The sequence below is a fragment of the Chiloscyllium punctatum genome, chromosome 4, assembly GCF_047496795.1.
Source record: "Chiloscyllium punctatum isolate Juve2018m chromosome 4, sChiPun1.3, whole genome shotgun sequence".
Taxonomy (NCBI): domain Eukaryota; kingdom Metazoa; phylum Chordata; class Chondrichthyes; order Orectolobiformes; family Hemiscylliidae; genus Chiloscyllium; species Chiloscyllium punctatum.
The window spans coordinates 10,326,637-10,398,725 of NC_092742.1; the positions used below are offsets into that span (position 1 = coordinate 10,326,637).

The following is a 72,089-nucleotide window of genomic DNA, read 5'->3' on the forward strand; positions in this document are numbered from 1 at the left end:
TGAAATTGTTCCTTGTGTACCCGGGTTTATGTAATTATTGTTGAATGGTAAAAACATGGCTCCTCACAATAACTCCTGCTGAACCACCACCTTCAACTTATAGTCAGTTATTCCAAACCAAGTGCAATACGTAATTTCATGAACTTTGGCTCCGCTGAACAATCCTGGGGAGTAATCCTGTCTCCCTCCCACCCCCGCCCCCATCAGAAAGTTACCAGCTTCAATTCCACTCCAGCAAGTTAAACACAAAATCCAGGCTGATACTCCAGTGCAGTACAGAGGGAGTGCTGTTCTGTTGTAGGTGCTGTCTTTTAGATCTGACATTAAAACAAGGTCCATATGCCCTCACCATCAAACAATGAGTACTCACAGCCCTCTGTGGTAGAGAATTCCAAAGGATCACAATCTTCTCAGTTAAATCATTTAGAACATAGAACATAGAAAAGTACAGCACAGAACAGCCCTTTGGCCCACGATGTTGTGACAAGGTTTAATCCTAATGGAAAGTAAAATAACTTAACCTACGCATCCCTCAACTCACTGCTATCCAAGTGCATGTCCAGCAGTCGCTTAAATGTCCCCAGTGACTCTGCTTCCACCACCACCGCTGGCAATGCATTCCATGCATTCACAACTCTCTGCGTAAAGAACCTCCCTCTGATGTCCCCTCTATACCCTTCTCCTCATATCTTAAAACTATGACCCCTCATCAATCCTGCCCTGGGGAACAGTCTCTGGTTATCGACTCTATCCATGCCTCTCGTTACCTTGTTACACCTCGATCAGGTCACCTTTCTTCCTCCTTCTTTCCAGAGAGAAAAGTCCTAGCTGATTCAACCTCCCTTCATAAGGGAAGCTTTCCAGTCCAGGCAGCATCCTGGTAAACCTTCTTTGCACCCTGTCCAAAGCCTCTGTATCTTTCCTATAGTAGATCGGCTAGAACTGGACACAATATTCCAAGTGTGGTCTCACCAGGGACTTGTAGAGCTGTAGCCTCATCTCTGACTGAAATGGCACCCCCCTTACTTTTAAACTGTGCCCCCCTGGTTTGAAACTCCCCAGCCATGTGAAATATCTAACTGACATTTCCCTTATCATTCTCTTTAAGAATGTTGTACATTTCAAAAGATCATTCTTTGAACCTCAAGAGACTGCACATCCAGTTAGCCCAATCTCTCTTCATAACAGAGTCCCTAGCTTCCTGGGAACAACACTGATGAACATTTGCTGCACTCCCTCTGTGGCAATAATATTGTACTTGAAATAAGGAGGAGCAAAACTCAGTGGCTCAGTGGTTAGCACTGCTGCCTCACAGCACCAGGGTCCCAGGTTCAATTCCAGCCTCAGGTGACTGTGTGGAGTTTGCACATTCTCCCAGTATCTGCGTGGGTTTGCTCTGGGTGCTCTGGTTTCCTCCCACAGTCCAAAGATGTGCAGGCCAGGTGAATTGGCCATGCTAAATTGCCCATAGTGTTAGGTGCAATAATCAGAGGGAAATGGGTCTGGGTGGGTCACTCTTCAGAAGGTCAGTGTGGACTGGTTGGGCCGAAGGGCCTGTTTCCACACTGTATGGAATCTAATCTAATCAAAAAAACTGCACAGTGTACTGCATGTGCACTCTAACCAAGCTCTTATACAATCTATGCAAGACTCTTCCTGCTCCTGCACTACCAATGTGTTCCGAAGAAGTTTCACTGGACTCAAGATGTTAACTCTGCTTTTTGCCAAAGCTGTTGAGTTGCTTCAGCAATTTCTGGGTTTTTGGTCAAAAAGTTAAATTTAAGCATATCTATAGTTTTAAATTCAGTCATTTTCAAAGGATGCATTAAAGGAGCAGCTTAACTAATAACCTGCTAAACCTGGATCCTCATTAAATGACACAGGTAGGTCCTTTCTGTAGGCTGTATATATCCTCATTCCTGATGAAGGGCTTTAGCCCAAAATATCGATTTCCTGCTCCTCAGATGCTGCCTGACCTGCTGTGCTTTTCCAGCACTACTCGAGTCTAGACTCTGATCTCCAGCATCTGCAAGTCCTCACTTTCGCCTGTATATATAAGTAGCCAACTTAGTACAAGTTAGCACTGGAGTGCAACTGACTCTAAAGTGCTGGAATTGAGTGTCTCAAAAGGTTCAGCAGAGGAAGGAGAGCGGTGTTTAGTTGTTTTTGCCTAAATAAAGCAACTGACTTGTGAATAAGATTGGTGAGTATTTCTAGTCATTAATATAAACATAAGATCTTTAGTTTGTGCTTATGTCACCAGCCTTTTCTCTTTCTTTTCTTAAACGTAGATTGGTAGATCTAATATTGATACAATTATGTAAGGAAAGGAAAAAATACAATAGTGTTTAGAGTGAGATTTATTCAAGTGTAAAGAACAGGGCTACTAGAGCAAGTTAATTCAATAAAATATGATAAAGATGGCAGATGTGTTGCGACTGCAGCATGTGTGAGATACTGGACACCAAGGTAATCCGCAGTAGACACATCTATAGCAACTGTTTGTAGCTTCAGATCCAAGTTCCTAAACTGGAATCTGAGCTGCAGACCTTGTCCCACATTGCAGAGAGGGAAAGTTAGTTGGACACTTTAGCAGGAGACAGTAACACTCCTTGGATTAGGTCATTCAGATGTGGTCTGTGTTCAGGAGCAGATGACCGCAATTGGAGCTAAGGTAGGTATGAGGACCCAAGGAGTATCTCTCATGGAGACTTCACCCCTGCAATAGTCAACCAGTTTCAAGGTTATTGTAAACTGTGTGGGTGAGAGAGAGGACTGCAAGGGAGATGTGTGACCTGACCATGGCACCTTCATACATAGAGCCATTTAAATGGAAGGGGAAGATGAAGTAGGAATGTAATAACAGTAGGGGACAGTATAACTAGGGGGAATAGCTACTGTTCTCAGCAGCAGTGACTGGAAATCCCAAGGCTGTGCTGCCTACCCCGCATCAGGGTTAAGGACATCTCATAGCTGGAGAGGAACTTGGAGAGTTGGGGGGTGGGCAGAGATCCAGAGAGGAATTGAGGGTTGTGGGTAAAATGCACGCAAATGGACATGAGGAATGTCAAATCAGCTGTGATCCTATTAAGTGGGGGGGGCACACTCAAGGGGTCCAATGGCCTACTCCAGTTCTTATTTCTTATAATCAGTAGTTATTGTCCATATTAGTAGGACCAGAAACAATCTTCTGCTGAAAGATTTTAAACAATTAGCAGCTAAATTAAAGATCAAAGTAACAATCTCCAGATTACTATTTGACCCACAGGTAATCTAACTCATGGAAATAACGCCAAGGAGTTAAGTGTAGGTTAAAGATTGGTACGGCTACAATGGGTTTTAGTCTAGCTTAGAGTGGTGCTGGAAATGTACAGCAGGTCAGGCAGCATCTGAGGAGCAGGAAAATTGACATTTCAGGCAAAAGCCCTTCATCAGGAACTGGATACTGGAATTCCCTATGAAGGGCTTTTGCCCAAAATGTCGATTTTCCTGCTTCTCAGATGCTGCCTGACCTGCTGTGTTTTTCCAGCATCACTCTAATCTAGACTCTGATCTCCAGCATCCGCAGTCCTCACTTTCGCCTGCAATGGGTTTTAGTTCACTGGACATCAGACACTGATACTAGAATAGAGGGAGTTGTTCCACTGGGACAACTATGCTGGGTCTAGCATCCTAAGTACACAAGAAGGAGGCTGGAAGAGCACAGCAGGCCAGGCAGCATCAGGAGGTGGAGAAGTTGATGTTTTGGGTGTAACTCATCTTCAGGACTGGGGGCGGGTGTGGGGGGAGCTGCAGATAAAGGGGGTGGTGGGGCCAGGGTGGTGAAGTGGGGATAGGTGAAGACAGGGAGAAGGTATGATCTGGTTGGTCAGTGGGAGAAATGAATCCAGTTGGTGGCTGGGAGGAGTGGAAGGGAGAGAGAGAGGCTGGGAAGGGAGTCGGGGGATGGGGAAGGGAGGTTATTTGAAATTGGAGAACTCAATGTTGAGTCCTCAGGCTGTAGGCTGCCCAGGCGAAGATGTTGTTCCTCCAATTTGGTCTAACAACCTGGCAAATCAATAACTGGGGCTGATGAGAGGAATTTAAATGAATTAGAGGGGCTTCTATTTGAGAATGGACAATACATAGGCTTACAGAGCAAAAGGATATGGCTGCATTGCAGGGTAACAGTTTGGATGATGATACCCAGAGTGGAACATACCTGCACATCCACTAATATCATTTATTGTATCCGTTGTTCCCGATGCGGTCTCCTCTACATTGGGGAGACTGGACACCTCCTAGCAGAGCACTTTAGGGAACATCTCCAGGACACCGGCACCAATCAACCACACTGCCCTATGGCCCAACATTTCAACTCCCCCTCCCACTCTGCCGAGGACATGGAGGTCCTGGGCCTCCTTCACTGCTGCTCCTTCACCACCAGATGCCTGGAGGAAGAACGCCTCATCTTCCGCCACGGAACACTTCAACTCCAGGGCATCAATGTGGACTTCAACAGTTTCCTCATTTCCCCTTCCCCCACCTCACCCTAGTTCCAAACTTCCAGCTCAGTAACTGTCCCCATGACTTGTCCGGACCTGTCCTACCTGCCTATCTCCTTTTCCACCTATCCACTCCACCCTCTCCTCCTTGACCTATCACCTTCATCCCCTCCCCCACTCACCCATTGTACTCTATGCTACTCTCTCCCCACCCCACCCTCCTCTAGCTTATCTCTCCACGCTTCAGGCTCTCTGCCTTTATTGCTGATGAAGGGCTTTTGCCTGAAACGTCAATTTTACTGCTCCTCAGATGCTGCCTGAACTGCTGTGCTCTTCCAGCACCACTAATCCAGATCCTGGAACAGGAAAGGACAGAGTACAGCAATTTATGTGAAGAGATGACTACCTGGTGGTCGTGGTGTTGCTGCATTAGAAGCAATTAGGATCAAAGGAGGGAAAATGGTAAAATGACAAAATGGTAAAATGGTCTTTATTTAAATGCATGCAGTAATCAAAATAAATGAGTTAATGGCACTGATAGAGTTAATGAAAATGAACTTAAAGCCACTACAGAGAAATGGCAAAATGAAATCAAAGCTGGAAGCTAAATATTTAGGGTAAGTGAATGTTTTAAAGTATCAGACAACAGCAATACCTAGGGACAAAGGAAAAAATAATGGGTGGAGTAGCTTTGTTAGAATGAGATGGGATATGTATATTAGCAAGAAATGATGTGGGATTTGATGATGTAGAATCTATGGAGGCAAGAAATAACAAAGGAAAATAGGCAATGATTAAAGTAGGTAAAAACAATAACTGCTGATGCTGGAAACCAAATACTGGATCAGTGGTGCTGGAAGAGCACAGCAGTTCAGGCAGCATCCAACGAGCAGCGAAATCGACGTTTTGGGCAAAAGCCCTTCATCAGGAATTAAAGTAGACTATAAGGCCTCTAATGGTGTTCTGTAGAGTCAAGAATGAATTAAGAGATAATGTGGTATGTTAAAAAGAAGACAGTGCACTAATCATGAGTTAATTTTCATGTTGATTCAAATTAGCAGAGGTAGCCATGAGGAAACATTCGTAATTTTGGACTATTTAGGACAGTTTCCTATAACAATATAAGAACATAAGAACTAGGAGCAGGAGAAGGTTGCCTGCTCCTTTGAGCCTGCTCCGCCATTCAATAAGATCATGACTGACCTTTTCATGAACTCAGATCCACCTACTCACGCTGTCACCGTATCCCTGAATTCCTTTATTGATCAAAAATATATCTTGCCTTTCCTAAAAACATTCAACAAAGTAGCCTCAACTGCTTCGCTGGGCAGGGAATTCTAACACTTTGGGTGAAGAAGTTCCTCCTGAACTCAGTCCTAAATCTGCTCCCTCTTATTTTAAGGCTGTGCCCCCTAGTTCCCTGCTTCTATCTTATCTATTGCCTTCATAATTTTATATGTTTCTATAAGATCCCCCCTCATTCTTCTCAATTCCAATGGGTGTAGTCCCAGTCTACTCAGTCTCTTCTCATAAGCCAACATTCTTAATTCCAGAAATAGCCTAATGAACCTCCTCTGCACCCCCTCCAGTTTCATCACATCCTTTCTTGAATAAAACTTTACACAGTACTCCAGGTGTGGCCTCACTTGCACCCTACACAGCTGCAGTATCACCTCTATTTTTAAACTCCATTTCTCTAACAATGAAGGACAATATTCCATTTGTCTTCTTAATTACCTGTTGCACTTGTGAACCAACTCTTTTTGTGATTCATACACAAGGACACCAAGGTCCCTTCACACAGCAGCATGCTGCAATTTTTCATCTTTAACTAGTAGTGCATTTTGCTGTTATTCCTACAAAATGGATGGCCTCATGCTATAGAGCCGACTAGGGATCCGGCTATTTGGGATCTAGTAAAGTGCAATGAGGCAGTTTTAATAAACAATCTCAGAGCAAAAGGTTCCTAGGGAGCAGTGAACGCAACATGATAGAAGTTAGCATTCAATTTGATAGTGAAAGATTTGGCTTGGAAACATTAAAGAGGGTAACTACAACAGATTGAGGGCAGAGTTGCCAGGGCAGACTGAGAAAAGGGGTTTTGCAGAAAAGATAGTTGAGAAATAATGAGCTAACAGCTCAAAGCAAAGATCTATCCCAGGGAGAAAGAAGGACTCTAGGATGGGGATAAACTGGCCATGCTTAATCAAGAAAGCTGAGAATGTGGTGCTGGAAAAGCACAGCAGGTCAGGCAGCATCCAAGGACCAGGCCAATCAATGTTTTGGGCATAAGCCCTTCATCAGGCTCTTCCTCACCACAGTCTTGACTCTGATCTCCAGTATCTGCAGTCCTCATTTTCTTCTCTTTAACCAAGGAAGTTAAAAGCAATGTCATATTGAAAGAAAAAAAACATACAATGCAGTAAAGATTAGTGGCAAACTAAAAGATTGGTAAAGTTTTAAAGGCCAAGAAGAGGACCAAAAAAATGAGAGAATGAACTATGAGGGGACAAACTAGCAAGCAGCATATAAACAGACAGTAAGAGCTTATTTATATAAAAGGGAAGAGAGGGACCAAAATGAGCATATCTCTTAGGGAACAATATTGGGGTAGGAAATATGGGAGCAGGAAATGGCAGAGGAGTTGAATAAATAATTTGCATCAGTCTTACTAGATTAGATTATTTACAGTGTGGAAACAGGCCCTTCGGCCCAACAAGTCCACACCGACCCTCCGAAGAGCAACCCACCCAGACCCATTCCCCTACATTTACCCCTTTACCTAACATTATGGGGCAATTTAGTATGGCCAATTCACCTGACCTGCACATTTTTGGATTGTGGGGGGAAACCGGAGGAAACCCACGCAGACACGGGGAGAATGTGCAAACTCCACACAGACAGTTGCCTGAGGCAGGAATTGAACCTGGGTCCCTGGTGCTGTGAGGCAGCAGTGCTAACCACTGTGCCACCGTGGTAGAAAACGCAAATAATGTTCCACAAAAGCTAAAGAATGAAGTGACTAACGTGGTGGGGGAAGGAAATAAACAGGATATATATATATATATACATATGGAGAGATGACTAATCATGGTTTAACCAGAGGGTTACTACACCTCAGGTGAGGGGCAAGGTTGCAAAACAGAATCTTTTGGGGTAATCTCAGCTGGGATATGAGCGGTGTCCATGTACTGACGTAACTTTATGTTACAGGCCAAGCAATCCTGCTAACTAACCCCTCATTTAGTGCATTCAAATCTGACAACCGCTGGCTTTCATTCAGGAAGAGAATCAAGGTGTATGGAGACAAAGCAGAATCAGAAGTCACATGACACCAGGTTATAATCTAACAGGTTTATTTGAAATCACAAGCTTTCGGAGCAGGAGTCCCCTGAGTCGGGTGAAGTCTCAAATAAAGCAGAGAAATTGAATTGAAAGTTATGAGACCAACCATCTAACCCAACCAGTCTCTCTTCACACGCCATTCCTGCCAATCCCCAGGAAGCAGTCTGCAATCCTTCCATAGCTGGACCGTCCTTCCTCAAATAGGGAGATCCAAAATTGCTCCGGTTATAGGCAGGGGAAAGCGCTGGTCTAACTGATGTCCGAGTGCCGTGAATTAATAAAACCGAATGTAAAGTTTAGAGTTGATCAGGAAGGAGAGTCTGCTGAGGGGAGGTGGGTAGGAGAGATCACATGTCAAAGGAATTACAGTGCAACTGAAGTACAAAAGTCACGTTTATATTTGGGAAATTTGACGAAATATGGAACTATTTGTGATGATGGGTCGAGGCGCTTTGTGCTGTCAGACTGTGACAGAGCCGGTGCAGATTCCGAACAAATCCAGCTAACCCCTCAGACTCCCAACAGCCGTAACTTCTGCTGCCCTTAAAAAAAATGTGCAAAACATTTCCCTGCTGTGTGAAAAAGTCCTTTCGTTGCCATTTCAGTTCGGTAGCTGATCATTTTATTTAAACCAGCGAGTCCGGCAGAGGGAAGGCTATTTGGTTCAAGTCTGGCAGAGAATTTTAGCGAAGCAAATGTACACTGAAACAAACAAAACCCAGGAACTCAGCAGGTCCGGCTGCCTTTGTGGGGAGGAAAGAGAGTGCTGTTTCGAGGGTAGTGACCCTCCTTCAGAACTGACCACTCCACGTTGATGCTGAAAATAGCGTCGCTGGGAAAGCGCAGCAGGTCAGGCAGCATCCAAGGAGCAGGAGAATCGACGTTTCGGGCATGAGCCCTTCTCCAGGGGCTTCTTCAGCCACTTCACGTTGACCCCAAAAGTTGCAACAGCACCTTCAGAAATTGAGAACATCAAAACATTAAATCAATGATGAAAAATCCGTTCAGATAAAAAAAAACTAGTTATTTATTAAAGATTGTAATTTGAATGACAATAAAGTTCCTTCCATTACTGTGTGTACGTGCTGTGTTGTTGCTTATATCTGTCAGTGTTGGTCATGTTATTTTGTCTGTTTTACATTAGTTGCATCCTATGTTCTATCTGCGCGTTCAGATTTTTCGGGGTTTTATTTTTTGCATCTTATTCATAGTTTACATCTGCAACTCTGCGTGTCTGTGGCCGTATTTTACATCTCCCTGAATTGTGTGTCTCTCTGTGTGTCTGTGTTTTACACCGGTCCCTGCTGCTGTGTGGTGTCTCTGTGAGCGTGGCTGTTCGTCAACCCCGGGCGACACGCTCAGATTTCGTTCGCCGCTGAACTCTCTCCCCACCCTCAGGAATTACCAAGACACCTCACACCCTCCCCCTCCCCACCCACCCGCCATCCCCAACCACCCCTCCCCTCCCTCCAACACCCTCCCTCCAACTCCGTCTGAGTCAAATCGCCACCGGTTCCACAGAATCGGATCGAACTCGCCGCCAGCGTGTTCACGCCTCTAGCAGGAACAGACTGCTCTCAGTCCGCCGAGAGCGAGAGAGAGAGACAGAGACTGTGACTAGGGCCCACTCTTCCCTAAGAGTCTGCTCAGTTCCCTGTGAGGGAGTAAATGAGGACGAGCACTCCTCAATCCTGCATCACCAAGCTCAGCCTGTGAGGTAAGTGTCAAATTCTGCTGTCTCTTAGCGGTTGGTCAATTGTCTGTTTAATCCAGTGTCCAGTTTAAGATGAACTTTCTTCCTGCTCTCATCCTCTCTTGGTGCAGACTTTCAGTCAGCCAGCTCCAAATTATTCCCCCCGGTTAGAAAATTCTGCCCTTTTTTTGGAAAAACTCGGTGTTGTTCAATTTATTGTAAACAGGTTGAATAAACGAAACTGACCGAGGGGCGTTTGTTACAGAACTCCAATGTCAAATATTTTGTCTCAAACTTCCCAGTTTGTCAGAACCAGCTGTTTCGGTAGGACCCTTTCCCTGAGCATTCAGGGGCGATGTGGAAATTTATCGAGAGTTTCCCGTCTTCTCTGTCTCTCTCTCTCTCTCTCTCTCCTGCTCTCAATGTCAGCTCGCCTCTCTCTCACCTCCACTGACCTGCATAGCCCCCTAATTATAAGCAAGCCCCCTAATCATAATATAATCGAGGATATTGAAAATTAAACACAATCTCCATTACAAGTCTTCAGCTGCGAGATTTACGCAGAAGCCCAAACGCCCCGAGTTGCATTTTAAAAATTGTCGAATCGCGCCGCCCAATAAAGCTGAGGTCTGAAACTCTGACGATAATTTCGATCCCCCACAACTTTCTTTCCGATATTAACGAGTGTTCATTCAAACGAAATATCAGGCTCGCTCCTCCTGTTAAAATTCCTGGGGGGAAAAAATACATGGTTTTTGGAATACTCGATACTTACCAACTTATAAATTCAATTCCATTAAACAGATTACTGAAAAGATTCAGTACACGGTTGTGGTTCTAATGAAGGGTCACCGGATTCGAAACGTTAACTCGGTTTTTCCTCTCTCCACAGACGGTACCAGACCTGCTGAGCTTCTCCAGCAATTTCTGCTTTTGTTTCAGATTCCCAGCATCCGGTACTTCTGTTTGATTTTATTGAGTTTGAAGAGATCTGACCAATCTACATTCATAATATTCTTCATTCAGTTCCACACACTCACTGCCCTCCAGATCTGATCGTTTGTGACTTGCAACTTTTGTTTGTTTTGCGATTTCACTGAGAACAAAAACTAATTCGCATCTCATTTCTGGAAATGTGTTGCAGATTGTTTTAAAATTAGTTTACATTCCGCCCTGAGTCTCCTCAAACCGAGAGTTCCGCGTAGACTACAGCCCAGAATACGAGAACGAACAACCCCAGGAATGCGAATCCATTCACACGCACAGACACACAGACATACACATATACAGGCATACACACACACACACACACATACACACACATACACATACACACACATACACATGCACAGACACACATACACACATACACATGCACAGACACACACAGACATGCACACATACAGACATACACACAGATACATACACAGGCACACACAGAGACACACACACAGACAGATATACGCACACAGACATACAGAGGCACACACAGAGATACACACACGCAGACAGATACACATACATACACATGCACAGACACACACAGGCACACAGACACACACATACACACACAGGCACACAGGCACACACATACAGACACAGACACACATACAGACACAGACACACACAGACACAGACACACAGAGACACACATACACGCGCACGCACGCACATAGACACACGCAGGCAGACACACACAGAGACACACAAACACACGCAGACATTCACATAGACACAGAGACACACAGAGAGACACACACAGAAACACATACAGACACACACACAACAAACTCAAGTTAGTGACAAACACACGGCCGCACAACAGATACGTGAACTATATAATCAAACACACTTTGCAGAATCACATTTACAAACTCATGTTAGACACCAACAAGTCTACACACGAATCGTTCATTCCTGATGAAGGGCTTATGCCTGAAAGGTCGATTTTCCTGCTCCTCGGATGCTGCCTGACCTGCTGTGCTTTTCCAGCACCACTTTAATCTCGACACCAACTGTGGTAGTGTCCCTACCTCTGGCCAGCAGACCGGGGTTTGATTTGATTTACTGTCACATGTACCGAGGTACAATGAAGGGGTTTGTTCACTAGTGGTACAGGCAGATTATAGTAAGCAAGGAGATACAGATCATAGGGTAGAAAAAAAACTTGGACAAAGGATTTCGGGTTACACCGCCCAGGTCGTGCGCTAATCAAGATCAACATGAACATTTAAAGTCCCGCCTGTTTCCAAGGATGTGTAGTAACATCACTGAACGGATTGGTTTAAAAAATTCTATTGTATACAGTATAGACTCTGGACAGAGTAGGTGTCAGTAAGTGTTCCCGTTAGTAGAGGGTTGAGAAGCAGACAACATGGATTTAAGGTGACTGGCAACATTTGAAACGGTGACATGGAAAAGCTTTAGTTGGGGTTTGGACTGACCTGCCTGTGGGTGCGGTGGAGAGGGGTACATTGTCAGCCTTTGAAGGGGCAAATTGAATTAGCTCTTGAACAGACCAAAAATAAAGAAACAATTCCAGGATGTGGGAAAGGGCATGCTGGGTTGCGCTTATCGAGAGCTCTCATGGACATTAGGGACCACAATGGTCCGTTGCCTTGCTGTAACCAAATGCATACACAGCTACACATACCCATACAGACTCTCAGAAACTCCACAGAATCACAGCACAGGGGAGACTATTCAGCCGATTGTTTCTATACTAGCTACAGAAGAGCTGTCCAGCCCCATTCCACTCGCCAGCTCTTTGTCAGATGTTCACATGAATTTTACAGGACAGGGTGAGCGGGTGCCTTCTCTGACTTTCCAAAATGAGCACCGTCTCCATTCTCCTGTTTTCTCGCTAGATTTCAAGTAATCATCTCACTCCCTATTGAAAGGCTGATCGAATCTGCCTTCCCCACACTCTCACACAGTGCTTCCAGACTTTCACCACTCTCAGTGAGAATATCATCCCTTCTGTTCGTAAGCACGTTCATTCTGTGGTCTCATGACCTCCATCCTTTCATGAGGGGAATGGTTTCCTCCTTATTTACTGTCTGTGCGCCTCTCTTGATTTTGAATACTTCCGTCAGATCTCCCCACAGCCACCCCCAAGTCGGACAATTCCGGCTTCTCCAACTTATCTTCATAACTGAAATTCCTCACTCCTGGAATCAGCCTCACTGCAGTCTCCCCACAGCCTTCAAAGTGAAGCGATCAGAATGTTAATGTCACCTAACTTTACAATTACAATGTATCTTTGAGTTTTTACTGAAAGATTGGGCCACTTCAGTGATGTAAAAGAAATTTATCAAAACCGGAAAAACTAAGGATGCTGTAAATCAGAAACAAAGTCCGAAACTGCTGGAAAAGCTCAGCAGGTCTAGTATCATTTAGGAGAGAAATCAGTCTTTCTGGTCCGGTGACCCTTCCTCAGAAACTCTGGATCCGAAATGTTAACTCTTGATTTCTCTCCACAGATGCTGCCAGACCTGCTGAATTTTTCCACCAATGTAAACAAATATGTTTCAGGCTACAGGCAGATAAATCCAAGCCTCGCTATCCTCTTGAAAACAAAGTCTCTATTTCCCCTGTAAATCTTCCTCGAATTATTTCAAGTCTAAATTCCTGGTTGTTTGGTTTCTGTGCGAGCTGCAATTCATTCTCCCTATCTACGTTTTCCAGTCTCCTCTATTATGCACTTCAATTAAATCTTCCCTCAGCTTCGCCTATTTTAAAGAAAACCTGTTCAATCTGTCCCTATTTAATCGCCGGTTCTGGGGAATCTCCTGCGCACCATTCCCGCTCCAACGGGACTTTACATAAATTCTAGTGAAACCTCGCCACTGTTACAGCGCGGGTCTGCACCAAACTAGTGGTTATCCCTGTGACAGAAGCAGAAAGTGCTGGATAAACTCAGCAGGTCTGGCAGTACCCGTGAAGAGAGAAACAGAGTTAGTGTTTAGAATCTGGTGACATTTCCTCAGAACTGACCTGCCGAGTTTCTCCAGCAATTTCTGTTTCAGATTATCAGTTTTGGACTTTCATTTTTCCTGTTCTCCCTCATCAATCTGTTCAGATATTATTACACACTTCAGGAACAGATGGGATTTGAACCCAGACCTCCCGGTTCAGAGGTAGGGACACTACCGCTGTCATCCTGCGTTTTTAGCACCCTTCTCCCGGTATGCTCTGGGGTGTGACACACACACACACACACACAAAGAGACAGAAAGAGAGAGATCTTTAATCTGACCTGCCTCACTCTTGTGTTACTAATGAGGTGCAATGGGAGGTTTGGGATCGGGGTGTACAATATACCTGAACGTTTAAAAATTCTCCGGGACCCTTTGTTGGATCATTGTTAGGAGTTGGATATGAATACATCCAGTGCTACCACGGTCAGGGTCTGCCGTGGATAGAGCGACCACTGTCTCAGTATTTCTGACAGCTCCTAGAGAATGAAAAGGTCCGGAGGCAATCACACACAGACCAGGCTTTGCACTGCACACGATCCAACTGGGACACACAGGGCTCCCCTGAATAGAGATAAACACAGTTACTCTGTCCACAGATACCCAAGCACAGGCGGTCCACATTACTCCAACTACCCCATTCCGCCAGCCATTCCGACGCAAAAGCAGAAATTGCTGGAGAAACTGAAGAGAGGGTTAATGCTTTTGAGTCCGGTGTGTTATCTTCGGCCCGTTAACTCTGTTTCTCTCTCCACAGTTACTGCCAGACCGGCTGAGTTTCTCCAGCACCGGGACGCTCAGGGGCTTCCCTCTCAGTGATAGATCCCGCTGCTCGGATCCGGGCCCGAAGCGGGGGGCAGTCTGTCTGTCTGAGTCCACCGCACCCCCACAGTGGGAACAGGCTTTACTGAAAAACACACACACAGAATCACTCGGGAATTGGGAATGCGGGAGATGGTGTCGGACACAGATTCCCAACTAACTCTCACAATTCCCAATATCTGCTCCCTCACCCCAGGTCACTGGTTACAATCTGGTTAGGATATGTTAACGCTTGATGTTGTTTAGTTTCACGTTAGGTGACAGTGAATGGGAGTGTGTACATTAGATCGGCTTGGGTTTATGTATGTGTATGTTTGAGTGTATATTTGCGTGCGCGTATCTACATGTGCGTATTCGTACTTGTCCGTGTGCGTGTGTCCCTGTGTGTGTGTTTGAATGTGTATTTGCGTGCATTTGTGGATGTGTACTTATGTGTGCATGCATTTGTATTTGAGTGTTTGTGTGTCTCAGTATTTGTTAGGAGAAAGTGAGGACTGCAGATGCTGGAGATCAGAGCTGATAAATGTGATGCTGGAAAAACACAGCGGGCGAGGCAGCATCCGAGGAGCAGGAGAATCGACGTTTCGGGCATAAGCCCTTGTTCGATTCTCCTGCTCCTCGGATGCTGCCTGGCCTGCTGTGTTTTTCCAGCATCACATTTTTCAACTCTGTCTCAGTATTTGTGTGTGTTTGTGTGTGCGTGTGTGTTTTTGCGTGTGCTTATATTTGTGTGCGTGTATGTATTTATGTGTGTGTATGTATTTGTGTGTGTATATATTTGTGTTTGTGTGTGTATTTGAGTGTATGGGTGTGAGTGATTGTGCATGTTTGCGTGTGTATGTGTGTGTGTGTGTATGTATGTGTGTGTATGTATTTGTGTGTGTGTATATATATTTGTGTATGCGTGTGTATTTGAGTGTATGGGTGTGAGTGATTGTGCATGTTTGCGTGTGTATGTATTTGTGTGTGTGTATTTGCGTGTGTTTGTGTCAGAGTTTGCAACTGTCCATTTGGCTCAGATGCCGGCTGAGACGCGGTTGCACTGTTCAGTCCGGGCCTTTAACTCTGAGGCACTCTGTGGGGTCCCTCTCCCGGGGTCCCTCTCCCTCTCGGGCTGGGACTGGGCTGCTAGAATAATGAGCTGGAGTTTTATAATTTCAGCGCAAAAGGAGGTTTGAGTCCCAGAACCTGACTTCATACAGGACTGATGTTTTTCAAACCATGTCATTGTGAATGTGTCAGTAAGTGAATGAGATGTGTCTGTGTGTAACCAGCACAGTGAAAGTGTCGGTCTGTGTCTCTGAGGGTGTATTGCTGTCTGTGTGGGGCGTGCTGCCTCCTTTTTAAAGAATCCGAAGTAAAATAAACTTGTATTTCTATCCGGTTTGTTCTACTCTCTTGACGCCGCAAAACCTTTTAGGTTTTTTTTAGTTGTAATATCAGAAATGCGGCAGACCATTTACACACAGCAAGATCCCACAAATCAGCAACGTGTTGCTGACCTGATCATCCTCATAGCGATATGAACTGAGGGATGCACAGAGATAGCAGGACAATAGTGATTCGAGATCTGTCAGTGCAGCTGAGAGGTTAGTCAGACTTTAGCTTAATAGTTCATTCAAAACATAACACTCCCGACAATGCACTCCCTGATGACTGACCCACGGACAGTGCAGCACTCCCTCAGCACTGACCCACGGACAGTGCAGCACTCCCTCAGCACTGACCCTCCGACAGTGCAGCACTCCCTCAGCACTGACCCTCTGACAGTGCAGCACTCCCTCAGCACTGACCCACGGACAGTGCAGCACTCCCTCAGCACTGACCCTCCGACAGTGCAGCACTCCCTCAGCACTGACCCTCTGACACTGCAGCACTCCCTCAGCACTGACCCTCCGACAGTGCAGCACTCCCTCAGCACTGACCCACGGACAGTGCAGCACTCCCTCAGCACTGACCCTCCGACAGTGCAGCACTCCCTCAGCACTGACCCACGGACAGTGCAGCACTCCCTCAGCACTGACCCTCCGACAGTGCAGCACTCCCTCAGCACTGACCCACGGACAGTGCAGCACTCCCTCAGCACTGACCCTCCGACAGTGCAGCACTCCCTCAGCACTGACTCTCTGACAGTGAGACACTCCCTCAGCACTGACTCTGACAGTGAGACACTCCCTCAGCACTGACCCTCTGACAGTGCTGCACTCCCTCAGCACTGACCCTCTGACAGTGCTGCACTCCCTCAGCACTGACACTCTGACAGTGCTGCACTCCCTCAGCACTGACCCTCTGACAGTGCAGCACTCCCTCAGCACTGACCCTCCGACAGTGCGGCACTCCCTCAGCACTGACTCTCTGACAGTGAGACACTCCCTCAGCACTGACCCTCCGACAGTGCAGCACTCCCTCAGCACTGACCCTCTGACAGTGCTGCACTCCCTCAGCACTGACCCTCTGACAGTGCTGCACTCCCTCAGCACTGACACTCTGACAGTGCTGCACTCCCTCAGTACTGACTCTCTGACAGTGCTGCACTCCCTCAGCACTGACACTCTGACAGTGAGACACTCCCTCAGCACTGACCCTCTGACAGTGCAGCACTCCCTCAGCACTGACCCTCTGACAGTGCTGCACTCCCTCAGCACTGACCCTCTGACAGTGCTGCACTCCCTCAGCACTGACCCTCTGACAGTGCTGCACTCCCTCAGCACTGACCCTCTGACAGTGCTGCACTCCCTCAGCACTGACACTCTGACAGTGCTGCACTCCCTCAGTACTGACTCTCTGACAGTGCTGCACTCCCTCAGCACTGACCCTCTGACAGTGCAGCACTCCCTCAGCACTGACCCTCCGACAGTGCTGCACTCCCTCAGCACTGACCCTCTGACAGTGCTGCACTCCCTCAGCACTGACCCTCTGACAGTGCTGCACTCCCTCAGCACTGACACTCTGACAGTGCTGCACTCCCTCAGCACTGACCCTCTGACAGTGCAGCACTCCCTCAGCACTGACCCTCTGACAGTGCTGCACTCCCTCAGCACTGACCCTCCGACAGTGCTGCACTCCCTCAGCACTGACCCTCTGACAGTGCAAAACTCCCTCAGCACTGACTCTCTGACAGTGAGACACTCCCTCAGCACTGACCCTCTGACAGTGCGGCACTCCCTCAGCACTGACTCTCTGACAGTGCAGCACTCCCTCAGCACTGACCCTCTGACAGTGCAGCACTCCCCCAGCACTGACCCACGGACAGTGCTGCACTCCCTCAGCACTGACCCATGGACAGTGCAGCACTCGCTCAGCACTGACCCACGGACAGTGCTGCACTCCCTCAGCACTGACCCATGGACAGTGCAGCACTCCCTCAGCACTGACCCATGGACAGTGCAGCACTCCCTCAGCACTGACCCATGGACAGTGCAGCACTCCCTCAGCACTGACCCTCCGACAGTGCAGCACTCCCTCAGTACTGACTCTCTGACAGTGCTGCACTCCCTCAGCACTGACCCTCTGACAGTGCAGCACTCCCCCAGCACTGACCCACGGACAGTGCAGCACTCCCTCAGCACTGACCCACGGACAGTGCAGCACTCCCTCAGCACTGACCCTCTGACAGTGCAGCACTCCCTCCGTACTGACTCTCTGACAGTGCAGCACTCCCTCAGCACTGACACTCTGACAGTGCTGCACTCCCTCAGTACTGACTCTCTGACAGTGCAGCACTCGCTCAGCACTGACTCTCCGACAGGCGCAGCAATCCCTCAGCACTGACCCTCCAACAGCGCAGCAATCCCTCAGCACTGACCCTCCAACAGCGCAGCAATCCCTCAGCACTGACCCTCCAACAGCGCAGCAATCCCTCAGCACTGACCCTCTGACAGTGCAGTGCTCCCTCAGTACTGACCCTGCAACAGTGCGGCACTCCCTCAGTACTGACCCTCTGACAGTGCAGCACTCCCTCAGTACTGACTCTCTGACAGTGCAGCACTCCCTCAGTACTGACCCTGCAACAGTGCGGCACTCCCTCAGTACTGACCCTCTGACAGTGCGGCACTCCCTCAGCACTGACTCTCTGACAGTGCAGCACTCCCTCAGCACTGACACTCTGACAGTGCAGCACTCCCTCAGCACTGACTCTGACAGTGCTGCACTCCCTCAGCACTGACACTCTGACAGTGCTGCACTCCCTCAGTACTGACTCTCTGACAGTGCTGCACTCCCTCAGCACTGACCCTCTGACAGTGCGGCACTCCCTCAGCACTGACCCTCTGACAGTGCAAAACTCCCTCAGCACTGACTCTCTGACAGTGAGACACTCCCTCAGCACTGACCTCTGACAGTGCAGCACTCCCTCAGCACTGACCCTCCGACAGTGCAGCACTCCCTCAGTACTGACTCTCTGACAGTGCTGCACTCCCTCAGCACTGACTCTGACAGTGCAGCACTCCCTCAGCACTGACCCTCTGACAGTGCAGCACTCCCCCAGCACTGACCCACGGACAGTGCTGCACTCCCTCAGCACTGACCCATGGACAGTGCAGCACTCCCTCAGCACTGACCCTCCGACAGTGCAGCACTCCCTCAGTACTGACTCTCTGACAGTGCTGCACTCCCTCAGCACTGACTCTGACAGTGCAGCACTCGCTCAGCACTGACCCTCTGACAGTGCAGCACTCGCTCAGCACTGATTGACAGTGCAGCACTCCCTCAGCACTGACACTCTGACAGTGCTGCACTCCCTAGTATTAACCCTCTGACAGTGCGGCACTCCCTCAGTACTGACCCTCTCACAGTGCAGCATTCACTTAACACTGACCCTCCAACAGCGCATCCATCCATCAGACTGACCCTCTGACAGTGCGGCACTCCCTCAGCACTGACTCTCCGACAGCGCAGCAATCCCTCAGCACTGACCCTCCAACAGCGCAGCAATCCCTCAGCACTGACCCTCTGACAGTGCAGTGCGCCCTCAGTACTGACCCTGCGACAGTGCGGCATTCCCACAGTACTGACCCTCTGATAGTGCGGCACACCCTGAGTACTGTGCTCCAAGGGTCAGCACAAATTTTCATTTTAATGTCAGTTGATTAGAAACAAACTCACAACCACTTGGTCTTGAGGGAAGAGTCCAAACAACTGAAACACAGTCTTTTGTGCATACATATTTACATGTGTATGTGCGTGTTTGGTACTCATGTATTACTATGTGGGCATGTTATTATACTTGAGTAAATATTCATGGATATGAGTGAGCTTTGTTATTGTCTATATGTTTCTCAGTATACATGAGCACACTAGTGCTCTGATTTCCCTCCTACAGTCCAAAGATTAGATGAATTGGCCATGCTACATTGCCCATAGTGTTAGGTGCGTTAGTCAACAGTAAATATAGGGTGGAGGAATGGGTTTGGGTGGGTTACTCTTCGGTGGGTCAGTGTGGACTTGTTGGGCTGAAGGGCCTGTTTCCATACTGTAGGGAATCTAATCTCATCATAATAGTCATGCACCATAGAGTCATAGAGTCATAGAGATGTACAGCATGGAAACAGACCCTTTGGTCCAACCCATGCTGTATATCTCTATGACTCCAAGACTCGATGGTGTGTGACTATTATGATTAGATTAGATTCCCTAAGTTTAGTCTTCTAAAGGAATTAAACTAGATTGTTGACAATCTTAATGTCTGACCCTGACGTGAGTTTCTGATTAGTACCCACAGCATCACTGAGACCACCAATTCCTAACTTTGGCCATGTTCACTCGCATATACCACTGGAGATGACAGGACATAATTAAAAGACGTTTACACAGTTCTGGGATCTTGGGTTTCAGGTTGTGAAACCCAGTTCTTTTCATCACATCTTAGCAAGGGACAAATGAGATTTACCAGGATAATCCCAGGGACAAGGAATTTTAGCTGCAAACGTAGAGTGGTGAGGCTAGACTTGTCTCCTTGGAGCAAGCCAGAGTGTGGAGACATTTGGTGGATGAATATCAGAAGACGATGGGGTTTAGAGAAGGGAGATAAAAGAAACTGTTCCCCTTCGCAGATGGCATGGGGACCAAAAGACTTAAGATTTAAGGTTTGGGGCCAAAGTTGGAAGGGCATCTGCAGAGGAACTTGTTAAAACGGCGAGTGATAATGAGCTGAAGCTCACTCGTCATGAGGGTTGTGAAAACAAATTTATTAGCAATTTCAGTGAGGAACTGAGGGGAAGGAAACTGGGGACTGGGACTGAGCAGAGAATTAGCTTAAACTTGCTGGGCAGAATGACCGCCTTTGTGCCCCATGATTACTTATTGATCCTATGACTGTTCCAGTTGATCAGCTGCTGCAATAAGATTGTTCCAATACATTGCTGGCTGTTCTCCCACAGTTTTCCCTCTGAAAACTTGCTCTCCAAATCTCTGTTGTTAATGTCTTTCTTCACACCAATGCCCATTCAGCTTTTGCCCTTAATGCTCATTAACTTCCGTGGGCTCCCAGTCAAGCTACATCTTGGCTTCAAATCCTCATCCTTGTTTTTTAAATCCCCTCCATGACACCCCACCCCCGTCTCTCTCTATAAGAGCCCCACAATCTTTCTCTCCTCGAACTCCGGCCTCTTCACATCCATGGTTTCTCAGTTTTACTAATTTGTACTTCAGCTGTCAATTGCTTCAGCCCCAAGTTCTGGAAGTTTCTTCCAGAATGTCTTCTCCTCTCTCTACATTCACTGTGTTAAGATACATTGTTAAAATATATCCCCCTTGACCAAACAATATCTCTGTAAGGATCAATTTCAGTTTGTTTCATAACATGTTCGTGAGATGCTTTGAAATATTTCATTATGTTAAAACAAGATAGAAATAGAAATGTTATTGATAATACATTAATGTATATTAGTGCTCGCATAGGAGTTAGCATATTATTGTGTATGAATGTTTATGTACTAATGTATATTTGTCGGTGTGTGTAAGTACATTAATGTGTATATTTTCATGAATGTATGAGACCTATGTGTATGAAAGTTGATGTTCTAATATATGACAAGAATGTATTAATATATCTGAGAACTAATGCATTTACACATGGTGTTACTTGTTAACATATATGAGAGTGCATATATTTATATGTGGTGAGATTGTGTCAATGTCTACGAGAAGTATTTATTTATATATGGCATGACTGTGTTAATATATATGAAAGGTAATGTATTTATATATGACGTGACTGTGTACACATATATAACAGGTAATGTATTTATAAATGGCATGACTGTTAATATATATGAAAGGTAATGTGTTTATATATGATGTGACTGTGTTCATGTATATAACAGGTAATGAATGTATTTATATATGGTGTGATTGTGTTACTATATATGACAGGTAAAGTATTTATGTATTTCATGATCGTATTCATGTCTTTGACAGGCAATTTATATATATATAGTGTGATTGTGTTAATGCATATGACAAATGATATATTTATATATGGCATGACTATGTTAATTTGTACGAAGAATAATGTATTTATATATGGCATGACTATGTTAATTTGTATGAAGGTCAATATATATGAGAGTTAATGTATGCATATATGATGTGACAGTGATCATGTACATGAGCCGTCATAGAGCTAGAACTCTTTGCCTCTGTCTCTCTCTCTCTCGAACTCCCATCCATGACGGTATATCGAGAGCTTTTCTGAAACAGGTTTTCGAACCACCCGACAACCTTTCTCCCCAAATCCTAATATTTAAAAAAAGAGAAAAAGAATTCCGATCTTTTAACCCGAAACGGAAAATCCCAGAACCATTCACATACCGACCGGCTTCTCGCCGAGACTCCGGGATGAGAGAGGAAGCGGCTGCCGGAGGAGGCTTGAAATCCAAAGACATGTCAGTTTATTGGGAATTCAGTGAGGGTGGGTTTACGTCTGGAGAGAATTTGTTTAACATTTCAACAGGGTTTGGTGATTTGAAACGGTTTCACAACATTTTCATTGTCACTGTTTTGAATGCGTTTTCTGACTGAATTAGTTTGTTTGTTAATGGGTCACTTGTTTGTACAGTAACCGTTGCTCGCAGGAAATTAAAATCTTTTAATTGCCTTCCCACCCCCCCATGTTTAAAAACCCATGTTTAATTGCCTCCCAGTCCCGGGCTTTTCTCCGGTTTGTGGATTGGAGCAGAACAGATTATTTACATTTCACCCTTGTGATGGTCATCCCTCATCTCTTCACAATACACAGTAAATAACTAACCCCCACCAGTGCAAATTAACTCATTATTCAGTAGCAGCTGAAAAGTATCATTTAAAAAAATAATTACGACAACAATCTAAACCAAACACGCTCTGTTCCCTACATTTATATTATCTCCGACTTCGTTCCTCGATATTTATTGAACCAGATCGAGCTGCGATTTGAAAATTGCGAGTTCTCTCCAAGATCGAAATCGGATTAAATACTTAACCAAAACAAAACTTTAAATATTATTCCAAGAGCCGAGACTCTGCCTGCTCGCAGCCGTTCACGGAGTTAAAATCAAAATAATGTCCAGGTCCTAAAGAAAACATAACAAACTCCGGACAGTGAGAAATTGACAAACACATGTTTGTGGTTATTTCGGGTGAATCGTTATTTTGTCTTGGATAAACAATTGTATACATTTTAGACAGAGATTGATACATTGTATTAATGTATCATTCGTAAATCGATACTTGAAGAATTAACACCAAAAATAGATACATTTTGGAGGCGACGTGGACAGGCACAGGGAGAGAAATGGACAAACCGAAAAGCAAAAGGAATTTGCATTTTTTTTAATACAGCAAGATTTTTTTTTCACCCAGCGCGGGTAAAACTGAAGGCTGGTTCAACTGTAAATGAAAGAAATTAGGAACAAAAAACATTTTGTAACACTTTGTGTGGTGTTTTCCCTGGAGCTAGATTGTGGGCAACTCTGTCTAAATTTTGGGAAGGGTGAACAAAAAAAAAGTGATTTATTTGCGGGGCACTTCCCCAAGCACAAGAACCGGGGAGAGGAACTGACCCGCGTTTTAAACTCACACCTCCTCTCTCTCTCCCCCATCCCGCCCCCAAGCCCTCCGCTTCATGCGGACCGGCCTTTACCACAACCTTCCACTAATCGGATTAGAGGGTGCAATTAATTTGCTGCTGGCCAGTGGCAGGGGTGGGGTGGGGTGGGGGGGAAAATCAATTTAAAAACACCCGATTACAAAGCCTTAAAGCTACTGTGGGGTTGGGGGAGAGAGACACAGAGAGGAAAGATTACATTTTAATTTCTTTAATCTACAATACCGAATTTCCGGGACTGGATCCCGTGTGTATGTGTGTGTGTTGTGTAAATTAGAGGGGAGGGGGATGTGAAAACAAGCCTAGAGACGTTGTTTTCCCTTCCCAATGACATAGAGTGGCGGGGACTGGGGGGGGGGGGGGGGTGGGTGGTGGTGGGGAGGACGAGCTTCATGACGCGGGCTGTCTGTATAAAGCATTGGGAACAAGCTTGATCCAGAGAACAGACAGAGAGAGACAGACAGCGCGGTGCGTGAACTAACTTAGACTCAACTTTATATCTTGTCAGGTGTTAGCCTCAGTTCCGACGCTGCAGTTGGTTTGTTTTGGAAAGTGATTCTGTGGTTTTGTTTTGGATGTAGATGCATGTATCCTTTCCCTTGGTGCTCCGGTTGAAGTGGTAATGCCGGCTGCGATGTTCAGCATCGAGAGTATTTTAGCAGGAGTGCCCTCTCGGTGTAAGGGCTCGGCGCCTCTGCCCACCGCTCCGCTGCCCACCTACCCGGGAGTCGGTGCTGACTCGCTGTGCGCCACCGCTGACTATCTTAGTCTCTACCCTCCAGCCGTGGCTCCTCCGCCTCCTCCTCCTCCTCCTGCACCTCCTCAACACCCCAACCTGGCCGTCGGTGCCTCAAGGATGGGTTACAATTATTACTATGTTCCCGGGTCGCCCAGGGTGTCCTGTTGTAGTACCGTACCAACATGCCAGCCTCTGACCAGTCAGCACTGCTCCTGCATCCCTCCAGGTAAGGCTCTGTAATCTGCTCATGGCTTCAGGGAATTGGAATGTTTGTGAAAGTGATTCGATGTTTATCAAGGTTTAATGTTCTTCTTTCAATGATGCATTGTCAAGAGAGTTGCCGTGTTAAGGCTGAATGTTGAACGGGATTTTCATTTCTTGTACCCTCGTCACACACCCACAGACAGAGAGAGAGACTTACCCACTCACACTGACACAGACACACACCCATAGAAAAAGAGAGAGACACTGATATAGACATACGCCCAGAGAGAAACACACACACGCAGACACACACACCCAGACATAGAGAGAGAGACACACATCCACCTACTCACAATGACACAGACACACACCCACACAGAAAGAGAGAGACACTGATATAGACATACGCCCAGAGAGAAACACACACACGCTGACACACACACCCAGACATAAAGAGAGAGACACACATCCACCCACTCACACTGACACAGACACACACCCACAGAGAAAGAGAGAGACACTGATATAGACATACACCCAGAAAGATAGAGACACACACACACAGGCACAGACACACACCCACAGACAGATAACACACACTCACCCACATACAATGACCCAGACACACACCTATAGAGACACACATTCACCCACATATACTGACACAGACACACACCCACACAGAGATATATATTCTCACCCACACACACACTAACACAGTTACAGACTCACAGAGAGAGACAGACATACTGACCCACACATACTGACACAGACACACACCTACAGAGAGAAAGAGACACACACAAACACACCTAACCACACACACACTAACACAGGCACACACCCACAGAGAGAGAGACACACACACACACACACTGACCCACACACACTGAGGGAGAGAGACACACACAAACACATCCACCCATACACACTGACACAGACACACATCCACAGAGAGAGAGAGAGACACTGACATAGGCACATTCCAACACACAGACTCACCCACACTCACTGACATAGGCACAATACCACACACACAGACTCACCTACACTCACTGACACAGTCACATCCCTGCACACAGACTCACCCACACTCACTGACATAGGCACATCCCCACACACACAGACTCACCTACACTCACTGACACAGTCACATCCCCGCACATAGACTCACCCACACTCACTGACATAGGCACATCCCCACACACATAGACTCACCCACACCCACTGACATAGTCACATCCCCACACACACAGACTCACCCACACCCACTGACATAATCACATCCCCGCACACACAGACTCACCCACACTGACTGACTTAGGCACATCCCCCCACACACAGACTCACCCACACTCACTGACTTAGGCACATCCCCCCACACTCACTCACCCACATCCACTGACATAGGCACATCCCCCCACACACACTCACCCACACCCACTGACATAGTCACATCCCCACACACACAGACTCACCCACACTCACTGACTTAGGCACATCCCCCCACACACAGACTCACCCACACTCACTGACTTAGGCACATCCCCCCACACTCACTCACCCACATCCACTGACATAGGCACATCCCCCCACACACAGACTCACCCACACGCACTGACATAGTCACATTTCCCCACACACACTCACCCACACCCACTGACATAGTCACATCCCCACACACACAGACTCACCCACACTCACTGACATAGGCACATCCCCCCACACACACTCACCCACACTCACTGACATAGTCACATCCCCGCACACACAGACTCACCCACACCCACTGACATAGTCACATCCCCGCACACACAGACTCACCCACACCCACTGACATAGTCACATTCCCCCACACACACTCACCCACACCCACTGACATAGTCACATCCCCACACACACAGACTCACCCACACTCACTGACTTAGGCACATCCCCCCACACACACTCACCCACATCCACTGACATAGTCACATCCCCACACACACAGACTCACCCACACGCATTGACATAGTCACATCCCCACACACACAGACTCACCCACACCCACTGACATAGTCACATCCCCGCACACACAGACTCACCCACACTTACTGACATAGTCACATCCCCACACACACAGACTCACGCACACGCATTGACATAGTCACATCCCCACACACACAGACTCACCCACACGCACTGACACAGTCACATCCCTGCACACACAGACTCACCTACATTCACTGACATAGTCACATCCCCACACACACAGACTCACGCACACTCACTGACACAGTCACATCCCCACACACACAGACTCACCCAAACGCACTGACACAGTCACATCCCCACACACACAGACTCACCCACACTCACTGACATAGTCACATCCCCACACACACAGACTCACCCACACCCACTGACATCGGCACATCCCCACACACACAGACTCACCCACACCCACTGACATAGTCACATCCCTGCACACACAGACTCACCTACACTCACAGGCACATACACACACAAACAAAGACAGACTGATCCAAACCCACTGAGACAGTCACTGACACAGGCATATACCATCACACCGACTCATCCATACCCACTGACCCAATCAACAATGGCTAGGAAATTCCAGACTCTCATTGATTCAAATTTCATTTTCTGGATCCATGTGCCCAAAGCATTGATTTTGGGGTCTCTGAATTATTAACCCAGCGACATTACACTACACCACCACCTCCTTCTGTTCCCAACTCTCTCATATGTTCACTTGAGATAGACAATTAACTCGGAGAGGCTGGGGTGTGTGGAATCTGCTGGTGGCAGGAGAGTTTCCTGAAACAATGTCTTTTAGAACTGAAAGGCGAACAGGCCACTTCAGAAATAATTGTGAGAAAGGAGCCAGCATTGTCAACAATCTGGTGGCAGTAATGAGGGAAGCAAACGATGGAGAAGGATCTCAGAGAAGGCCAGGTAATGGTGATGGTGCCTCTCAGACACAAACTGATCAGGTTTAACTAGGCTGAGCTTTTAACAGATAAATCTACAGAAAAACAAGAGGCATTTTGGTACAGTACAGAGTGTCATTAAGTGTCTTTTAAGACAGAGATAGATAGGTTCTTGATCCTTAAGGGGATTGAAGCTTATGGAAGAAGGCAGGAGAATGGGGTTGAGAAACATATCAGCCATGATCAAATGGTGGAGCAGACTCGATGGGCCGAATGGTCCAAATCTGCTCCTTTACTTTGTGGTCTAATAGAGCCCAGGATCCGAAAGAGCAAACCTTCCACTTCTTCAGTTGAACAAACATCGTCAAAACATGAGGCAAGTTCCAATATAAAAGCAACAAGACATAGGATTTAGATGTTGGACTGGGACATGTCACCCTTCAAGCTCCCTCAATAGGATCATGACTGATCAACTTGTGGCCTAACCTCCAGCTTCCTTTGACTCCCTTCTCAATCAAAAATCTATTTCACTGAGGCTTGACTGAATTTATAGAGCCAGCCATCACTACCTTTTGAAGATAATTCCAGACTATCTGAGCGAAAAATCAATCTCTTCACCTCTGACTTAGTGGAAGTGATTTAATGAAAAGGCAAGGAAAATAGTAATCTGGGAGAGTAGGAGAGCTGTAGAAAGCAATAAAGAGGTGCAAAGAAAATATTGCAATGGATGTGGGTGCAGAGAGAGGGAAACTTCCACGTAATAAAGAAGCCAAAATTATACGTTTTCTATATTGCAAAGTATATCAAGAAGAGAGATGTGAGTTTATTAAATAGCAATAAATATAATTGTATAATAAAGCACGATGGTAATGCAAGAATTTTAAAATGAGAAGTCAATATCCATTTCCACAACAGCAGAAAAGGATAAGGTACTCGTGATAGAAGAGGAACTATAAATAAATCTAAGGCAGCAACTTAATTAATTTAACTTAAATAACAAAACAGTAATGGAAAATATATTGTGACTCAGAAGTAAATTTCAGAAATATGATTATTTCTGCCCGGTGGGCTTTAAATGAAGCGGGTGGGGAAATTGTGGAGGTTTTAGCAAGTTTGAGAATTATGATACTAGCAAGGAAATTTGTTGACCTCTCTCTGTTATTCTGTCTATCTGTCCTGCATCAGCTATGAGCAAGCTATTAGAATAGTTGAGAACTGAGCAGAGAGAATCAGCACTACTCTGATCAGAATGGCTTCGAGGAGCCGGTGTTGGACTGGAATGGACAAACATAGCTGCGCTCTGAAAGCTAGTGCCTCCAAATAAACCTGTCAGACTATAACCTGGTCTTGTGTGATTTTTAACTCTAATATGAATGACAGCTTTGTTTATTTTCTTTTTGTGGAGGTCACTCAGAAATTGCTGAAGAAACTCAACAGGTCTGGCAGCATTTATGGAGAGAAAACAGTTAATATTTTGAGTCCAGTGACCTTCCTTTTGAACTGGTAGCAGCGAGGAAAATGTGATATTAATGCTGCTGACAGTGCACTGGGGAGTGGAGATGGGGAAGAAATGACCAGATAAGTGGAAAAAGAGAAGGGATTAAAAAGTTGGGTAAACAAAAAAAGGCTATTGATGGAAGGCAGTGAGGAAGAGAAGCTACATAGGTGATAATGGAGACTATGAGGAGGTACAAATGGATTGACTGTGCTGAAAGCAATCCATTTCATTACAAGACCTGGAATGTGGAGCTGGATAGTAGACATAGACACAGATGTTCATGCTCTGAAAGTGTTAAATTCTATATTGAATCTTGATGTTTGTCCCAAGCAGAAGATGAGGAGTTAGTCATCCAGCTTTCATTGAGATGCACTGGAGATGGTTATTTATTTAGGAGGCTGAGCTGGAAGATGATTCACAGAAAGGTGAGGATTATGGTTAACCTGTATATGACTGGTAAGGACACACTAGAATACACTACTTCAGTTTACAGCACTGAATTAGTTTTACTGTACTTCATTCCAAAGTTGAATCATGACTCCCAGTTTGTATTAATAAAGGATGGAAGCTACTCCCTAGGTTACAGCCGTGAAAGGAGGCAGTGTAGGCATCTGTCATGTATTTATAGGAGAGGGATTAACATTGTGGGTCAGCCACTCATTTTAGAAGCTGCCAGACTGTCAATTCTATGAATTATGCAGTGTCTGTGCTGGGCTGCCATCTTATCTGCAATGAGGGTTTTCGTTCTGGGGATATACATCAAAAACTACTCCTGAACTTTACCTCGGCACCACATCCCACCACTTCTTCATCGTCTTGGATTTGTCATTGCTGCTTGCCTGATTTTCAGAGATGAATGATGTGAGATTCTCTCAAAACTGTCCCCACCAACAATTCTATTCCATAGCCATCAACTTCATCCCTCTTCCTGCCTCCTGTCTGGGGCTTTACTGGACCACTTCAACTCTTGAGACAAGCATCCAATCTTGTGTTCACACTGTCACTAAGACTGCCTGGTTGGACCCTGCCTCTGCACATCTGGAATAAGCCGAGTGGCTGTAACAGTTCTGTGATATACTACTTGAAGCTTTGTCTGTGATTTTATCTCCTTTAAATTTGACAATTCCAATGTACTTCCAGCATTCTACACCCCATGAACTTGAGCTCATTGAAAACTTAGTGGGCGGCACGGTGGCACAGTGGTTAGCACTGCTGCCTCGCAGCGCCGGAGACCCGGGTTCAATTCCCGCCTCAGGCGACTGACTGTGTGGAGTTTGCACGTTCTCCCCGTGTCTGCGTGGGTTTCCTCCGGGTGCTCCGGTTTCCTCCCACAGTCCAAAGATGTGCAGGTCAGGTGAATTGGCCATGCTAAATTGTCCCTAGTGTTAGGTAAGGGGTAGATGTAGATGTAGGGGTATGGGTGGGTTACGCTTCGGCGGGGCAGTGTGGACTTGTTGGGCCGAAGGGCCTGTTTCCACACTGTAAGTAATCTAATCTAATCTAAAAAAACTTGCACCGAATCCAGTCATGGAGGAGGAGGGGTGACCTTATCAAAGTTTATAAAATCATGAGAGGCATGGGTAGGGTGAATAGCAAGTGTCCTTCCCTTAGGTTGAGGGAATTAGAAGCGAGGAGGCATATTTTAAGGTGAGAGGGAAAGATTTAAAAAGAACATGAGAACCAACACTTTTACACCAAGAGTGGTACGTGTGGAATGAACTGCCAGAGGAAGTGACGGGTGCAGATACGGTTACAACATTCAAAACACATTTGGATAATTACGTGTACAGGAAAGGTTGGAGAGAAATGGGCTAGGAGCAGGCAGGTGGCTGTAGTTTAGTTTGGGATTATGGTGGGTATGGACTGCTTGGACTGAAGGGTCTGTTTCCATGCTGTATGACTCTATGACTCTATAACCCAGCACTGTTTTTACATTGGCTCCCAATTTGACAATACGTCAGTGTTGAAATTATTATCATTGGTCTTTATCAGTCATGGTTTAATTGATAAATCCAGATGTAAAATGAGTGGGACCTGATTTTCTTTTCTTCTTTCCTGTTGTGAAAGGATTAGAAGGGGCTGCTTCTGCCTATCTGTCCCCAGTTGCCCCCCAGGTGCTGCCCTATGTGAGTCTGGGGGCTCTATCCCGCACTGAACTGCAGCTTCTGAACCAGCTCCACTGCCGGAGGAAGCGTCGCCACCGAACCATCTTCACGGACGAACAGCTGGAAGCCTTGGAAAATCTCTTCCAGGAGACCAAGTACCCAGACGTAGGGACCAGGGAACAGCTGGCCAGGAGAGTCCATCTCCGGGAGGAGAAAGTGGAGGTAAGAGGAAAGGCAGATACAGTTAAAACATTCAAAACATATTGATATTCAAAACTATATTGATATAGCACCATCTCGGAACTCTCCAAAATACTTAACAGCCAATGAAGAATTTTGAAGGACTTTTCACTACTAATATGTCGGAAATATAGAGGCAATGTTTGCAAAGAAAAAGCAATGTGACATTATTCATGTTCCCTGCTTTTGCTCTTTTAATACTATTGCTGAAGGCCTAAAGATTAGGCATACCAGAGGTTGAAGATAATGTTGCAGGATTTATTTTTACATGGATTTGAAAGGTTAACTGAGCTCTCAGTTTAATCTCTGGTCTGAAAGTTGATCATCTCTGACAGTGTTCCCTTTGAAATACACCACTATTTCCCGTGTGGGTTATGTGCACGATTCTCTGGAGTGGAGTTATGAAGCACAACCTTCTGGCTCAGAGTGCATGAGGGTTACCCACGGAGCATCTAAAATAGGTTTTCCTATTTCTATTCATCGGAAAGCTGATGAGTTGTGGAGTGGTATTCCCTATGTTACAACATGGAGATAGGGAACAGAACCAAATCTGCCTTCCTACCTCCATATTTGTAATACAGTCGAATTAAATCAATGAAGACCCTTAAACAGTCACTCCTATGGCTCCTAATCCAACTTTTGAATAAGTAATTCCAGACTTTGCAAATAATTAATTTCCAGATACTGGGTTTGTATCTTCATCAAAAGATTTACCTTTTTTGTTAGGTACACAATAGTTTTAGCATAGAGAAAATTAAACCACCTGGTAAGCTGATGTCTGTGCTTTAAAACCTGAAATATTTGCGTTCAGCTTCCATTCACACAAAAGATAGACAAACACAGGTAAGGGATAAAAGAATATTTAAAAATTGGCCAGGTCACTTAAAATGGTCAATAAAAATCAGGTCAGCAAAGTCGCACCAGACCGTAAGACCATTCTCGCAATAGATTTAACCTGAAAGTCTGACACCTCAGGCAAGGGGAAGGGTTGAGAAGGGGAGCCCTTTGTGGTAACCTCAGGAAATGTAGGCATTGCTCCACAGTGTACACTGGCTGTCCAACTAACTGACCCTTCTTACAAGGAATGGTGTCATACTGCTTTATAAGCAATAGAGGGTGAATCCCTGCAGTCACAAAGGAAGTGTTTGGTTGATGCTGTAACATTCTTGACCCTACACCAGGTGAAATATTTTCTTTGTATCTCTACCCTATCAACTTGTTTTATCATTCCATATTCTTTGGTTGGATCAGTTCTCAGTCTTTGGTAGTCACAAGATACAAGCCAAATCTATCCAACAACTTAAGCCTTTCAAGGCATCAATATCAGAACAACTTCAATCCATGCAGATGGAAGATTAGATTAGATTCCCTGCAGAGTGGAAACAGGCCCTTCGGCCCAACCAACCCTCCAAAGAGTAACCCACCCAGACCCATTTTCCTCTGACTAATGCACCTAACACTATGGGCAATTGAGCATGGCCAATTCACCTGACCTGCACATCTTTGGGCTGTGGGAGGAAACCGGAGCACCTGGTGGAAACCCACGCAGACACGGGAAGAATGTGCAAACTCCACACAGACAGTTGCCTGAGGCTGGAATTGAACCTGGAACCTTGGTGCTATGAGGCAGCAGTGCTAACCACTGAGTCACTGTGCCACCCACAAGATAAAGGAATGTTTCAGCCCCTTCCAATAAACTGAGTTATGGGAAAGAGATGGGAGATATAGATCATGCAAGAGCACGGGTTGAATTTACTATCAAGGTGTGATGAGCTGATGGAATCTTGTTGGTCTAGAGCTCCAGTTGGAATATCATTGAGACAAGCCAATGCCTCCCTAAGTTCCAACATTGCTGTTAGTGGTTTAGACCTTATGCTGGCAACACGCATCTGTAAAATGTGGCCTTGAGGGCTGTGGTGAACCAGTGAGGTTTTTCACAAGCTATCAGTTTATCTGATTCATGTTTTTCAAAGTTCAGTAGGAAAACTTGTAGCAAAATTACACAAACAAAAGGAGTCTTACAGGTAACCTCAGTGTCAGGCCATATGTCCAATCTAGTCCTGGTCTCTGAGACACCAAGGGGAAACTCTGAGGCACTGGTTAAAATGCAGAAAAGAGACATGAATCCAACTCCTGGAGTTAAAAGTCTAGGAGTTAAAAGACCTGGACTCTTCAACCCAGGAAAGAGGGATCTGAAAGGTGATCCAGTACACCGGGTATGGAAAGGTAATTATTTTAAAATTAAATTGTCAGAAATACAACAAGGGAACTCCTACTCCAACAACTAAAATGTAAATTCTAATCTGATATGAATACAATCTTTATAAGAGTGACCAACATGTGGACTGATTCCTAGATTCAGTCACTGAGGGAAAGTCACTGGATTGATGACAAATAAATTCTGAAAGGTCTCACTTTAGTATGGTTCATAATGGGATACATTAGCTGTGCTTAATGTTCTTTACCTTTTTTCTTGTTATCTTTATTGATCTTAATGAAGCAATGTTAAAACAGTAGGTTTGTTACAAAATTTACACAAATCAGTGAGCTATTGTTTATTGTCTGTGTTAAAATCTGTATGTAAACATTAACAGAACCATGGTTCTGTTCAATGCAGCTCTGGTTTTTCCCAGTGAATGATGGGACAATGGATCTCTTGTAAAACAGTCAGAGTTTTTACCTTATCCAGTGATTGAACTACTCTGTTTTATGAAAGTCTAATTGTACTTGCTATTCAGTGAGAGATCAGACAATGAGTTTGTATTATATTCAGAAATGATGTCTGTTGCAGATAAAGTTAATAGTAAAACTTTTTATTTTCATCCATCTTGACTGTTAAAATCCTGGATTTTAAAACTATTCACAATTATTTTGCTGTTAACTGGCTTTCACCACAAATTCTTATTCCCTCTTTTCTACTTCTGTGTGAGACTATATTCCAGGCAGTTTCAGTATACACAACCAAATCCTCCCAAAGTGTTCTGTTGAGACTCCTGAGTATGATTGTACTCTATTTTTGACATAAAAATTGTGTCTGGTGCAGTTCCCGGAGTGTTCCCTTGTATCCTGTCCAGCAGATCACGCAAAATCTGTATTTGCCATAAAAAAGAACTATGTCTGTCACACTGTTGAAATATCCCAGCATGCTTTGCCTTTGAAATGCATTCACACTTGTTTTGTTGACCCAGACGGTTCATGCAGTGCAAGACTTCACAGGAAGCAGATATGACAAATGACCAGTGAATCTGCTGAGGTGCTAAGCTGTGGATGTCAGCCAGGACTCCTCAGAGAACTTCACAATCTTCGTTGAGAAAGTGCCATGCAGTCTTTTACAATCATTGAAACAAGCTCATCGCATCCATGAGACACAATTCTGTCCCTCGGTACTGCACTGAGCTACCAACCTAGATTATCTACTTAAGTCACGGAGTAGTGCTTGAATTGTGAAACATTTTAACTCTGAGATGAGATTACTCCCACCTGGACAATTCAGAAATATGAAGCAGCCACTTTAGCTTTAATTATTCAAGTGAGCCAAGCCAATGTTTGAGCATTTTCCCAAGCTGGATAAGGACATATTATATTCAATCTGTTTTTGATCTCTTTGCAATTTAGTTTCCTCATCCTCCTCTCTCTTTGGAAGCGGTTCACTTCTTGCTGTCTCATTACATCGAATTACCAGCACATAAACTAATCATTCAATCGACTGGCCTAAATCACTTTTTAAGCTTCCTCCTAACTCTATTCATCTCACCCAACCAGCATCCAAACTCTGTTCCTTTCCCACTCAAAAGTACCTCTGTCATTTTCCTTATCCACGTTGGTGGTAGTGAATTCTATATTCTAACCACTGTGTAAACGTGATTCACCTGAGTCTTGAATGGGGATTTGTTAGTGCCTACTCCAAACTTATTTTCTCCCTCACACGGTAATGTTTCCTAACCCTATCTTGTAAAATACCTTCATGAGTGGAAATACTTACATTGGGTCACCTTCTTGGTCCCTTTTCTGAAAAAAACAGAGCCCCAACCTGTTCAGATTTTCTTGGAATATAAAATAGGGCCACTGGAGATGGTTGAGGTGATCCATTATCAGACACAACAGTCATCTCTCAGAATCCCTACAGTGCAGAAAGAGTCCACTTGGCCCATCAAGTCTACACCGACCCTCCAAAGAGCATCCCACCCAGACCCAGCTCCCTATCTGGTACTCACAACCTCACATTTTCCATGGCTAATCCACTGAGCCAGCACATCCCTGCACACTGCGGACAACTTAGCATGGCCAACCCACTTAACCCACACACTTCCGGTGTGGGAGGAAACCAGAGCACTTGGAGGAAACCTACATACGTACCAGGGAGAATGTGCAAACTCCACACAGACAGTCACCCCAGGTCTGAATCAAACATGACAGCAATGTTAACCAATGAGCCACCATGTTGCCATATCTCATTGTGACTTTGATCAGTGCGGCCTCAGATTGTCTAAACTGGAAAGTCTATTCACCACATACTGTACATTGGCAATCCCAGTGGTCAGACATTACATTGTGGTCATGTTGGACCTTTCAGATGAATGTGGAAGATCCAAAGAAGAGTGGAGAGCTCTTCCTGGTGCCCTGGCCACTATTTACCACTTAGATGAACTAATCATTCCCTTACTGAATGTGGAATCTTGCTGCGTGCAAATCAACTGTTGCATTTCCTTCAACATCGCATTTCAAAAGAACTTAATTGGCTGCGTAAAGGTTTGAAACATCCTGAAGCTTTACAAGGAATACCAACGTATTTTTCCAAGTGCTTGGAGAGAGTCCAGAGAAGATTTATGATAACAATACCAGGGATGATTAACTTTATCAGATGATTTCAAATTCATCTCCTTTGGGTGAAGTAGATTATGGAATGTTGTTTTGTCCTCTTATTTTCCTTGTCTTCTTCAAATCTTTTACAGACGCGAGAGGGAATTTAAAAAAAAACTAGATTGAGTAATGAAATCAAACACGGAGCCAGAAATAGTATTGTGGGTGGACAAATAATCACACCAAGAATTCTATGGATTAGCCCATTTTGACCTTTGACCTTTCAGCTGATTGTGGATTGTGTTAAGATGTGGGATGAGGGTCAAACTCTTTTTCTCATTTGGGAGAAATTATCTAATTGCACACTTCATTTGAAAGAAAAGTATATTTACTTTCTATAAACAAATCAATCCAAATGCTGACATTTCCAAAGTTCAGCAACACTTGGGGATGTTAAAGCGAGAGCATTGCAAATGGAATAAATTCCCAATTCAGATAATTATCTTGGTAATCAGATTCCAAAAATTACATGAGATCTTTCATCCACTTTAGAATGAAAAATATGTAACAGGACTGAATGTCCCATAAGAGAGAGAATGCGTGTGTGAGAGTTTGTGAGTGAGTATGTGCAAGTGAGTGAGTGTGGGTGAGTGTGATCTGGACTCCAGGGAGGAGAACGAACCTGTTAGTATGCTTCCTGTTAGGCTTTCTCAGATCCTAGTAGGTTTCAATGAAATCCGCTAAACTTGAGAATACCAACCCATTCGACTTAATTACCCTTATAGGTCAATCACCTCATCTCAGGAATCAATTGAGAGAACGTTTACTGTTGCCTCCTGTTAGGGACTGACATTCTGCCTTTGTTCCAAGTGTGCTCTCAGCAAAGCCCTGTACCATTGCAGCAAGATGCCTTTCTGTACTCCAGCACCCTCAAGATAAAAGCTAACTCATCACTTTCCTTCTTATGGTTTGCTGTAGTTAAGTGTTAACTTTCCACATTTCTTGTAAAAAGATAGACAAATCCCTCTGAACTCCATTATTTAATCGTTTCACATATGAACATAATACAGTACAAACTTAATCCATTCCGGGATCCGGTTCGCGAACCGAAAAGTTTGCGAACTGAATCAATTTTCCCATTGTTTGGATAGCGTAAGAATGCTTGGACGTAGCAACGAAAGCTGTTCACAGCGCACGTGCCAAAGACAAACTGAATGAGATCACGCGGGGCCCGAGAGCTTTTGCGTTCAACAAGCGCGTAGCAAAGCAGAACAATGAAATCATGTGGTCGCACACAGGCCTTTTGCGTTCGTCCCTTCGTTCATACCTTGAATTTCGTACGTACGTTGAAGGAAAATTTTACGTACAATCCTGTTTGTAAACCGATTTGTTTGTGAATGGGGTCGTTCGTATGTCGAGGCGCTACTGTATTCCGGTTTTCTATTCTTTCCAACAAAGTGTGCAATTCCACTCCCCGACCTGCCTAAAAGGTTTACACTCAAGTTGCTACCTTTTTGTGCACTCACTTGACTTGGCCATACTCCTTTGCGGGCTCTTTTTATCTCTCTCACAGCTTACTTTCCCCGAGCTTTGTACCATCAGCAAACGTCTGATATGTTGCATCCAGTCTCTTCAGCAGTCATTAAAATAGATTATTTTGATTTCAGCTGGTAATACTGATCCTTATATTCTTTGTGTGTTATATATATAGAAGCAATATGTTATATATTAGCAATATGTGTGTAGTTAATACAACAGATTATAAAATCTTAAACTGTAGAATAGAATTTGGTTTATAGAATCCCTACAGTGTGGAGCAGATCATTAGCCCATCGAATCCCCACTGACCCTCAAAAGAGCATCACATCCCGATCCATTCCCTTACCCTATAGCTCTGCATTGCCCATGGCTAACCCACCGAGCCGGCACATCCCTGGACACTATGGCCAATTTAGCATGGCCAATCCACCTAACCTGCACATCCTTGGTGGGAAGAAACCAGAGCACCCAGAGGAAACCCACACAGACACAGGGAAAATGTGCAAAGTCCACACAGTCAGTTGCCTGAGGCTGGGATCAAACCTGGGTGCCTGGCGCTATGTGGCAGCAAAGCTAACCACTGAGCCACTAGGCCACCCCAAATGTAATCCAGATAAATCCTCTAATCTGAATATTTGACTCCAAGTGATGCTGCCTGTACCTTGTGTGAATCTGGTTATATTAATCCTTTGTTAAGTTTGGGTTTTAAGAGTAAAGAAAGAATTGAGGAGTTGAAAAGACAATGTAATTGTGAAATTAGCTTCCATGTACAGTGAGGTGAATAGTGAAGCTGGGGTTATTAGATGTGATTCTGGACTGAGAAATGATTCTGTAAGAGGATGGTAGGGTTGGTGAAATCTCTTACATAGTGAGACTTTCTAGTCATGAAAATTCATACAAGGGGGCATAGCTTTAAATTAAGGGGGGGTAGATATAGGACTGATGTTAGGGGTAGGTTCTTCACTCAGCGAGTCGTAAGTTCATGGAATGCCCTGCCAGTAGCAGTAGTGGACTCTCCCTCTTTATGGGTATTTAAGCGGGCATTGGATAGGTATATGGAGGATAGTGGGTTAGTGTAGGTTAGGTGGGCTTTGATCGGCGCAACATCGAGGGCTGAAGGGCCTGTACTGCGCTGTATTCTTCTATGTTCTATGTTCTATGTTCTAAAATGGGGTTTTCTCTCACAGTGAGGCTGTCCTGTATTCAGCACATGGTTTGTGAGTTTAGAGAAGTCTCTGCTTCTGGGATTGAGAAGGGTAAGTGAGGGTAAGTGAGGCCAAGGTTCCTTCTCTTGATAGTTCTCTCCCCTTGTCAGTATAGTGTCCCATGCACAGATATGTGTGACTATGGAAATGCATGTTTCTACAGGTATTCCAAGAGACAAAAAGGCTGCATTGTGGTCTAAGCCCTTCAGGTGCACATGTATAGTATCAGTGTTTAATAGTAATACGGACAATGTGAATTTATTACTAAATGAGAGGTCAACAGTTGGTGATTTACCAGCAAATCATGTGTTAATTAAAGCTTATTGGGAAACTGACGTGTCCAAACTTTCAAATCTAAGAGGTGTTCAAAGTTGCAGGGTGCAGTTGGATGCAGCCTGAACTTGATAATTTAGCTTCTCCAGCTTGCACAGGCAACCCTTGCTTAATCTTAGTGCAATCACCCCCCCCCCCCCCCCCCCCCCCGTTTTGAGTTTTTAGACGTAAAATAGTTTAGTACTTTACATTCCAAGGGGAATCCGCTTTGCACTTTTCACAGAGGGTTGTTGCTGAACCAACAAGAGGTTCTTTTCAAACACACATGAGGAACATGATGAATCTTGAGATTAGAGATAGAAGTTTGATTAGTCTGGATCACGTTGGCATAAGTAGGGAAGATTTGTTGGGTATGCTAGACGTTATTATGGTGGACAAATCCCCAGGACCAGATGGGATCTATCACAGGTTGCTGAGGGAGGCGAGTGAGGAAATAGCTGGGACACTGACAGATATCTTTGTGGCATCCTTAAATACAGGCAAGGTGCCGGAGGATTGGAAGGTTGCTCATGTTGTCCCCCTGTACAAGAAGGGTAGTAGGGATATTCCGGGTAACTACAGACCAGTGAGCCTGACGTCAGTGGTGGGGAAGTTGCTGGAGAGGGTACTGAGGGATAGGATCTATTTATTTTTGGAAAAGAATGAGTTTATCGGTGATAGGCAACATGGTTTTGTGCGGGGGAGATTGTGCCTTACCAACTTGATAGAGTTCTTCAAGGAAGTGACCAAATTGATAGATGAAGGAAGGGCTGTTGTTGTCATATACATGGACTTTAGTAATGTGTTTGATAAGGTTCCCCATTGTAGACTAATGGAGAAAGTGAAGTCACATGGTGTGCAGGGTGTTCTAGCTCGGTGGATAAAGAACTGGTTGAGCAACAGGAGACAGAGAGTAGTAGTCGAAGGGAGTTTCTCAAAATGGAGAAAGGTGACCAGTGGTGTTCCACTGAGGTCAGTGTTGGGGCCACTGTTGTTTGTAATATACATAAATGATCTGGAAGAGGGCACTGTTGGTATGATCAGCAAGTTTGCAGATGACACAAAGATTGGTGGAGTGGCAGAAAGTATAAGGGACTGTCAGAGAATACAGGAGGATCTAGATAGACTGGAGAGTTGGGCGGAAAAGTGGCAGATGGCTTTCAATCCAGACAAATGTGAGGTGATGCATTTAGACAAGTCTAATTCTAGAGCGAATTATACAGTAAACGGAAGAGCCTTGGGAAAAGTTGATGGGCAGAGAGGTCTGGGAGTGCAGGTCCATTGTACCCTGAAGGTTGCTGCACAGGTGGATAGAGTGGTCAAGAAGGCATTATAGTATGCTCGCCTTCATTGGACGGGGTATTGAGTATAAGAGTCATGTTAAAATTGTACAAGATATTAGTTTGGTCGCATTTAGAATACTGTGTACAGTTCTGGTCGCCACATTACCAAAAGAATGTGGACACTTTGGAGAGGGTGCAGAGATGGTTTATGAGACTGTTGCCTGGTATGGAAGGTGCTAGCTATGAAGAGAGGTTGAGTAGGTTAGGTTTGTTTTCACTAGAAAAAAGGAGATTGAGGGTGGAGGTTTACAAAATCATGAAGGGTATAGACAGGGTGAATAGAGACAAGCTTTTTCCCAGGGTGAAGGATTCAACAACGAGAGGTCATGCTTTCAAAGTGAGGTGGAAAGTTTACGGGGGAGACACGCGGTAAGTACTTCACACAGAGGGTGGTGGGCGTTTGGAATGCATTGCCAGCAGAGGTGGTAGACGCAGGCATGGTAGATTCATTTACAATGCATCTGGACAGATGCATGAGTAGGTGGGGAGCAGAGGGATACAGATGCTTAGGAATTGACCGACAGATTTAGACAGTACACTTGAATCGGCTCAGGCTTGGAGGGCCAAAGGGCCTGTTCCTGGGCTGTAAATTTTCTTTCTTCTTTGTTCTTTGTACACATCGAGAGATGCATTTCACTAATGACCTGATGTGCCAATGGGTGCAAGTGCCTATTTTGGAAGGCGTTCCTAGCTACAGCCTCAGGAACACAAACGTCAAGACAGAACATCAGGTCAGACTCAGAAGAGCCATGGTCAACTTGCTGACATAGCTCGTGCAGAATGGTCATTAGAGTCATACTGAGCAGACAAGGCCCTTTGGCCCATTGAGTCTGCGCTGAAATGGTGAATGATGTCCTGGGATGAGGCTTCAGAACCCTCTCCCACCAATATCTTGAGGGGACAAAACTGACTGGAGGAGCCAAATCTTTTTTATTTGATGCCAAAATTCCATATTACTTCTGACCAATGTCAAATTGTTAATTGCTATCAGATCGTCAGTGTTGACTGCAACATATGAAAAACTTGATAATGACTGGGTACAATTTATACACAGCAGACATGCAATCTGACATTTTTACACTAACGAGGCATCACACCTAAACTCTAAATTTGACAAAGAATCTCAAAATTCCTGAAATAGCTGGGATTGAAGTTGGGGTTGGTGAGTTTAGTGAGGAGGTTGAGGAGCCGGTGTTGGACTGGGGTAGACAAAGTTAAAAATCGCACAACGCCAGGTTATAGTCCAACAGGTTTAATTGGAAGCACTAGCTTTCAGAGTGCTGCTCCTTCATTAGGTAACTAGTGGGGCAGGATCATAGGACACAGAATTTATAGCAAAAGATTTACTGTAGTGAGGTGAGAGACAATATGATCAGGGTGTGTTTTGATGAGCACATGCAGCATTTGGTTTGTAGGATTTACAAATGTGTGAAGAGAGAGGGGGGAGAATGGGTAAACATCTCAAACATTCACTCCCTCCATCACCAGCTCAGGAAAGCAGCTCAGCACCACCTTCTCCAGCGTAATTTGGAATGGGGAGTAGATGCCAGCTGTGACAGTGATGCCAACATCTGAAAAATGAAATCAAGGACACAATCTAAATAACTGGGACATACGGTTGAATGATGTTTCAGAATGGAGGAAAATTAGAAATAATTTTTACACTTGTTTAAATTCCAGTTCTTGCCCTTAGCTCAGGTCATCTCACTTTCTGAAAGTTCAAAAATTCAGATCCTTCTATCTAGAGGATCATAAATAACTAATATGTCTAGAATTAGCTGATGTTTGCAATAGATTTAATCTCCATTAGATCATTCTTTTTTTCCTGTCGGTGATAGATACATTGGAAGCAAAGTATAAGCCATTCAGCCCATTGTGACTGTGCCCACTCTCTGATTACTGCCTCTCCCCTGCTCTTGCCCCATATCTCTGCAAGGGATTTCATTTCAACCATTTATTCAATTCTCTTTTGAAAACAACTTTTAAATGTGCTTCCACCATTCTTTCAGGTAATGTAACCCAGATTATAACAACTTTACTGTGTAAAAACATTTCTCCTTATTTCTTTTGCCGATCACCTTTAAATCTCTGGTTACTGTTGCTCATGCTAGTTTCTCCTTATTTAATCTGTCCTAGACCTCCCACATAGATGTGATGGTTGAGAAGGCAAGACAACACCTCTTCTTCCTCAGGAGATTAAGGAAGTTCAGCACGTCCATAAGGACTCTTACCAACCTTTATAGATGCACCATAGAAAGCATTCTATTCAGATGCATCATAGCTTGGTACAGCAGTTGCTCTGCCCAGGACTGTAAGAAACTACAGAGAGTTGTGAACACAGCCCAGTCCATCACACAAGCCAACCTTCTATCCATTGACTCCATCTGCACTTCTCACTGCCACGGAAAGGTAGCCATACAGTTAAAAAATCATAGAAATGTACAGCATGGAAACAGACCCTTCGGTCCAACTTGTCCATGCCGACCAGATATCCCAACCCAATCTAGTCCCACCTGCCAGCAGCCAGCCCATATCCCTCCAAACCCTTCCTATTCATATACTCATTCTTTTAAATGTTGCAATTGTACTAGCTTCCTCTGGCAGCTCATTCCATACCCGTACCACCCTCTGAGTGAAAAGTTTTGCCCCTTAGGTCTCGTTTTTTATCTTTCCCCTCTCACCCTAAGCTAATGCCCTCTAGGTCTGGACTCTCCCACCCCAGGGAAAAGACTTTACCTATTTACCCTATCCATGCCCCTCATAATTTTATAAACCTCTATAAGGTCACTCCTCAGCCTTCGCTGCTCCAGGGAAAACAGCCCCAGCCTGTTCAGCCTCTCCCTATAGTTCAAATCCTCCAACCCTGGCAACATCCTTGTAAATCTTTTCTGAACCCTTTCAAGTTTCACAACATCCTTCCGATAGGAAGGAGACCAGAATTGCTTGAAATATTCCAACAGTGGCCTAACCAATGTCCTGTACAGCCACAAAATGACCTCCTAACTCCTGTACTCAAAGACTCCCTTCCCAGGTTATAATCTCTTCAGTCAGGCGGAAGATCCAACAGCTTAAACACATATACCAACAGATTCAAGAACAGCTTCTTCCCTGCTGTTACTTGACTTTTGAATGGATCTCTCAAATTTCAAATCTATTGTCCATCTGGCTTGCTGTGCACCTTCTTTGCAGCAGCAACTTTGTATTCCTCACTCTGTTCGATCACCCAATGATCTTTGTATGGTATGATCTGCCTGTACTGCACACAAAACAAAACTTGTCCCTGCTCCTAGGTTATGTGTCAACAATAAATCAAATTATTGATAGGATATCAGTAAATTCCCTCTGCACTAGTCTTGGAGAACCTAAGTAAAACAAAAATTTGTATTTATATATAGCCTCTTAAGCCTTCAGAAGTCCCAAAGTACTTTAATTGGATCTCTATTACTGTCCCTTCACTGTTGCTGGGTCAAAATCGTGGAAACTCCTCCCTGTTAGCACTGGATGCAGCTCCTATCATTTACTGCAGCAGCACACAAAGACAGTTACTCAAGTCTTTACAAAGGCAGCTTAGGAATGCTGTTCTAAGTAAAGCTGTTCTAGTCAAATATTCCCACATTGGATGTTGGAAACGTGGCAGCCAGTTTGCAGATGAACAACAATTAGACAGTGAGCAGATAATCTGTTTAATAATATTGGATAAGGGTTAAATATTGATCAGGATACTAGAGAGATCTTGCCTTGTCTTCACTAGAAGAATGACCCTAGAGTCCTTTTCCACCTGAGGTAACCCTAAAAGATGGTGCCTCAAATAGTGTTGAATACTGCAGTCGGAGGGTCAACCTAGGTTTTGTGCCTCAAACCTCTGGACATCTGTGATAAAGTGCACTCGCTCAGGAATGAAGTTTTATCCTATTTGACTTTTGTTTCCCCTGCTCAGGTCTGGTTTAAAAACCGCCGAGCTAAATGGAGGCGGCAGAAGAGATCATCATCGGAGGAGTCGGACTCCCAGAAATGGAGTAAAATTTCGAAAAACGGCCCGGTGGGGAAGGCTTCTGGAGAATCCACTTCAGCAGCCCAGGAAAGTGAGGTAGACTCAGACAGCTGACAACTGGCACTGATTGATCAGGAGCATCCACCCATTCTCAGCTCAGACTGTGGCTGGTAGCTTGCACTTTGTCCCTCTGGAGGACAGAGGCTGCTGTAAATACTGTATAAATACATATTATATATATGTGCGTTTTTGTATGTGTGCTTGTTTTGTTAATAAAAAAAAGTCATGATGTTACTCCAATGAGACACAGTGCTGTTTTATTGAAGCAAACATTGTATTCCAGGCTTATTCCTGAGATTGAATGAATTGAATTGAATTGAATTTATTGTCACCGATGCACAGTGAAAAGCTTTGTCTTGAGAGCAATACAGGCAGGTCACAGAGTTAAGTAGCACAGATAGTAAATAATAGGTAAACAGCAGCAAAAACAAAAACACAGGGACAGGCGAATGCTAAGAGATGGTAGGACTGATGTAGGAAGAGAAGCTGGTTAGGATTATATTCACTGGAGATTGTAAGAATGAGAGATATCTCATAGAAACTTATATAATTCTAAGAGGACCAGACAGGGCAACCGCAGGAAGGATGTTCCTGATGACGGAGGAGTCCAGAACCAGGGGTGTCAGTTTAAGGAGAGGAAGTACGTCGTGTAGGACTGAGATGAAGAGAAAAGTCTTCACCAGAGAGTGGGGAGCCTGTGGAATTCTCTGCCACAGAAAGCAGTCAAGGGCAAAACATTGAATGATTTCAAGAAGGAGTTAGATACAGTTTAGATTAGATTAGATTAGATTAGGCTAAAGGGAAAATGGAACAGGGTATGTCAGTTCTGACATAACGCAATAGTTCCAGTCTCTTGAAATCTCGCGTTATAAGAAAATCACGCAATAGCCGCACCATCTAAACAAATGGGACCGGAATCACATTATAGCCAACACAGGTAAAGAACATTCACATTCTGCTAAAACAGTCTAAATTCTTCAGTCACTTTAAAGCCAATTCACCCTGAAGAAACACACATTAGAGCAGAATCAACTGTACTGAATTGGATGATCAACCATGATCATATTGAATGGAGGAGCAGGCTCAAAGGACCGAATGGCCTACCCCTGCTCCTATCTTCTAAGTTTCAACGCAGGTCTTAAAATAAGCAGACGCTCATTTAGTGCTGCTTAGCAGATGTCACAAAACTATAGAAATTTATAGCTGAGAAGATGTCCATTCGGTCCCTCCTCCTCATGCTGGCTCTTTGAAAGAGCTTCAACCCACAATTCTACTTCTTGTACATAATATGCAAGTTTTTTTTCCCCTGAAGAACCTGTCCAAGCCCCACCCCACCCTTCTCAAATTATTTGTGGAATTGCCACCTTTCCAGTTCATATTCTAGCTCTGTATAACTAACTGTGGGTGAGCCCTGGAGTTTGCAGTGCACTGCAAGACACAGGTACAGGTGGTATGTTATAGAACCGAGGATATAGAGGTTAAACCCACCAATCCAGCAGAATGTGAGGTCAGATCCCTTTTGGGCAGTCTCGGGGTCAGCTTGGTTAAATAGGTCCAGAAATCAAAACACTGGTGCATAATATACGAACCTGGGACTTCCAGATTATCAAATAAACCACCATCAGTTTGGAAACAGAAACTCACATTTCTTACCCACTCTGGACTTAAATGAATTCAAATAAAAAAAAATAGAAATTGCTGAAAAATCTCAGCAGGTCTGGCAGCATCTGTGGAGAGAAATCAGAGTTTCAGATCTAGTGACCCAAGTGATGTGGATTTCACCTGACGAAGGAGCAGTGCTCCAAAAGCTTGTGATTTCAAAGAAACCTGTTGGACTATAACCTGGTGCTGTGTGACTTCTAACCTTGTCTACCCCAGTCCAACCCCAGCACCTCTATATCACATTCATGTCCTCATCTAGATGCCTTTTAAATGTTGCAATTGTGCCCATCTCCACCACTTCCTCTAGCAGCTCATTCCAAGCCTGCATCACCCTCTGTGTGAAAATGTTACGTCTGAGGTCCCTTTTAAATCTTTTCCCTTTCACCTTAAACCTCTGCCCTCTAGTTTTAGACTTTCTCACCCTGGGGACAAGACCATGGCTATTCACTCTATCCATGCCCCTCATGATTTTATAAATGTCTTTATGGTCACCCCTCATTGTTATTAAGTCTGGGCTAGAAAACAGACTAATTTCTAAGCCTGGGTGCAATAGGTCCCAACAAATCTCTTCTGCCATTTGTCATTGGCTGCATATGGAACTCACTGCTGGTAAATTAAATGTTCAGGCTAGGATTGTCTTTGTCAGTGTTTGTGAAAATCACAAGCAAATTCTGGGATTACCCTCCCCTCATACCCAGACTTCCAATAGTATCCACACCATGATTTTGCAGGGAGATTAGATTAGATTCCCTACAGTGTGGAAACAGGCCCTTTAGCCCAACAAGTTCACACTGACCCTCTGAAGAGCAACCCACCCAGACTCATTTCCCCCTGACTAAGGCACCTTACACGATGGCCAATTCACCTGTCCTGCACATCTTTTGGAATGTGGGAGGAAACCAGAGCACCCAGAGGAAACCCATGCAGACACAGGGAGAATGTGCAAACTCCACAGAGAGAGAGACAGTCACCCAAGGCAGGAATCGAACTGGGATCCTTGGCGCTGTGTGGCAGCAGTGCTAACCACTGAACCACCGTGGAGATCTTGTGTTGCAGTGAGTAACCAGAGACTCCATGCATGTCCGACTCCAGGACTTGATGAACATGATGTGTGTCTGTGACATGACCAAACCAATTTGTTCATCACCCGTGGGTATCATTGGTTAGGCCAGCATTTGTTGTCCATCCTGGATTATCCTGGAGAAGGCAGATGTGAACCTCTTGATCTCTTCATGGAAAATAATTGCAGATAGTGGGATTGGGAGAGATTGCTGATCATGCAGGTGATGGAAAGTTCTGTCTATGAAATGGATGGAAGAACGCAAGTTGACACAACAACTCGGACTTTCTGATGTAGGTGTAAACACATTTGTACACTCCAGTGCAGGGAAGCAGAGTCAATCCCCTGATCTACACACTTCGGAGCTGTCAATAGTTGATGGTTGATGATTCAAATTGCATATTAGTCAAATGATATGGACACATCCTTCCTTTTTTACAATCTTAACTGTATATTGTACAGCTTTATATAAGTTATAAGGACAAAGGAATTAGTTGTGAAGACTAGTCATATTGGACTCTGTTTGTCTCTCCACAGATGCTACCAGACCTGCTGCATTTCTTCAGCACTTCCTGTTTCTATTTGAGATTTCCAACACCTTCAGTGCTTTGCTTTCCTAAGGACAAAGTTACCCAATTGATTGACACCTCACCCACTGCATTCAACATTTACTCCCTTCATCACCTAAGCATGGAGCTGCATGTGTAAGATGCACTGTAGCAATTCACTAAAGCCTCCTCCAGTAACACCTTCCAAACCCATGACCATAACTATTTAGAAGGACAAAGGGCAGCAGATACACAAGAACACCATCACCTCAAAGTTCCCTTCCAATACTCACAAATTGGAAAAATACTGGTACGTGTTCCTTCAGTGTCTCTGGGTTACAATCCTAGAATTCCCTTCCTAACAGGATTGTGGGTGTACCTACACTCCAAGGACTACAACAGTACAGGAAGGCAGCTCACCACTATTGTCTCCATGGTAATTAGAGATGAAAATAAATGCTACCCTGCCCAGTGACACCCTCACCCCATGAATGAGTGATAAGAATAATATTTCCCATACAGAGGTAAAGACAGACGATATTTCATTATCACCTTTCACAACTGCAGAATGTCCCAAAACACTTTACAGAACTTCTTAAAATATCATCACTATGTTAACACCAGAATCCACAATGAGTGTTCACAATTATCACACGTTTTGATAAAGTAATGGAAACCAGTATTACTGCAGAGGAACAATGCACATGGTTAGCTCAGGTGGCTGGATGGCTGGTTTGCAACGCAGTGTGAGTTCAGTTACGACACCATCTGAGGTTACCATAAAGGACTCTCCTTCTCAACCTCTACCCTCACCTAAGGTGTGGTGACTCTCAATTAAACTAACCACCAGCCATCTCTCTCTCTCTCACATAAGACAGCAGCCTTATGGCGACTTTACCTTGTGAAATGGAAGACGGCAAAGTCAATTTTAGTGAGAACAAGCTCACTGCAGGGATCAAATTCCCTCAGAATTTCAAGACCCCAGCCTCTCTCCCACACTTGAGCTGAGAATGCAAGAAAATGGAAGATGCTGGAGAAATCCGGGCAGCACACTGCTGCCTCACAGCCCCAAGGACACGTTTAATCTCAGCCTCAGGCAACTGCGTGGAGTTTGCACATTCTCCTCAGGTCTGCTTGAGTTTCCTCCGGGTGCATGTTAGGTGGATTGGCCCTGGGGAATGCAGGGTTACAAGGATAAGTTGGGTCTGGCTGGGATGCTCTTTGGAGGATTGGTGTGGATGTGATGGGCTGAATGGCTTGATTTCACAGAGTAGGGATTCGTTGAAATTCAGCAGGTCAGGCAGGGTCTGTAGAGAGATACAGAGTTAACATTTCAGGTTGAACAATATTGAACGCATGTAGAATAAGAGATAGTTGATATATGAGAAACACAGACTGGATTTCACTTAGATGTAACCTGTGCTGGGTCCTGGAAGCCATAGCTGGCTCAATGATGGGCTGGCAAAGGTGGTGACATAATACTGTCACTGGACTAGGAATCCAGAGAGTCAGGCTAATGCCCAGGTGAAGTGGGTTTGAATCCCAATGGTAGCCTAATCTGGAATAGAAAGACAGGGGGAGGAGGTGACCCTGTGAACAAAAAGGCCACATGGATGTGTGAGTCCCCAGGATTCTGCAGAGGGATTCAGCAGAACCAACACAGAGCAAATTCCATGCAATATGCACCCTCATCAGTGCTCTCCTGCACTCTGCCTCATTGAACTTTCTCTGTGAACTCACCGTCCTGTGAAGCGGTCAATGACCCATCCTTTACCTCCAGCTCTCTTGTGCCTGGTGCTATCCTCCAAGGCAGAGCCAGTATCTGAGCCATGGCTGCAAGTATTAGATTGTGGAAGAGTCTCTTCAGCAGTACTGTCCTGCTTGTCTTCAACTTTCTCCCCTATGGGAACTACTGTGTCTGGGCAGGATAGCAGTGGAAGGGAATTTGCAATTGAAAGCGGGAATCAAACCTGGGTCCCTGGCGCTGTGAGGCAGCAGTGCTAACCACTAAGCCACTGAGCCACTGTGCTGCCCATTGCTTGATAAATGCCCCTTTACGTAAACAAATCTGCTTTTTTTTTAACCTCGTTCTGGCCTACATGTAACTCCAGCCCCCACAGCAATGTGACGGACTTGTAACCAAACTGTGGAGTAGTAACAGGGGCGATCAGGGAGGGGTAATAAATGGGCAGCGATGTTCACATTCCACAAAAGAATATTTTGAAAGAAGCCCACACAGAGGGAGAGATGGAGTAAGAGAAGTGGCTGCTGGAGTGTTCTGCCCATAGTTGCCTTTCTGAGCCGGTGAGAGTTTAGATTCACTCCCTCTCCCTTAGGCTCGCTGATCCTGAGGTTCATTTCAGACCCTTTGGGAGGTAATGCGTTCTTTGAAAGTCATTAAAGCAGTGGATTTACTTGGCACAGTCCCTGGCAAATAACAGTTCAAAAAAAACATAACCAAAAGTGTAAACATTCGTCGAACGTTTTGTGAAATGCAGTACACCCGAGAGACCAAAGCAATTTCTCTACACAACATTTGCTGAATATTTCACTGATTACAGAATATTACTGGTTCACTGCAACATGTCTGAAAATATATTTTCTAACAAAAACAACTAAATTTGAGAAATGAAGCATTCATCAAACACTTTAACAATAATAAAGTGGGTTCTGTGGAATGACAGGGTGAGGGAGGGCAGCCTTGGCTGGGGTTTGTTTTAGTTTTCAGTGTGTATGCTGCCTGATAACCTTGACTTAAAGTTAATCCCTGCTCATGGCCCTGTGTGGAAGCCCAGAAACCACTCAGAAGTCTGTAAGACCACTGCTACTGCACACCTCATCATAAATAGATCACGCGACAGAGTCTCATACTTTCAACTGTCAATGGACCAGAAAGAACACTTTTGTTTTAAATATTGCACTATCAGGCATGGGTACAAATTGAACTGCGTCACAGGCTCTTTCCTTTGTAAACCTGGCCAGAGAATGTCAGCCAACTCCTTAATGTCGGGGCAGTCATACCTAAGCCCAGTGTTACTTCACCTAAACACACTTTTGGTAACATATTATTAAACACCTACTCACACACAGACACAGACACAGACACACACACACAAATGCAGACAGACAGATGCGCACGCACACACACACACGCACATACAAACAAAAGTGTAGACATACACAGCACACTCACAGACACACACAAATACACACACATATACACACTCAGTCACAGACAGGCACACAGATACATACACACACACAGACAGACATATACAGATACACACACACACACACACACACACACAGACGCACACAGACCTACACACGCAGACACACACACAGACACAAGCTCACACATGTGGGTATCAGCGCAGGTTTAAGCACATCCACACTCATACAAGCCTGCTCGGATAATGGATGGTAATAGTAAGCTTACTTTAAAAACCACTGCATTCCAAGCAATGAAGATGCTCCCAAGGAGCTGGCAGAGAAGGAATCCCTGGATTTTGACCCAGCCATAATTTTGCCATGATGGGGTAAGATGTATTCAGGGGAGTGAGTACTCCCTGGGTGCCATCACCCAACCTCTAGCCAGTTAAAGATCTAGCAAGCGGTCAGCTCACATGGTCAACTGCCTATAAAAGGTCGGGGGAGGGGAAAAGGGTGACCTGTTGTCCCATATTTGAAGGGATTGTCCCACTTTTGGAGTGTTAGTCCCAAATCCCTTAAGGGATGCCTTTATTTCCATGTTTCCCAGACAGCCAGGGAGACTGAACAGCTGAGTGACTTGAGCAGGACTGCAAGTCTGTGCGAGAACAGCTAGTAATGTTGGGATTCAACAAGATAACTTTCATTATTTTAGCATCCTCACCAGCTCCCTCACCCCCACCTTTCTGACCCACATTACTGATTCAGTAATTCTCCCTGCTCATAGTCTCACAGTCAGTGTTTATGTTATTTCATAAGGTCACCTGCAGGGGAGCTGTGCACCCACGCGTCTGCTTATGTGGACGGGTTCATGTGCAAGTAAATGTTGTAACAACCTTTGACCCAGAAGCAGTACGGGGAAAATCTCTAATTTTTTTAACATGTCTATAGAATCTGTAACTGTTGTCAAGAATGCTTGAAACTGAGATTTAAGAGCTTGCATCAATTAAACAAGGATCAATTCTATATTTCTTGCTTTATAAGGGGTACTGGCCCATGGAACCAGGCAACCCTTGACCTAGAAGCTGTACCAACCAGAAAGAAGTTAAGACTAGAAGCTATGCGACTGGCAGATACAAAAGAGAGCTACAAGCAGAGTAGTGGAAGGGTGAATACATTGGTGTAAGCACACGATGAAAACATAGACAGAAGGAAGAACATACTCAATTTCTGAAGGAGTGAGGCATCACAGAATCACCATTCTGGAGAAAGGTGCAATTTGTCCCATTTTTTCTGTTCTGGTTCTCCAGTGCCATTCTCTTACTTTTCTGTCTACCACTGCATGTTATTTCTCTTCAAATAATCATTAATACCTTTACGAAAGCTTCAATTTTCAGGCAACATTCTGGACTACAATCAGGTTTTTACACTGCATTTGCTTCTGTTGCGAAGTTTTTTCATTCAGTACCCTCATGGTTTTAATCCTTTTACGAGTGAAAACAGTTTCCCCGATCTAATCTGTCTGGACCCCTCACGATTTTGAAAATTTCTATCAAATCTCCTTTCAGCCATCTTCCCTCCAAGGAAAGCACTCGTAACCCTTTCATAATTAAACCTCTCATCCATTGAAACATTGTTGTAAACCTTTCCTCTACTTTTCCAAGACATTCACACGCTTCCCATCATGTGATGCCCAAAACTGTACACAATATTCCTGTAGAGGTCTAATCAGCATCTTATATAAGTCCAGCACTAGCTACTTGTTTTTGTGTTCCATGCCCTTATTAACAAAGCATAGGATCCTGTCTGCTTTATTAACTGCTTTCTCCACCTGTCCTGCCACCTTTAACAATGTGACCACAAATACACCCAGGTCCCTCTGCTCCTACACACTGCTTAGTGTGTCCTGTATTGCATTGCCTTGCACCATGTATTGAGCAAAAGTGTAATGTTTGCACTTCTCTAAACCTCTGGCACTGCATCTGACTCCATAAGGTTATAAGACCTGAGTAGCAGAAGTAAGCCATTCAGCCCATTAAGTCTACTCTACCATTCAATGAGATCATGGCTGATCCAGTGTTCCTCAATGGCACTTTCTTGCCCTTTCCCATCACTATTGATTATCTTACTAATTCAAAATGTCTCTCTCAGTCTTGGATTTAGTTATACCAGCCTCAACAGCCCTTTCTGGAGTCACTATCCTCTGAGAGAAGAAATTCCTCCTCATCTCTGTCTTTAATGTATGATCCCTTACTTTGAGATTATGCCCTCTCACTCTACACTCTCCACATCTACATTCCCTGAGAATCCCATGTACTTCAATAAAGTCTCTTCTCATTGGTCTAATCAGTCCAAGGAAAATTTAAAAATTTTTTCCAGTGCCTTCGGAATTTACACTCACTTCCTTCAGAATTCTTGGAGATCTGTTCCTCGACATCCTCCTAGTTGAGAATCTGTAGATCACACCAAACTATGTAACTGCATCTCCCAGCCAATTTAGTTCCAACCAAATCAATTCTATCATTGAACTCTCTGGGAGGGTCACTTTCTCTAGCACTGCATTGCTATCCTCACCAATAAAGCAGTCCCTTCTCCTTTCCTACCTTTCTGAACATCTTGTATCCCAGAATATTTAACCCCAATTCCGCTCTTTTCTGAGCCAGCTGTCTGTATAGCCTCAACATTGAAAATCCACACTAGGAGAAAGTGAGGACTGCAGATGCTGGAGATCAGAGTGGAAAAGTGTGGCGCTGGAAAAGCACAGCAGGTCAGGCAGCATCCGAGGAGCAGGAAAATCGACGTTTCGGGCAAAAGCCCTTCATCAGGAATACTGGCAGACAGCCTGAAGTGTGGAGAGATAAATGAGAGGAGGGTGGGGGTGGGGAGAAAGTAGCATAGAGTACAATAGGTGAGTGGGAGAGGGGATGAAGGTGATGGGTCAGGGAGGAGGGTGGAGTGGATAGGTGGAAAAGAAGATAGGCAGGGAGGACAAGTCATGGGGACAGTGTTTTTACCTATAAGCCCCACATTCCTGATGAAGGGCTTATGCCTGTAACGTTGACTCTCCTGCTCCTCGGAGGCTGCCTGACCTGCTGTACTTTTCCAGTGCCACATTTTTCAATTGTAATTCCACACACCAATCGGCATCTGTATTTCACCCCTGTTCTTTAACTATACTTCGGTTCATTTAGATACATGCAATAGATCCTTGGTTTAAAATACTTTAATAGCATTCTATTTCAACTCCACCCTTTGACTATTCTCTATTCTAGTGTTGTCTCTCACTGTATTTTGTGTCTCATGGGATCCTATCTGATATCGTCTGTTGATCTCCACACCCCAGCCTTACCCCACCAACAGCCTCAGCAAAGTGCCCCTCACAGAGCTCAGACCTGGCTATCTTCAGGGGGAGAAGGGTTGTGCACTCAGGAGCGGGTCAGCTTCTCTGTTTGTCAGAAAAGGAGACAGGACCTCTTGAGGGCAATGTGTGAGCTGGCAAAAAATCCTGAGACTCTCCAGAACTGGGTGCTTTCCCAGAAGTAGTCAAACCATGAATCGGGGTGTTATCGTTCGATCAGTTGGAAAGGTTCTGGAAAGCTAAGCCATCAGGAATATTGTGACTCAAGGGAGCAAGGGTTCACGAAAGTATGCCTTGTGGATAATAACTATTCCCCAGGGGTCAAAGGTGAAAGCTGTTGTTGAATAGCATACCTGACCTGCCCTGGGGAAGAAAGAACAACTGCATAGCTATATAGTGTCACATTTGGGCAGGCAGCAATACAAACTGTTGTGGTCCGTAATAAATATCTTTGTTTTATTGATTATTTAAAGTAAAATGTATATTTATTTTACACAATTAAAACTATAATAACAAAATACACTACAAACTAACAATTTGCACTATGACTCTAACCAACTATCTTGTGCTTTAACATAACTCTGGATGAGCATTTACCACCACACTAGATCTTGGCCTTGATTCATGTGGTGATGGTTGCCTGGTCTTCTCCTGGTGGTCCCAGAGTTGTCTTCTCTTCACAGTGGTTGGGCTCGAGTTACCTCCTGAGGGTGATGTTGCGGCAGTTCTTACACTTAGAAGTTTTCGCGCCCTTTTGGACGGGTCCACCAATAGATCGATTGGACCCAACCAGGCGATGACATGTCGATGGCAGGGTCATCCTTGGACATTCATTCCTGGAGGTGTTGGGCACAGGTAGGTCAGGAAACCCTCTCCAAATAAGGATTTGAGGTGTCCCTGTGTTTGATAAACAACTCCATGTTTCCGATTGTCCTGGGGATGGCATTCAGGTCAATTCCGTTCTATTCAAATTCAAGTGTATTGTATGGTCTGCAGCTACTGGGTCAGTTGCATACTGTCTGTCTGTAGCTGCAGCCTGTCTGGATTCTCACAGTCACTTTTGGCCCAGGCTTGTCTCAATTCCCCAGCATGCTTCATTTATTGTGCATTTCTCATAAATCCATCATTTTGAATGGCCTGTTTGGTCACAGTAGGGTGTGTGTTTGTGTGTGTAAGACATGTGTAGAGTGTTTGGAGTACATGTACAGGATTTGTGTGTATATATACCTGTGGGTGGGAAATGTCTGTATGTGAAAGTGTTTGTCTGTGTGTGAAAGCGAGTATGTTCTGTGTGTGGGAGCGTGCATGAGTGCATGTGTTTATGTGAAAATATGTTGTATGCAGCTGTGCATGCCTGTGTCTGTATATGGGGGTTGTGTGTATGTACATCTCTGTACAATTTACTAAATGTGACATGTCCCCTTTGGGTTAACCATTGCTGTAATATCAGATACTCAGTCTCAGGTTTATGAACCAAAGCCATTGGATGTTCCTGTGGCCATGACAGTTTTGTTTCATTGAAGAACCAGCCAGAAAAAAGACAGTTCACTACCACCTTCTCAAGGTCAACTTGGGACGAGCAAGAGGGATACCCAAATCACACGGATGACTAAAACTGGAACTGCCCTTATCAGGTGATTTTAGAAGCACAGTGCTACTGGGGTGGAACTGGTCATTAACTTGGAATGCTGCACGGGCTTCATGCTAGTAAGCAGCAGGTAATCTGGCCCAATGGAGAATATGTGAAGACTATCCAGCACTGCTAACCTGCACTTCAGAGGAGCTGAGACAGCAATTTGATGCTCAGGGATCAGGAATGCCAATTAAAACCTGTTGAACCTTCTTAGAGACAAGAGTGGTCCTGACAGAATCATGGTTGACCCTCTCCTGCTCAAAACTAGTCTTTGCAATCCAACCTAATCTAAGCAAGGGGTAGCTCCATGTACTTAATTGTGCTGGAAGAAGCATTCTCTATCTCATTGATACCAATGCCTTTAAGTACACCACGACATACACATGTGCCATTGAATGCACCACTATCACATGCATCCATCCCACTTCCTTTTTGAAAAGCAAGCATTTTGTGATCATAGGTGATTGTCCTAAAAAGGTTCTGGATCAGAGTGGTGCTGGAAAAGCACAGCAGGTCAGGCAACATCCAAGGAGCAGGAAAATCGACGTTTCAGCCAAAAGCCCTTCATCAGGAATACCTGCTTCTGCAGTCATTGTTTTTACCTGATTGTCCTAAAAAGTCAATCCACCCCCAAATAGATCTCACAAGGTGGACACAATCAGCGGTATCACCCTTTAAAGGCAGGGAGCCTGGCTACCAGTGAGTCATAACTTCACTGTGACACAAAGATATATTCGACATAACACAATCCAAACCTTTTATCCAGGAAAATAATCTGCAACAAGGACACATGGCTGAATAGAAAGCAAAAAAAAAGCAAGGGGGCAGTGCAGTGTGTGGTCATTTTACTCAGTTATTCAGATGTTGGACAGTTCCCAAAGACCGCTGGCTAAATTATCTTTGGACCTTCTCAGTGTTTATGCAAGTGGTAAGAGGTATGTTAAACAGGTCAGCAAAGTAATGCTCATTGTTAGATGTATAGAAATGTAACAGGTTATCAGCAAACATGCCTTCCCTCTTCTTTCTCCTCCTCTCCTTTACTTTCTTCCAGTCCTTTGATGGGGATGTGATTGATGAGGTGGTTTGGCACTGACTCAATCTTGCACAGATTTATAGTTCTAAATACTTTAAGAGGTGAAAGGAGAGTGAAATGAGATCTTCTCGGATATAGGGCGTTTGCTCCTTGTAAACTTTAATGTGGTTTTCACTGCCACGGGGAAAACATGAAAAGAAAATTTGAAATGCGTACGGAATGGTATTTAGGAATAAGTTGGCCAGAGTGCACAGTGAACACAGGTTCAATAGCAGGGTGGTCAGCAAATAATTCAGGGAAATGGTCACCATAGCTGGTCAATGGTTTGGGCCCAATGGGCGCAGTTGGCACTGAGTGGGGGCACAGTGGGCAGTGAATGGCCTAGGTTAGAAGAAATGTGGAATCTTCCGGAACCAATAGGTACAGCGGCTAGTAAATACCAGTAACAATTGGGCAGTGAAGATTCATGGGAACAAGGGTTCAAGCCAGTGGGTTCAGCTGTCAATGGAGGGTCCAACTTCAATGGGTACAATGGTCAGTGAATGAGGACAGTGCAGTGGCATAGCAGAAGAAACAACCAGTGTCGACTTAATTCCAGTAATGGGAGCATTGATGAGGAGTTGGGGGCAAAACCCAACACACCTGCAGATGGGGAGGTGCCAGTGTTCGACTGGGGTGAACAAGGTCAGACGTACACAACGCCAGGTTTAGTCCAACAGATTCATTTGAAACCACAAGCCACTGGAAGGACCAATGCTCCGAAAGCTTGTGATTTCAAATAAACCTGTTGGATTGTAAACTGGTGTCATGTGACTTCTGACATGCAGACTTATGAATAGTTACAGAGCAGGAGACATGCCAGTCAATATTAATGGTCCATGTTCAGCAAGCATATTGGTCAGTGGATTGATCTAGACTTCCTGGTAATGTAATGGGTTTTAATTGGGATAACCACAGATCTGAAGATGATTCAATACGCTGCAGCCATGGTAGACAATGCAATCCCTGATCTTTGCATCAGTTTCACTAACTTCAGTAGAAGTTAGAGTGAGGGGGGGGTCAGGGTTATGGTTAGGGAAGAGGAGGTGTAATAGAAAATGAGAATGTTACTAGATTAGTATTTCAGAGACCTGCACTAAATCTGAAAATTGAATAAACCTTGAGTATAAAAATTAGTACCAGTGATTGTAACCATGAAATTGTTGCTTACTATAAGCAGCCCAGAGAAATAAATTTGTTGTTCTTACCCAAGCTATCTTTATGTGATGCAAGATCTGGAAGATGATGCCGTGGTTTATGTTGAGGTTCATTTCGAGCACCTCCACAACACAGGACTTTGTTCTCTGTGGGCTGTTATGAGGGAGACACACAGAGACAAACATCAACTTCACCTGGAGGATGATATCACTGAGAAAAATACGTTTTGGTCTTCCCCAAACCTGCTGGTCATCCCGGTTGCTCCCAACCGAGTGTTACAGACTGGCTTGCTCTGAGGCCCAGGACTACGTGCTAAAGGACACGCTAGAGCTTGGAGCAACAACCAGAGGCACAAAGGGGAATGTGCACTGTCTAAGGCCTTTCAGCCAGAGTATGGAATCAAGTTGAACTTTGTTGCATCTTGTTGCAGTTGTATAAGACTCTGGTGCGGCCTTATCTGGAGTATTGTGTACAGTTTTGGTCGCCATACTATAGGAAGGATGTGGAGGCACTGGAACGGGTGCAGAGGAGGTTTACCAGGATGTTGCCTGGCATGGTAGGAAGATCGTATGAGGAAAGGCTGAGGCACTTGGGGCTGTTCTCATTGGAGAAAAGAAGGTTTAGGGGTGACTTGATAGAGGTGTACAAGATGATTAGGAGTTTAGATAGGGTTGACAGTGAGAACCTTTTTCCACGTATGGAGTCAGCTGTTACTAGGGGACACAGCTTTAAATTAAGGGGATGTTGGTATAGGACAGATGTTAGGGGTAGATTCTTTACTCAGCAGGTTGTGAGTTCATGGAATGCCCTGCCAGTATTAGTGGTGGACTCTCCCTCTTTATGGTCATTCAAGCGGGCATTGGACAAGCATATGGAGGTTATTGGGCTAGTGTAGGTTAGGTGGTCTTCGGTCGGCGCAACATCGAGGGCCGAAGGGCCTGTACTGCGCTGGATTTTTCTATGTTCTATGTTCTATCTCCTGTAATTTGCAACTCAAAATGTTTTGTAATATACATTTACAAAAGTTACAAATAGTGCATACGTTGGGAAAAAAATTGACTTGAGACCTTGTAAGATCAAAAAGTGAGTCACATTACCCAAACACTTGCTTACCATAGCTCAATGGTAGTGTTCTTACCTGAGTCAGAAAATGGTAAGTTCATAAACTCCAAACACCTTGAATGTAACATTAAGGTTGCTAACCCCAATGAACTATTGGGGGAGCACTGAATGGTCAGAACTGCTGAGACCTTAACCTGAGGCCAAGTCTCCCCTCTCGGGTGGAACTAGAAGATTGTACGGTGCACATTTAAAGGCGAGGAGTTCACCTTGGCAACTTGGGGCAATATTTACCCCTCATCACTAAAATCAACACATTATCTGGTTATTACCATGTTGTGGGCCGCTATTATGCTAACATTGGCTGGTGCACGTCCTATGTTACAGTATCCATGACAGTACAAAAGTATGCAATTGCCTGTAAAACATTTTGGGTAATGCTGAAGTCTTGAAGGGCGCTATAGAAATATAAGTTAAACATAGTCATAGAATAATAGAGGTCTGCAGCACAGTAAAAAGCCCTTCAGCCCATCGAATCAGTGCGGTCAAAACAAGCACGTAACTGGAACCAAAATATTACCTCTGATCTCTTTCCACAGATGCTACCAGTCCTGCTGAGCTTTTCCAGCAATATTTTGTAACTATTCTAATCCCTGTTTGGTCCTTGGCCCTTAGTCTTGTCATTGCAAGTGCTCACCTAAATACTTCGTAAATGTCCTGAGGGGTTTCGGCCTTGACTACTCTTACAGGCAGTGAGTTCCAGATTCCCACCACCGCCCAAATGAAAAATTGTTTTCCTCCCATCCCCTCTAAATCTCTTACTTTGTTGCTTTTGGGGGCATATTGATTCTAAGGGCAGTCTAGTGTGGCTTTCAGAAGATACTTTAATAATAGGGAACTGGATTATTGATAATCAGGAGGAGACACTGAATTTAGTTAATTATGGTACTTAACCTGGTACTTGTGCAATGTAAATGGCATTTGTCAGCTCATGCTTGTCCATTTTCACACTCAATGACAGTGATGGTGTAGAGGTAACGTCACCAAATCAATACTAGCATTTCATGGCCTTGGGAACTGAATTCAAATCTCACCTTAGGAGTTTGTAGGATTGATGTTAAAGTCTGGATGTTAAAAACAGGTGTAAAATTGAAGACCAGCAGGCCACAGATGTAAACACGTTCATAAAAGAAGCAAATGTGTTGTGAAAAAGAAATATTTCACACAATGAATGGTTCAGGTCTGAAATGTACTGCCTGGAAGTGTGGGGGGGGCTAGCCTCAATGAAAGACTTCAATAGGGCTTTGGATGAGGATTTAAATAGAAACAATGTACAAGGAGATGGAGAAAAGGCAAGAGATTGACATTGAGCCATGATGCTCACTTGGAGAGCCACTGCAGATATACAGGTCTCCTTCCGTGCTGCAACACTCCATGTGATTCTGATTCTGTGACCATGAAACTATCAGAGATTGTTGGGAAAAGACCCATCAAAGTTATTAATATCCTTGAGGGAAAGAAATCTGTCAACTTTACCTTGTCTGGCCTAAATGTGTGTTATGGACCAGACCAGACACCCTCAAAATATATTAAGAAGGTAGTCAAGACCCTAATATTTTCTTATTTTAAAGGTAAATGTCAAGTGCTGTGTTCCAGATGCAAATCGATTGATCAAACGACTCGGCATTCAGCAAAACACAATTTATTCAAATACTATTGTTAAGATACAACAAAATGAAGAAGAACTTGGAATAATGATTCTATTGGAAAACTTAACAGAATAATAGATACAGTAACTATTACCAATTAACTGTTCCAATACAGCAACATCCCATAAGACACCCTTGGCAAAAGTCAAATTCAGAAAACAGATTTATCTCACATGTAATCCAGCAGCCCAGGAAGAAAACCCCCAGCTTTTGAGTGTAATCAAGAGAAGGAAAATTAACTTTCACTTTTTCAAGATCCCAACAGTAACTGCTGAAAGCTAAACCTAAAATCCTTGGATCTGTGGGAGCTCGATAACACCCATTCAGGCTGCTTGTATTGTTCCAGCTTTTAAAAAAAACAGCCAAGGCTTCATAAGCTCTTTATCTTCTCTGAGACTGCTTGGCACCTGTACCCGAATCTCTCTCTCTCTCAAAGAAACAAAGACAAAACAAAAATAGAAATTTCTGGAAAAGCTCAGCAGGTCTGGCAGCATCTGTGGTTAACATTCTGAGTCGAGTGACCTTTCCTCAGAACTTTGTTTTCCAGCGATTTCTATTTTTGTTTATGATTCATAGTATCCACAGTTCTTTCAGTTTTTATTTAGTAAAATAAAACAAAACTCTTAAAGCCACACTATTGTCACATGTGACTCCAGACCCACACTGAATGGGTCTCTGAAATGGCCACACAGTTGTCAGGGACAAATACCTTTAATGGAGGAGTGGGGAGTTTCATTATTGCAGGAAAATCATCTAAAGAGAAAGCTGCCTACTCCTGACCTGGCGATGAGTCAAAGCTTCTGACCTTCTTGACTAATTGCATTCAACTCGCTGTAGCAAAAAGGAGAATGTGCTCATTATACAGAAAAAGGTGGATGAAATGAGGATTTGTTTATTCATTCTTTACATAATGTATTCAGCTCTCGGAACTCAGGCTCCATTTCCTGCCTTTTCCCTGAGCTCTATGAGTAGGACCCACCTGAGTCCTCTCACTCATCACTGACATGTGGAATCATAGATTACAAGTTATTTACAAGCACTGATTTAAAATAAAAGTAATTTTGGATTTGAAACAAACCAGGGATTGTTTTATTTCTCCTGGATTTATTCTCAGGAACTGTGCTAATTTATTGAGAGTTGAAGGACACGATGGGTGGTGGTTTAACAAGTTTAACCCAACTGTTGGGAAACTAATGAGTTTACATGTAAGAACTGTCCTTTGCACACTGCTTACTGCACTGAATTTCCACCTAACCCTTGCATTTTCCTACCAGTAAATTAGGACAATGATAATCCAAAAGATTCAGGATTATGTGAATATAGTTTGCAGTTTGCAGATGACAGTAGAATAGGCGGTGTACCAGACAGTGAAGATTATTTCAGAGTACAATGGGACGGTGATCAGATGGGCCAATGGCTGAGGAGTTGCAGGTGGTGATTAATTTAGAAAAATGTGAGGTGTTGCATTTCGGTGAGGCAAACCAAGGAGGACTTAACAAAAACAGAAATTGCTGGAAAAATTCAGTGGGTCTGGCAGCATCTGTGGAGAAAAATCAGAGTCACTGGACCTGAGACTTTAACTCTGATTTCTCTCCATAGATGCTGCCAAACCTGCTGAGCTTTTTCAGCAATTTCTGTTTTCTAGCATCCGCGGTTCTTTCAGTTTTTATTCAGGGCAGGACTTATACAGTTAATGGTAGGGCCCTGAGAAGTGTTACTGAACAAAGAGACCTAGGGGTGCTGTGCATAGTTCCTTGAAATTGGAGTCACAGGTAGACAGGGTGGTGAACAGGGCATTTGGCACGCTTGCTTTCATTGGTCAGAACACTGAGGACAGGATTCGGGATGCCATGTTGCGGCTATATAGGACATTGGAGAGGTCATTTTTAGAATACTGTGCACAATTCTGGTCACCCGTCTAAAGAAAGGATGTTGTTAAACTTGAGAAAGAGCAAAACAGGTTTACATGAACGTTGCTGGCGCTGGAGGTTTTGAGTTACAGGGAAGGACTGAATAGGCTGGGGCTTTTTTTGCCTTGGAAGCATAGGCAGCTGGGAGGTGACCTTGTAGAACTTTATAAAATCACGAGGGGCATGGATAGGGTGAAAACCCAAGGTCTTTTCCCCTGGGTAGGGGATCCAAAACTAGAGGGCATAGGATTAAGGTGAGAGGGAAAAGATTTAAAAAGCACCTCAGAAGTAACTTTTTCACACAGAGGGTTGTGCGTGTATGGAACAAGCTGCCAGAGGAACGTATATAAGGTCTAGATGACTGAAGACCGATGAAGCTTTGGAAGAATATTGGGAATGTAAGACCAATCTGAAATGAGGAATTAAGATGGCTAAAAAGGAGATATCTTTAGCAAACAGGGTTAAGGAAAATTCCAAAGCCTTTTATTCATATGTAACTAGAGAAAGGGTTGGCCCATTCAAGAACAATGGAGGAAAGTTATGCGTGGAGTCAGAGAAAATGGGTGAGATTCTTAATGAGTACTTTGCATCAGTATTTACAGAGGAGAGGGATATAATGGATGTTGAGGTTAGGAATAGATGTTTGATTACTCTAGATCAAGTTTTATTCAGGAGGTGGGAAGCATTCGGTATTCTAAAAGGTATTAAGGTGGACCAGTCCCTAGGTCCAGATGGGATCTATCGCAGGTCACTGAGGGAAGTGAGAGAGGACATAGCTGGGGCCTTTACAGATATCTTTGCAGCATCCTTGAATATGGGTGAGGTCCCAACAGACTGGAGAATTGCTAATGTTGTCCCCTTGTTTAAGAAGGGTAATAGGGATAATCCAGATAATTATAGACTGGTGAGTCTGACACCAATGGTAGGGAAGCTGCTGGAGAAGATACTGAGGGATAGGATCTATTCTCATTTGGAAGAAAATGGGCTTATCAGTGATAGGCAATATGGTTTTGTGCAGGAAAGGTTATGTCTTACCAATTTAATAGAATTCTTTGAGGAAGTGACAAGGTTGATTGATGCGGGAAGGGCTGTAGATGTCATATACATGGACTTCAGTACAGCATTTGATAAGACTCCCCATGGAAGGCTGATGGAGAATGTGAAATTTCATGGGGTCCAAGTTGTACTAACTAGGATAAAGAGCTGGCTGGGCAATAGGAGAAAGAGTGCAGTAGTGGAAAGGAGTTTCTCAAAGTGGAGACCTGTGACCAGTGATGTTCCACAGGGATCCGTGCTGGGACCACTATTGCTTGTGATATACATAAATGATCTGGGGGAAGGTATAGGTGGTCTGATTAGCAAGTTTGCAGATGACACTAATGTTGGTGGAGTAGCAGATAATAAAGGGGACTGTCAGAGAATACAGCAGAATATGGATTGATTGGAGAGTTGGGTGGAGAAATGGCAGATGGAGTTCAATCTGGGCAATTGAGAGGTGATACATTTTGGAAGATCCAATTCAAGAGCGAACTATATGGTTAATGGAAAAGCCCGGGGCAACGTTGATGTACAGAGAGATCTGGGTGTTCAGGTCCATTGTACCCTGAAGGTGGCAATACAGATCAATAGAGTGGTCAAGAAGGCATATGACATGCTTTTCTTCATCAGACAGGGTATTGAGTACAAGAGTTAGCAGGTCATGTTATATAAGACTTACAGTTGTATAAGAATTTGGGTCAGCCACATTTGGAATACTGTGTATTACCACATTACCACAAGGATATGGATGCTATGGAGAGGGTGCAGAGAAGGTTCACCAGGATGTTGACTGATGTGCAGGGCACTAGTTATGAAGAGAGGCTCAGTAGATTAGGATTATTTTCATTAGAAAGACAGAGGTTGAGGGGGGACCTGATTAAGGTCTACAAAATCATGAACAGGCATAGACAGGGTGGATAGCAAGAAGCTTTTGCCCAGAGTGGGGATCTCAATTACTAGGGGTGATGAGTTCAAGGTGAGAGGGGAAAGGTTTAAAGGAGATATGTGTGGAAAGTTCTTTACATTAATGGCACGGTGGCTCAGTGGTTAGCTCTGCTGCCTCACAGCACCAGGATCCCAGGTTCGATTCCAGCCTTGGGTGATAGTCTGTATTGAGTTTGCACATTCTCCCCATGTCTGCATGGGTCTCCTCGTGCAGGCCAGGTGAATTGGCCATGCTAAATTGCCCGTAGTGTTAGGTGTATTAGTCAGAGGGAAATGGGTCTGGGTAGGTTACTCTTCAGAGGGTTGGTGTGGACTTGTTGGGCCGAAGGGCCTGTTTCCACACTGTAGGAAATCTAATCTAATCAGAGGGTGGTGGGTGCCTGGAACGAAAGCATCATTTAAGATGCATCTGGACAGATACATGAATGGGCAGGGAGCAGAGGGACACAGATCCTTAGAAAATAGATAGAGGATCTGGATCAGCATGGGCCGAAGGGCCTGCTCCTGTGCTGTAATTTTCTTTGTTCTTTATTTGTGGAAGAGAGTTCCAAACTCTTACCACCCCTGATGTGTAGAAGTGTTTCCTAATATCTCTCCACAATGGTCTGGCCCTAATTCTCAGCTACAACCCGTAGTTCCAGAAATTCCAATCAGTGGAAACAGTTTATTTTTATCTACCTTGTCTTTTCCTGTTGATCTTTTGAAGTCTTTGATCAGATCACTCCATAACCTTCTAAATCCTTGAGAAAGAGAAAGAGAGGGACATCATTGCTGTTTGTAGGGATGAACTAAGTTTGAGGCCACCAACAAGACACCGTCACTAATAAATCTAAGAAAAGACTCAGGAGAAAAGGTTTACTGAAAGAACGTCTAAGTTGCAGCACTCACTACGATGGGCAGAGTTTGAAGATTCTGGGGAGGCTAGATAAACATCCAAGAGACAAGGGAATAAAGGATTAAGTTGATAGAGCATTGAAGAAGGATTGATGCAGAATTGAGAGAATCATAAATGGCATCAAGGACTTTTCAGCCAAATGATGTGCATCTGTGTTACATTCTCCAGGTAATCCTATGTAATGTGGAGTCTTCATGAACATAGAATACTAGATGAAATCCCCTACATTGTGGAAGCAGGCCATTCAGCCCATACCACCCATCTGAAGAGCATCCCACCCACACCATCCTTTTAACCATGTATTTCCCATGGCCAATCCAATTAACCTGCATATCTTTGGACTGTGGGAGGAGGAAAACCAGAGCATCCAGAGAAAACCCACGCAGACATGGGGAGAAAGTGCAAACTCTACACTGACAGTTACCCAAGGCTGGAACCGAACCTGTGTCCCTGGTGCTGTCAGGCAGCAGTTGCTAACTACTGAGCCATCATGCTGCCTCATGTCAACTGAGCTGAAAATTAGGTAAGTGCATAACAGGCAGCTAACTTAATGTTACCTGGATTACACCAGCAAAAGTTAAATTTTAGCCCAGTAGATTGCTCGGTAACTTTCCTTGTCTAACTAGTTTAGGATTCAATGACATGCAAAACCAGTCTAATCAGATCAGACATAGAACATAGAACATAGAAGAATACAGCGCAGTACAGGCCCTTCAGCCCTCGATGTTGCGCCGATCAAAGCCCACCTAACCTACACTAACCCACTATCCTCCATATACCTATCCAATGCCCGCTTAAATACCCATAAAGAGGGAGAGTCCACTACTGCTACTGGCAGGGCATTCCATGAACTTACGACTCGCTGAGTGAAGAACCTACCCCTAACATCAGTCCTATATCTACCCCCCCTTAATTTAAAGCTATGCCCCCTTGTAATAGCTGACTCCATACGTGGAAAAAGGTTCTCACTGTCAACCCGATCTAACCCCCTAATCATCTTGTACACCTCTATCAAATCACCCCTAAACCTTCTTTTCTCCAATGAAAACAACCCCAAGTGCCTCAGCCTTTCCTCATAGGATTTTCCTACCATACCAGGCAACATCCTGGTAAACTTCCTCTGCACCTGTTCCAGTGCCTCCACATCCTTCCTATAGTATGGCGACCAAAACTGCACACAATATTCCAGATGCGGCCGCACCAGAGTCTTATACAACTGCAGCATAACCTCAGGACTCCGGAACTCAATTCCTCTACCAATAAAAGCCAGTACGCCATATGCCTTCTTCACTGCACTATTTACCTGGGTGGCAACTTTCAGAGATCTGTGTACATGGACACCAAGATCCCTCTGCTCTTCCACACTACCAAGTAGTCTACCATTAGCCCAGTAATCCATCTTTTTATTACTCTTACCAAAGTGAATCACTTCACACTTAGCTACATTGAACTCCATTTGCCACCTTTCTGCCCAGCTCTGCAGCTTCTCTATATCCCGCTGTAACCTGCCATATCCTTCCTCACTGTCTACAACTCCTCCGACTTTCGTATCATCCGCAAACTTGCTCACCCAACCTTCTAACCCTTCCTCCAGGTCATTTATAAAAATGACAAACAGCAATGGTCCCAAAACAGATCCTTGCGGAACACCGCTAGTGACAGCACTCCAAGATGAACCTTTGCCATGACACCTGTTCTGAGCTCAGCAAATAGCAATTTGGCCACAATTAGTTCTTTATTGAAGTGTTGGGAAGATGGCTGCCTGCAGTAGGTGGCTCACGGTACAGGTCATATGACCACATTAAACCAGCAAACTAATTTGTACACAATTGCATTTCAATCCAAACATCCTCCTTTTTACACAAAAAAAAATTGGAAGATTTTGGGTTACCCAAGTTACCCATTGTGTACACAGCAATTCCCATGTAGAAGCAGTTTGCTGTTCTCATCAGCTCTGTATGTGCATTTCATACATACTCTTTAATCATCATGGTCTCTTAATGCTTTGTGCGTGAGTGTTGTTGCTGGCTTTTCATCTGAGTAATGTTTCTTCACTGGGCAATGTTGTTACTCTGTCCTCAGTTGTTGCCATAGTACCTTTTGTTGTTCCATTTTCATTGTCATGTTGCCAGGGACCTCTGGATCTGTTGGTTAATCTGAAAACTGTGCACATGATGAGTTCATACCTTCCTGACTAGCTGCCGGAAATTGAACACTGGTTTCACCAGGTTGCATGGCAAATGTGGTCATTGATAAGGGTCAGAGTCATGCAGCATGGAAACAGTCCCTTCAGTCCAACTCATCCACACTGATCAGACATCCCAATCTGACCTGGTCTCATTTGTCAGCATTTGACTCTCTTAAACCCTTCCTAATCATGAAGCCATCCAGATGCCTTTTAAACGTTGTAATTCCACCACAAATGATCTGGACAACTAGTCCCCTATGTTGGTCCCTGGGTGACATTTGGCCTGATGTTTATTTTATCAAGAGCTTGAAGGTCTTGACCTGTGATGGTGTGAAGGGCATGTAAGTGGAACTCCAAAAGGGCATTGACAACTTGGTGGAGAAAGCCGATGGTTGGCAGATGAAGTTCAATGTGGAGAGGTGTGAGGTGGTACACTTGACTCAGCAGAATATTGAAAGACAAGCTAAAATAGAGGGTGCAAGAGCAAAGGGATCTTGGTAGCACAGATCATTGAAGATGGCAGACAGGTAGAGAGCACGTTGATGGGGTGAATTTGGATTTCCAGAAGGCATTTCATACAGTGACACACAACAGACTTGTGAGAAAAGGTCATGGTGAAAACAAGTATAGTAACAATGTAAATACAAAACTGGGAGAGGGATAGGAAGCAGAGAGTAGTCAATGAATTTTTATCAGGTCTGAGGAGTTCCCCATGGTCAGGATTGGGGCCCTAGCTTTTCCTGATCTATATTAATGATCTAGATCTTACTGTGCAGGGGACAATTTCAAAGTTTGCAAAAAATACTAAACTTGGAAGAATGGCATACTGTGAGTAGGACAGTTGGAAACCCAAAAGGATGTTGACAAATTGGTGGAGTTGGCAGATGAAGTTCAATGCAGAGAAGATGCACTTTGGTCAGAAAAACATTGAAAGTCAGTATAGATAGGGCATATAATTCTAAAGCAGGTAGAAGAGCAGAGGGACCTAGGTGTATATGTGCACAGATCATTGAAGGTGGCACAACAGGTTGAGTGAGCAGTTAGTGAACACACTGTATTCTCAGCTTTATTAATAGAGGCACAGAGTACAATAGCATGCAGATGATGTAGAACTTGTACAAGGCAAAGGTAGACTTCAGTTTTTCCTGCTATGCATTAATGATCAGGATCTTGCTGTGCAGGGGAAAGTTTTAAAGTTTTCAGATGACACTAAACTTGGATGATTGGTATATTGTGAAGAGGATAATACAAAACTCCAAAAGGAGGACATTGCCAGGTTGGTGGAGTGGGCAAATAAAGTTCAAAGCAGGGAGGCATGAGGTGATGCACTTTGGTCAGAACACTATAATACAATGTAACACAGGGGGTACAATTCTAAAGTGGGTGCAGGAGCAGAGGGACCTGGATGTGTTTATGCACAGATCACTAAAGGTGGCAGGATAGGTGGGGACAGTGTCCTTGGATTTATTAATAGGGGCAATAGGGTACAAGACCATAAGACACAGGAGCAGAAATTAGGCCATTCAGCCCATCAAGTCTGCTCTGCCATTCAATCATGGCTGATAAGTTTCTCAACCTCATTCTCCTGCTTCCTCCCCATAACCCTTGATACTTAAGAACTGTTGTGGATGCCACAATATAGGAAAAATGTGAATGCATTAGAGGCAGTTCAGAAGCAATTGACAATAATTCCTCCAGGAATGAAAAATTTCAGTTGAGGATAGATTGAAGAAGTTGGGATTATTTTCCTTGGAGAGAAGGCGGCTGAGGGTGGGCAGGTGGGAACTGATAAAGGGTTCAAAAACCATCTGAGGGATGGACAGAGTAAATAGAAGATTGCCTTGGATACACCTGTATGAGATCTGCTTGATTCCTTTATGATTCTTTTGGCAACTTTCACTGTCATCTCAATCTTTCCAATTGCCTGGGGTAAGTATGAAGATGATATGGGAACAAGAGAGGACTGCAGGTGCTGGAGATCAAGGTCAAAAAGTGTGGTGCTGGTAAAGCACAGCCAGTCAGGCAACATCCGAGGAGCTGGAAAGTTGTCATTTTGAGCATAAGCTCTTCATCAGGAATGAGACATTCCTGATGAAGAGCTTACCTTGAAACATTGACTCTCCTACTCCTCGGGTGCTGTCTGTCCAACTGTGCTTTTCCAGCACTACACTTTTTCAAGATGATGCGTGGTGTTGAATTTCCCAATCATTTATTGAGCAACTAAATTCTTCCCTCGTGGTATTTGATAGTTTCAGCAAAGGTTGATGTCAACTTTTCCACCGTTCAGTGTTCAGTATGATGGTGTTGTGGCTCTAAGAGATTACTTTGTCCTGTCTTGTTTTTTGAAGAGAGATTTTAAGGCAGAGGTTATGAGCAGTCTACAAGAACCACTGGAGTAAACAGATTGTGAGGCCTTGTTTTTTTTAAACTGAAACAACAGAAGCAGCCTGAAGGAGTTGGGTCAAACTCCCACAGAACCAGGATCTTTAATTTAGCTTTCAGCAGAAGCTGCTTGGGTTGTGAGAAACTGCCACAGCAGAAAGCTGCCACTCTCCCTCTATCTCCCAGAATTGTATTTTGTTATTATTTCCTCCTGGATTGGAGAATTGCATGCAAGATAATCTGTTTTCTGAATTTGCCTTTTGCCAAGGCTATATTTATGGGGTGTTACTATATTGCAACAGTTTATTAGTAATAGTTATTATTCAGTTAAGTTTTCCAATAGAATTAAAATGTTCAAATTCCTTCTTTCTTTTGTTGTATTTCAACTATAGTGAATGAATAAAGTGTGCTTTGTTTTAAATCTGGTAGTTTGACCAATCAAATTACACCTGGAACACAACACCATATCTTTAAAATAAGAAAACGTTAGGGTCTAGACTATATTGAGGGGGCTGTTCTGGTCTAATACATCAGGATAATAGTCTATTGTGGCAGAAAAATCTGCTCCAACCCACATGAAGTGAGTAATCCCAGCTTCATCCAAAGTCTGGATTTTCACTGGTCTTGAACTGGTCTTTGGCTTGATACCAACATTTCCTTTGAGCTACACACCAATTGAAGGATTACTTTACGGTGGCACAGTGGTTAGCACTGCTGCCTCACAGCGCCAGAGACGTGGGTTCAATTCCCGCCTCAGGCGACTGACTGTGTGGAGTTTGCACGTTCTCCCCGTGTCTGCGTGGGTTTCCTCCGGGTGCTCTGGTTTCCTCCCACAGTCCAAAGATGTGCAGGTCAGGTGAAATGGCCATGCTAAATTGCCCATACTGTTAGGTAAGGGGTAAATGTAGGAGTATGGGTGGGTTGCGCTGCGGCGGGGCGGTGTGGACTTGTTGGGCCGAAGGGCCTGTTTCCACACTGTAAATAATCTAATCTAATCTTCATGCTGTAATCTAATCTAATCAGCATGCCGGTGCATTCGCTTCTGCCACACATGGACTTTTGAGAAGATTTGTAGCTCAGGTTGAGGTTCTGGATGTAGGTTATCTCGCTGAGCTGGAAGGTTCATTTTCAGATGTTCCATTACCATACTAGGTAACATCTTCAGTGAGCCTCTGGATGAAGCACTGCTGATGATTCCTGCCTTTCATTTATATGTTTGAGTTTCTTTGGGTTGGTGATGTCATTTACTATGGGAGTCAGTTGGGTCATTTGCTTGATTTCAGCTCTTCTGTAATTTTTAAGTCAGTTTGATGTCTTCCAGAGTATGACAAACATCTACTTGATGTCGAATATAGTATCCTCTATTTTCTTTATTGGGAGTGCTACTTTCAAGACCATATGCACAATATACATCAGCTTCACTTGCTTGTAATTTACATCCAGATGGTATCACTGTAGCTGGAGTAACAACCTTTAAAGATGCTTTGGACCATTTGCAGCAACTGAAGGAAAAAGCTTTGAAAGTGTCTTGTGGTTGGACTCAACTGTCCCTTTGTCTCTTCCTGATAGGTGTTGATGGAAATGTTCACAAGCAAAAACAATAGTCAGTCACATGCTCAATCAGTGCATAGCACATTCTGTTTGTGTTAATGTCCTGGACGCAAATGTGATCATTTGTTCTTGTTGCATTGAGACTGCTCCAACTCTGTTTCACTACAGGGTGACCTCATCACTTATGCTATAGTATTTTAGCTCTGGCACTGTCATCACTAGTTGTTTGATTTTAGTGAATGCTTTCCTTTATTGGTCAGAGTATTGAGTACAGGAGTTGGGAGGTCACATTGGGGCTGTACAGGACATTGGTTAGGCCACTGTTGGAATATTGCGTGCAATTCTGATCTCCTTCCTATTGGAAAGATGTTGTGAAACTTGAAAGGGTTCAGAAAAAAT

At 44.3% G+C, this 72,089-nt stretch overlaps 1 protein-coding gene across 1 annotated transcript; it reads left to right on the plus strand.

The window, feature by feature from the left end:
• The first annotated feature begins 9,334 nt into the window (after positions 1-9,334).
• gsc (goosecoid) lies at positions 9,335-44,601 on the plus strand. Its single transcript, XM_072568048.1, has 4 exons — positions 9,335-9,546; positions 23,985-24,368; positions 30,845-31,104; positions 44,259-44,601. Exons 2-4 carry the CDS (start codon positions 24,026-24,028, stop codon positions 44,424-44,426), a joined length of 771 nt encoding a protein of 256 aa, XP_072424149.1. The 5' UTR covers positions 9,335-9,546; positions 23,985-24,025; the 3' UTR covers positions 44,427-44,601.
• Positions 44,602-72,089: the final 27,488 nt, after the last annotated feature.

Excerpts from the sequence above, each read along its gene's own strand:
- gsc (XM_072568048.1), top strand. The coding sequence starts at position 24,026 with ATGCCGGCTGCGATGTTCAGCATCGAGAGTATTTTAGCAGGAGTGCCC. Across the intron at positions 24,369-30,844 it reads CTGCTCCTGCATCCCTCCAG|GATTAGAAGGGGCTGCTTCT; the intron begins GTAAGGCTCTGT and ends CTGTTGTGAAAG. Across the intron at positions 31,105-44,258 it reads TCCGGGAGGAGAAAGTGGAG|GTCTGGTTTAAAAACCGCCG; the intron begins GTAAGAGGAAAG and ends TCCCCTGCTCAG.